General features: G+C 36.5%; 4 protein-coding genes across 5 annotated transcripts; 1 reads left to right on the forward strand and 3 right to left on the reverse strand.

Annotated features, from left to right (window-relative positions):
• Positions 1-1284: 1284 nt before the first annotated feature.
• Positions 1285-42265, forward strand: arhgef6 (Rac/Cdc42 guanine nucleotide exchange factor 6). Of its 2 annotated transcripts, XM_005799561.3 has the most exons (22): positions 1285-1566; positions 4129-4212; positions 7844-7928; positions 11020-11138; positions 13084-13288; positions 13544-13596; positions 14346-14440; positions 15987-16082; positions 16689-16811; positions 24076-24214; positions 24874-24933; positions 25944-26090; positions 27989-28075; positions 28758-28839; positions 29349-29464; positions 29638-29817; positions 34714-34734; positions 36948-37044; positions 37845-37931; positions 38030-38129; positions 38358-38412; positions 40335-42265. In XM_005799561.3, exons 1-22 carry the CDS (start codon positions 1402-1404, stop codon positions 40455-40457), a joined length of 2319 nt encoding a protein of 772 aa, XP_005799618.1. In that variant the 5' UTR covers positions 1285-1401; the 3' UTR covers positions 40458-42265. The 2 variants fall into 2 exon arrangements, with proteins under 2 accessions (XP_005799618.1, XP_023184268.1); XM_023328500.1 differs by lacking the exon at positions 34714-34734.
• LOC102233396 (sodium/potassium-transporting ATPase subunit beta-1-like) lies at positions 20793-21833 on the reverse strand. Its single transcript, XM_005799509.3, has one exon. The coding sequence runs from the start codon at positions 21715-21717 to the stop codon at positions 20821-20823; it is 897 nt and encodes a 298-aa protein (XP_005799566.1). The 5' UTR covers positions 21718-21833; the 3' UTR covers positions 20793-20820.
• Positions 42266-42520: 255 nt separating the features above from the next.
• LOC102224562 (tumor necrosis factor ligand superfamily member 6-like) lies at positions 42521-45472 on the reverse strand. Its single transcript, XM_005799562.2, has 4 exons — positions 45032-45472; positions 44695-44722; positions 44503-44595; positions 42521-44412 (listed from the first exon to the last, which is right to left on the reverse strand). Exons 1-4 carry the CDS (start codon positions 45251-45253, stop codon positions 44042-44044), a joined length of 714 nt encoding a protein of 237 aa, XP_005799619.1. The 5' UTR covers positions 45254-45472; the 3' UTR covers positions 42521-44041.
• A 2805-nt stretch (positions 45473-48277) lies between these two features.
• On the reverse strand, positions 48278-59816 carry LOC102224822 (pinopsin-like). The gene is made up of 4 exons (XM_005799563.2): positions 59424-59816; positions 55538-55866; positions 50706-50939; positions 48278-48665 (listed from the first exon to the last, which is right to left on the reverse strand). The coding sequence occupies exons 1-4, from the start codon at positions 59794-59796 to the stop codon at positions 48444-48446; spliced, it is 1158 nt and encodes a 385-aa protein (XP_005799620.1). The 5' UTR covers positions 59797-59816; the 3' UTR covers positions 48278-48443.
• Between the last annotated feature and the right edge of the window lie 2806 nt (positions 59817-62622).

A 62622-nucleotide genomic window follows, 5' to 3' on the forward strand; every position in this document is an offset into this window, starting at 1 on the left:
GTTGAACTGCAGTCAGTTGAATCAGGCACATTAAAGCAGGGAAACCTCTAAAACAGGGGTGTCAAACTCCAGTCCTCAAGGGCCGCTGTCCTGCAGTTTTTAGATGTGCCACAGGTACGAAATGCTGGAAGGAAATGGCTTAATTACCTCCTCCTTGTGTAGATCAGTTCTCCACAGCCTTGCTAATGACCTAATTATTCTATTCAGGTGTGGTGCAGCAGAGGCACATCTAAAAGTTGCAGGACAGCGGCCCTTGAGGACTGGAGTTTGACACATGTGCTCTAAAACATGTAGGACACTGTGCCTTGAGGACCAGGGTTGGGGAAACACTGCGTTAGATCAACACAAAGCAACATAATTGTGAAGTGGAAGGAAACGTAACCATGGCCTGCATTTATGTTCGACCTCCACAGTCATTTGGAGAGTTATCTTTCCTTTGCACTTACTGCTGCAGGTTTTTGGGCCTAGTCTGTACCAGATTGTCATGACTAGACTTAATTTTCTGCCCATCCCTGAATTCCAAATTCTTAGCACAAATTCCAAATAAATTTAGGTCTGGACTTTGACTGGACCATTTTATTTTTGCTAAATTACTTTCTCAGTCTGCTGTGTTCTGCAGGAGGCTGCTAATATAAAATTTATTAGGTGAAGCTGTGAAAAACTTAATGCGGTTTAATGTTTTCAAGTAATGTTTTTTTTTCTTCCACTCTATGTTTTGTTTTGCTCTGTTCTAGTACTGTACAGCACTTTGGTTAAGCAGAGTTTTAAATGTGTTTTTCAGATAAATTGGATTTGGGAGCAAACATCAAAAACATAACAGAAATTACATGCAGGTGAGATAAATATACAAGTTAGCTGATTTCAGAAAGCAATTGGACTTTATTTAGGCCTATTGGTGTAAAAATGAGTCTTCCAATCCAAACTCAAATTATTAAACTTTGAAGAACAGTGAGATAATGTGAATTTCACATTTGCAAGTTTCCTAAATAAGTTGCAAAACACCCCGTCAGTCTTGTTGCAGACCTGCTGTTTTTTTCCCCTCATGCAAAAATATGCTGATGCATCTAAGATATCAGTTGCTTTCTTTATTTTCTGAGCCTTGCTTCATTTGTTCTTGATACCATCTGCTCTCTCACACCATGTGCTGCTTTGCAGGGGGAAATCCAGCACCCTGTGTATTGTTGAGGTGCCTGTTTGCCAGTAGGGGTGATCATCAGTTTTGCGTGTAGTAACTGCCTCCTCCAACCCCCCCCCCCCCCCCCCCCCCCTTTCTCGCCGCCTCGTTTTTTTTTTTTTTAACTTTAGCAGAAGTGCGGATGTGAGCTGCATATTGATACGGAACAGGCCGCCACTTTTCTGTTTTAACAATGCGGGCTTAGGCGATGATCATTTTGTGGAGCTATGAATCCCGAGGAGCAGACTGTAACGTGGTTGATATCGTTAGGAGTGCTCAGCTCGCCCAAAAAGAACATAGCGGACCCGGAGGAGTTTCTGAAAACATCACTCAAGGATGGGGTCGTCCTGTGCAAGCTCACGGAGAGACTCATACCTGGCTTCACGCCCAAGGTGAGCTGCTGATTTATTAAGTAAACAAAATGTCAAACGATCGACTGATCTCGGTGAAAAAGAAGGGAGGGGTTTGATGAAAGTGATACCGACAGGAACTTCTGTCTGCAGCCCTGGCCTTGCATTCTCTACCCGAGCTGTAAGTTTTGACAGCTGAACGCTTTTCTATTACTTTTACAGGGAGTGCTGCGTCGGGTTAATGGAGGTTTTCTGCGAGTTTACAGTCTACAGATTTCAATAAGTGATTTCCTGTGGGGGGGGGGGAAATGTTCCGCATTCTTGATATGACTGAGTAGGTCAGTGTGAACACCTACTAAAACAAGACTAATTTTGCCATAGGAGTGCACCAAATAGTTCACACTTTCAATAGTTATACCTGGAGAATTCACCAGAGCAATAACATCTTGACTTTTTAATGCGATTAAAGTGATTTTGTATGTTAAATGTGGAGGTAACAAAGTTGATCATGATAACAGTTGCAAATTCAGGTCGTCACTTCCTCTTGAGCGGCTGCTCTTCCCGGTGTTGCGTCGAGATGCGTTTCCCCACTACTTCTGCCCTGCTGTCAGGCCATTGCGCGTCTTTACTGGGTTTTATGGTGGAGAATATGGCGCGTTCAAGTACACATTGTACACTAGATTATCTGTGTTGAAGAACCTGTGAAATTAAATCTTCAAATCATATTTAAATGCCTCCCCTCTCAACACTTAGCATTTTAAAGAGGTTGTACCTTTAAACACTGGTTTCATTAAATTATCTCGGTAAAGCTGGACTCCTTTGATCAATTAAATGCAATAAAAAGTAAAATTATAAAATTTTAATATGATCTTGACTAAAAGCAAGTAAGTCATTTGTTTTGTTAAAATATTTTAATACAGAATATTTAATTAATCTAAACTGTAGGTGAATTTCAGAGTAGATTGGAAAACTGCTTATGCTCATTTTGTGCAGTAAGGCTCTGATTCCCTCATTGTATTTAAATATAAGACTATGCCAACATTAGAGGTATTTTTTTCAGACACATGCATGATGCTGTACAAGCCAGCTGTAGCCCATGAAGTTTGTTTTGATACCATAATAAAGCATAAAAAGAATATCTCTATTTTTTCATATTACATAGTACTTGGGGAAAAAATTAAATATAAAATTCACAATTAAAGACTACAAATAATTATTTGAAGAGTAGCTTCTTTTTCATAAAGCTCATTCATTGGAGTATCTGGCTTCAATTGTATTCCTCAGTTGCATCAAAAGACATAAATGTTGAGAGTAAATCAAAGTGAACTAGGCTTATCAAAATTAGTTATGCTAGCTAAAAGACAGCCTAATGAAAAGTATATATTTAATTCAAATTAGGATTTTCTTAGTATTTGGAAATTTTTCCTTTTAAATTCTCTGATTTGGGTCAGGCAGTTTGAGTCCACAAAGTATTTATTTTTATTCCCCCATGTTGTTACACTGGTAAGCATTGTCTCTGAGGTGTTGCTTTAAAATATGTCTACATGTGCCAGTTCTGTCAAATATAGTGAATTATCAGAAATGGACAAAGACATGACAAAGTCCTCATCTTGGATTCTTCAAATTGTTTACATCTGTAGTAATCTTGGTGTATTTTTTCTTTCATTATTCCGGCATTTAGCATCTACATATATTTTTTTTATGAGACAGAAATATAGTGTACTTGACCAGAATACAAGACTTAACTTGCTAAATGTATGAAATTCATTAGGTTACTTTTGTTATTTTTATTCATTTTTTAAAAAATATATTCAGATGTCCAATAAATAAGCTAATTATTGAAATCATAAAATTCTAAAAATGCCTTTGGATTTTTACTGAAACTTTCAGAAACTGTGAAACGGTCAAAGACGTTATTTATTAAGTGTTTAATAAGACCACTGTGATATTTGAGCTTTAAATAAACGTTATAGTCATTATCAGCACCTCCACCGTTTATTGCGGTGTTAATATTGTAGCGTACAACTACACCTGAATGCACCACGTCGGCCGTAAAACGCTATTTAAAAGCGTAGCTGCTGGGGCAGCGCAACTCGACGGCTTGATGAAACACTCCTGCGACCTCCTCTTTGAAAAGTACGAAACAAAATGCAACCGGAAGTTGCAGCTTCTCTTTTCTTGCGAGCTATTTTGGCTTATCTTCATATCTTCTCCTAGATCCACGGCGTTTGCGTAGCAAGTATGTTTTAGCTTTGATTAATAGGTGAAAAGCTATGCCTTTCTTTCATACGTATTTTGTACTCGTTGTTAAGAGAGACCTTTATTTTGAAAGTCTTCAAAGTGAGCGGATGTTTTGCTTAAATGTGGCTTCTTTGGCGTTTCTGTGGCTTATGACGGCACAGAGGAGATTCATTAGCCTTTCAGTAATGTTTGAAATTGTGAGGCGCAACATTTGGATTGGGTTTACAATTTTGTGGGGTTTTGTTTCTTCAAAGTGACACTAAAACTAAAGCTATGACGGGCTTGAGGAGCCAATGTGTGTCATATACCCGCTTGGATTACTAAACCGAGGTGTGGGTTTATATATTTAATTTTTTTGCTCAGTATTCCCAGGATCCAAGAACTGAAGCTGACTGCATCTCCAACATCAAGGAGTTTTTAAGAGGATGCTCGTCGTTGAAAGTGGAGGTAAGTTGCCTCAGTGAATTTTCATGATCATTTTCTATCGGCAGCGCTTTATTCCCCTGCAGTCCAAAGGGAAAGCTTTGATCACACTTTCTTGTGTTGTGATCTGCTTATTAGGTTAGACGTCATGTTTACTATGGACTAGGGAAGATGGGATTTTTTTTTTTACTGTCACCACCCGATTCATTTACTTCAAATAGCAATAATTCACTTCCTTGTAAGTTTACTTTCTCTTTTACATTGCTATGTAAATCAAATAATAACAATAATAAAAAAAACTTGTTTAATGTTGTCACAGACATCCATTCCAGGATTGTGTTTTAGAAAAAGGGAAGTAAATGTGGTCCGTGGTGTAACCTTGACATTATTATTATATGGCGCTTAAATATGTACAAACATATGACATGATCTAAATGTCTTTATTACGCAGAAAATGTTATTCTTACTGCCACCAAAATATTTATTGCTATTGATTCTTGCAGTCATAACAATATTGTTCAATATCTAAAATTATTTTGGTTTAAACAATAAGTTCCGTGGTATTTTTCAAGCACTTTTTAGAATTATAGAAAGAATAAGACAAATAGCACTGGATTGGTATGAGATATGTTCATCTATGATTACAATCCAACAGTTGTATCTACTCCTGCTGAAACTGTGTCACTTACTGATTTATAATTATTATTGAAATATGGATTATGGATAATTAGTGTTTATTATTATTATTATTATTTTTATTTATAGACTTCAGCAAATCCTTCTCAATTTAATAGTAATTTAAAATAAACATTCTTGTTACAAAGTTGGCGTATAATAAACTGATAGGTGATTATGTAGGCATGCCATCTGTTCTGTAGTTCATTTTAAAGTACAACTGTAGACTTTTACAGTGTTAAGTTAATAGGTTGTTTAGTGGCGCTCCTCCAATCGCCACAAAATTACCATGTTTTTCACAACCAGAAGTATTTTAAAACTGATTTCATTATTTTGTAAGCAAATAAAAGCGTAGTTGTAGTCTTGCGTTCATGTTGACCAGAAGTGCTCAGCAACGGGTGGGGGAGGGGAGTCGTGCACTACTCCATGCTCCATACAGCGGGGAGAAAGGGTCTCTGAGCCTTTTTCTTGTGGGATTTAAATCATAGGAATGGTATGATGGACTTTCTTTTAAATTTTGGAAAGTAACTTTAAAAAAAAATCTAATAAACCTTGATAAAAGTAACTCACCCATGCTGAAACAGGAATATAATGTGTTGACATTTGCTTATTTATTTCTTGGTTTGTATGTTCAGTTGTAATATGAACCGTATCATCTTCATAAGAGTGATTCATGTTGCTACTTTAGTTTCTGTGATCATGACCTTACCATGTGTTATTACAACTAGAAATGTTTTTTAACAGCAAAAAAAGCATATAAACAAGTGAGGCAGCATTAAACACTAAGACGTGCATGATGGTAACTTTTTAAAACTTTATTAGACAACTAAGCACAAACCAACTGGGACTTTTTCCTTCATGCAAGAGTGTTTTTCCTCAATTCCAGCCAGTTCTACACCGTACCAGAACAGCGGACATTAATGTCTCTCCCAGTCTGTTATAAATAATCTGTTGTGGTTTTGAAACACATCACTCGCTCTGTTTAAGCAGCAATTTGAGTCAGCAAGCTTGACTCACTTTAGTGGTTCAGTAGTCCTGCCCAGCTGGCTTGTTATGTCTGGGAGGTCCTCTTTGCTTTTTATCCACCAACTCTGGTTTAGCCCATAATTAGACGTTCTGCCAGCAGCCACTAGGTCACTGGCAGAAGGTTTCTGAGAGGTGCTGTCAAACGTATCAGCCTGGGGATGTCTATGTGGCTATTACAAACCCTGCCCTTCCCTAAGCGATTATGGTATTTTCTTTTTGCCTTTTGCTCTGATAAATAAATAATCCCTGTCTGTCCAGCGCCTATATGAAGAAAGCTGGGTAACTGCTTTCACTTCTGCTTGCAGATGACAAGGAGGAAGAGCCAATTACTGTTCATGGCCTGTGATTTTTTATTTTTATCACTGTTGTGAAATGTAGAAGATGTGTTCGCCCTTTGTTCATACTTTGCAACTGTCATTTAGTGCAACAACTATTACAACTCTGGTCAAAATCTCATAACTAGCATACTTAAATCCATGTTAAAAACCTACATGACTGACTGCAATAACTACATCATTACCAGAAACCAGTGACCAGAAACAAAGCACACAGCCTATATTGTTGCTTATTTTCATTTTATTCAAAACAATCATACAGACGTTTTTCTCTTTGTTGATTTCATACCTGAACACGTCACACACACAAAAAATGCAACTAAACACAACTCCTGAATCTGCTGTTACAGTGCTCAGCCTCTATATTTAAGATGTTTTATTTAAAATGTGAAACTTTATCCACTGGAGGAAAGACGATAGCTGTCTGAGTTGGGCTAACCTGGCAATGTGAGTTCAGGGAAGTGGAAAGAGAATTGCAAATGAGTGTTTCTCTGTTTTATTGCAAAAAGAGGTCAGGTTCAAAATATCTGTGGTTATCTTTGCCTTATAATCACTTTATGTATGCTGCTTCGGTATAGGTTTCCTTCTATTGTTTGTGTTGCATGGAAGAATAAGAGTCTTGTTGGTGTGAATCACAAAAGCAACAAAACTCACTCTTCCCTGTAAAGGAGCTAATTTTGACCTACTTCTTAGCTATGTTTCTGCCACAGAACCTTTTCCAGGAACCTAGGGTAGGCTTTCAGGGCCATAATTACCTACCCTCGGTTTCCAGGGTAGATCCTGGTAGATCTAGCCTGATCTACCAGATTCTCATATGAAAATGTACTCTGAAAAGCAGGGAGGGGTATTACCCAAAACTGACTTTTTAGCACTTTATACCACGATGTATGTTATTCCCTCATCAAACACATACCTGGAGTGTTTGTGGGTTGCATGAAACATTCACGCTTGTTTGACAATCCTTGAATCTCCCATGGCAACCATTAGGTGTTGCTTTAACGCCTGCTCATACGATGCGCCATTTTTTGTTTCCAGTTGTAGTTGGCATTTCAATAATTGGCTTATTGCTACTAATTTTCCTACTTCCATCTAGAAGACGTGACACAGAGATGTGACGCCATATCCGGATCTAAACTCCGATTACAGAGATAAATCAAATACACTATAAATCTTAATGCAATATTTTAAGATTTTAAATTTGAATTAGGCCACAAAGTTATAAGGAAATATAAACTGGGAGATAATTGAAACAAAATGATGGTATTATTCAGCCAGTAGATGATGCTTAGCTCCTCCCACCTGAAAACTTCACCTGTGGTCCAGGGTAGATAAAAAGGTACTAACTCTGTCCCTATTGTGGCTGTTTTCTGGGCTAGAGCTCTATTATGGTAATCTTACAAATTAAAATTCAACTCAATAGAGTTGAATTTTAACTTGTAGGAACACAGTGCTGTGATCCCAGTCGGTAGACTGAGCCCACAGTTTACACTATAGGCTCAGTGTAAACTGATTGAAACATGCTTTATGCCTAGGTTTAAATGATCCCAGTTTGTATGAACAGATTGTTTCAGTTTTATTTTTTGTCTGACTGTATTTTTCTCTGTTTCTTTTCCATCCAGGGGTTTGAACCAGAGTGGTTATACACTGGAGAGAATTTTGGCAAGGTCCTGAATACGCTGCTGGCATTCAACTTTGCCACGCAAGGTAACAGTTCTCATCTTTTTCTTTTCTGCGGTTCAGTTTGCTTGTTCAAGTAAAAGTTCAACACTCTTAGATTTTTGTCTCCAATGGCAGCAAAAAGAGAAACAAAACATTAGGCATTGTGACATTTATTTGGTTTTTATCTAATAGCAAATGATTTATTTCACCTTTTATTGCATCCAATTGTTTTAAGGAATGAGAAGCTGTTCACACCATTGAATAACCATGTCAGCTGTTAGAATGGGATTGTTCTGACTGTAATAAATAATAAAGTTCCTATGGTATTTTTATATTTATGATAAGAAGTCTCCATTTCTTTTCAGGAGTCATAGGCTTCCTAAATTTGTCTGTTTTGCCATTAGAGGTCTAGATCACTTTTATTTAATGCACAAAAACAAGACTTATTGATACTAATTCTGTAGTATCAATAAAGGATTATTGATACTAAACTGTCATTGTGATTATGACAGTTATGATAGTGTTTATTCAGTATATTCATTGTATTTTTGTTTGAGTAAATGTATGAAAGTCAAAATGTAAACTTTGGCGAAATTTAGTTGTTTCCAAGCACTTATGCCACTAAGTATTATTTTTGTTAACATTGTCAGTATATCAAGCTCATGTTTGTTGGTTAATTAGGTGAGCTGTGAGCTAATTTAGGTAGTTTGTATTTTTGGGTTTCCCTTATGGGAATGATTCCAAAGACTTAACTTTTATTTATGGTAAAAAAAAACCAAAAAACAATAGAATTTTTCTTTCATTAAGCTGACTGAGAGTGTGCAGCAACAGGTGTGGGAGGGGCAGCAGTGTTTGACTCTGTTCTCTATGCAATCAGAGAAAACGGGTCATTCTGATACAAACTCTTCAGCGATTTTTGAAGCCGTAAATTTTACATTTTTCAGCATACCTTAATGCATTAATTAGCCCATTCTTGATATACCGTACGTATAACAAATTAAGGAATTGTAAATTATTATTATAATGATCTGGGAATTGCAGAATACGTTTATTTTTTGGTTGATGGTCGAAAAAGAACATTAGTAAATGAGTTGAGACTACACTGAGGGTTTTGGCTACATGTCTCTTTGGGTTATAGATGGGCAGCTTGCATGGCAGTGTGTGCTTGTGTCACGCTGTGTGCCATTTTTATTCATGCTTTAATGCACCTCAGACAGTATCCTGTGACCTCATGTGTGTAATATTGTATTAAAGGGGGTACGAAGGTGAAAATACTGTTGGAATTTGAAACGCTAGACAAATCCTGGACTAACTGCTTCATTGAGGACTCTTTGTTTGGGGTCTGTCAGATAAAAGTAATACATTAAAGTGATTCAAACACAACGGAGAGAATTATTTGCTCTGCCACTAAGTGTTTAGGTTGTAGACGTTTAAATACCATCAATTCATTGCTTAAAAAACTCCAATCATTTTCATTACATAAATGCATCAACGATCCATACATCATTTTGATTTTTGTAAAAAGTAAATAATGATCAAGCTTGTGTGTGCAATATTTTTTAAAGTTGATTCATGTGTTTGCCCTTCATGAATTTAATGAAAAAATTACTGTGCCACAATGTGAGGAGTTGAAACTTCATTTTACTCTGGTTGCTAGGGAATAAAAAAGGTTTGCCTTTCTTTGAAGGCGATAGGTCGAGAGGTTCACCAATCAGACTTTTTCCATGTGATATCAATATTTCTTTTTCTTTGAAGTCTGACCAGTTCTGACTAATTCTGGTCATTGTCTTTTCTAAAAATGAAAAGAAGCGTCTATCCCTTAACCTTTTATGTGATTTTATTGAACTGAAACAAGTGCATTTGTAGACCAAAAATGTTGGGAGCTCTAAATTTTGATGCAATTAATTAATTGGGGAAAAGAATCAGATATTAAGTGTTTGTGCTGCAGATTAATTCTGAATCAAATCTATGGCTGACTGATTAGTGCATCTTGTGATTGATTAAATATTAATTATTGCAATCTAATGTGAGATCATTGGTATTTAGCATCCTTACATGTTTCTTGCTTTGTTTCTTGAATCCTCTGTGTGTAAAAAAGTGGCGACCACTGAACAGACGGGGTTGTTAGGCTTCACTGTGCAGATGGCTTCACATATGGGATTTATGAGTCCCACCTGTCACTGCCTTCAGCGTCTGTTTTTAATGATAACAATCATTTTTAAGTATAATATATGCAGGCATATGGAAAGCAGAGACTCTCCTGCTTTTTCCCCATCTAAACCATATCAGAGTGGCATGAATTCAAAATGATATGCTGATTAAACAGGATTACACAAAATATTGCTGTTTTACTGCCAGTAAGAGAAAGTTCCCCTATGATTTATATCCTCGAACCTTTAATGTTTATTTGATCCGATTTTAGGTTTGAAAGGTTAATTGTGTATCACATTCCTTTCTCATCTTTTGTAATTTGAAAAAGCAACAAACAACAAACTTGGCTAGCTTTCAGTTGGCATAAAATGAGTTTCCTTCTGTGAGTGCTTCTGCTTGCTAGCCTGTGTCTGTTTTATTCCAAATAAAGCCAGTAGAAAGGTTACTGCTCAGTGCACTGGCAGAGCTGCTCTCATACTGCAGGGCAGCTGATATCTACTGACTTTAAATCAAAGTTCCTCTGCAGCAGTGGCTGACTTATGACACAGTGCTAGAGCTGACATAAATCTGATTTTGATTTTTATTTTCTCCATGGCTCTGCCTGTGCAATAAAAATGCTATCAGACATGAGCAGCTTTGGAGAAAATATGATCATAGAGCAACATGGATGCTGCACAAGCGATCTCTGATGTTGTTTATTTGAAGGCTGCTCTTTGTTTAGCTGCTTGTTTATTCCAGGCTTGTAATGTCAGTTTTGCTTAAATCCGATTATCCTGTGAGTAATCATAAATTCGTAGGCTTTATTTGTTCGCTGCCTTGGAGCGGTGCAGAGCAGCAGAGCGTTATTAATATGAATTATCTTCAGGTTGTCATCCTCCACTGTGGTTGTGCACCTGCATGACGTGTTTGTATACCTTTTCCAGGTGAGAGCACTGAAATGTAACCTTAATTTGAGACTTCCTGTTTTGTCCATGTGTGTGCGTAGATTGTGCTGTGGAGCGATGTCCTCAGTCCGGTTCGTCCTCTCCTAATCAGACGACGTCTTCACACGCGCTGTCCTCCACCAGATCCAAAGGGTCTCTGCGCAGACAATCTAAATCAGTGGTATGATTTCTCTTTATTTTCAGCTATATTTTATATTTTGAATGCTTAAACACATGCTGTACAGTGACACTGCTGGTAACACTGTTGCCTTGCAACAAGATGAAAGTCTTTCATCAAGGAGTTTGCATGTTCTCTCTGTACATACGTATATGGGTTTTTTCCGGGTACACCTAGCTCCTCTCAAAGTCCAAAAACATGACTGCTGAGTCAATTAGTTTCTCTAAATCGTGCATGTGTATGAGTGTGGGAATAGATGATGGATAGGTGGAATGCTTAAATGTGTTTTAGAGGTTTTTTTAAGCCAATTTGTTGAAAATGCTAAAATATATTCTGAGACGGCTTTGCAATTCCTTTGTATGAAGAAATAATCTCCTAAATAAAGTTCTGGGGGAAAGGCAGTCATAAGTAGAAAATCTAGATGAAGTGTATATTTTATGTATCAACCTGCATCTGCTTTTTCAGGATGGTAAGAGACTAAATAAATGTTACCTACTAACCTTGATCGTGACTAATTTTATTTTGAGAAATTTTAAATAAGTTGAGCTGCCGTAATATCACTTAAGTTAATGAAAAGAGCTTTAGTGTTGCATTCAAGACAACTTAGCCTGCTTTATGTTCAATAAACGTACTAACTTTTTGACGTTTCTGTTCCAATCTGATTCATATTCTCCGTTGGAATCTTTTAAGATGCCCAGTTGCTCTACTGAACATATTTTTTTTTTTTCAGATGTTATAATGAAATAAAGACATTGTTTGTTGACTGTTTTTAAGTCGTCACTAATTAGCGAATTGGTCTCAACTTACTTTGATGAACTTTTTAAGCTCCTAACACCTTTACACATGTATGATTAACTGCATTGAAACAGTCTATACTTAGGTTTGTTCTACGTTTACTAAATCAAATGTGATCTTTGAATTTAGTTTATTGCAAGCCCAACTCAAACTTGGCACAACCATTATTTATCCTGACTGTCTGTGCAGAGTAAACAGCTTTAAATGTGACCAGCATTAAAGTTTATGACTGTTTGAAATCCTTAATCCACTCTATATGCAAAGCATCTGACAGGGAGGTGTTAACAAGTAGCAGACTGTCACCTAACAGTGTTTCAGTGTAACAAAATCCGAATATTAACACCATTGATAGTCTTAATAAGACATCAGTGAAGAAAAGGAGAGATTAAAATCTACTGGAGCTTGGTGTGGATGTGAAGACACCAGAGGAAAACATTTTACTGTCTGACAATCAGCTGTTTAATATATAAATTCACTAAAAACATAAGAGGTTGTTTTATTTGGGAAGCACACACCTTTATCTGTAAAGCTCAAGTTCTGCTATAGTGCATGTTATGATAGAGTAATCAAAAAGTAATTGGAACAAAAATTTAAACTACAGAGAAAGCTCATCAGGAATGAAGCCTATTTACCTATTTATTTAATTGCACTTAGTTTTTAAACTTTTATTAAGAAAATATGATGATTAGTTATTTATTTTTTTCATTTTTGAACAATGTGGAATTCGTTGATACATAATTTGTTTACTGAATGTTACTAGCCCATCACTTTTGGCATTCAGATTAGAAAGTAACCAATCAGTCCACAAGAGGTCAGAATCTGCAAAGTTCCTTTTGGTATCAACCAGAGAAAAACTTGAGAACTGCATTTCTAGTTTAGATTGCCTCACTAATCGAGGTGGGAAGTTGTCTGCAATCAGTCTCGACCGGATTCACATCCATCCAAATAGATTAGAGAGGACAGATGTTGGTGAAAGCTCTAGAAGATACATGATTTTTTTTTGTAATCTAGTAAATGTCTATTTGTGAAAATATAGGCATTATTACCGGTAATATCTCACCAGTGTGTTACTGTATGCAGATATAAATCTTTACTGAAACTGTGGAAACACTAGATTTGCTGGTGACTGGAATTGACTCAGCTGTTCGAACAGGAAATGTCTGAAAATGGCGGCGGCGGGCAGGTGATGGTGAAGGCCCGCTTCAACTTCAAGCAGAACAACGAGGACGAGCTGTCTTTCAGCAAAGGTGACATGATCATCGTCACGCGGCAGGAGGACGGCGGATGGTGGGAGGGGACCCTTAACAGCAAGACGGGCTGGTTCCCTAGCAACTACGTTCGAGAAATCAAACCATGCGGTGAGTTTGGTTTCCCTTCTCTGATGATAATCCTGCCTTTCAACTTTGACCGTATTGGTCTGAAAATGTTGAACTGTTATGCATTTAATGGACTCTTTTAGTCCAAAAAAGTAACTTTGGTAGAATTGGAGAGTTTTCACTTTTGCTTATAAGGCTCATATATAACTTGACTGAGAATAATTTAATGACATAATTGAAATTAGAAATGTTAATGTTGTAAATATATTCCGTTATTGTCTCTGAATTCCTCCTCAGAAAAGCCATTATCTCCTAAAGGAACTCCTCTGACCAAGAACTACTTCAGTGTGGTGAGTTTCCATCAAATGTTATTAAAATAAATGCACATTCAGGTGTAAAATAGATTAGCTATTCCTGCTTATATTGGCTAAAATCACACGTATTGTATTAGTATTTTGAAGGACGTTTGCCCTGTTTAAATTTCAGACATTTAATTTAGTGTCCTGCTTACTGTTGAAGGAAGAATAAACATCATGGTGAAATCAAAACCTACAAATAGAAGATTGTAGCAACTTATCCGACTGGTTAAGAACTTAAAGAGGTCTCAGAAGAATTTTAAATCGGTTGTTATGCTGTAAAAAACTAATCTATGAGTGGAAAACAATCAAAATAACGGCCAACTTGCCCAAATTGGGCCATCCAAGCAAGTTCACCTTGACAGCGGACAGCAAGATGAGTCTGTAATTCAATTATTTGGACTTTTGAACAAAGGAAATGCAACTTTTTAGAAAAAGAACATTGTGGTAAAAGTGTCTTGGTTTGGGCCTGGACCTACTGCAGGTGCCCCCAATACATTTCTTAAATTAATTTTTTGTTTAATGAGTAAAAACAGGATTAACCTTTGATTATTTTTTTTTGGGAGGGTGAGGGAGTGACTAATTAATTAAATTAACGTACTAACAAAATAAATGGCACATAAATGGATAAATAATTCTTAGTTTGCCACAAGTTGGCCATTTTCTAAAGTTATTTTCAGAACATGGAAGGTTTTTATAAGATCGGATTATTTTAAATATTCTCTCTGTTTTGTTTTTCATAGGTGGTTCAGGACATCTTGGAGCATGAGCGGGAGTTTGTTAAAGAGTTACAAACTGTGCTCACTTGTTACCTCCGACCCCTGCAAGCTAATGACAAGTAAGAACAAAACAATGACATGGGTCATACTGGCTCTTAGATTAGAAGTCTGAATTTTGACCTATCCTTTTGGGTAACTGAAAAAATAAAAACGTATATTGGCAGCAATATATTTATCACAATTAAAGTCATGGTTAAGATTTGTACAGGGTCTTTCACTTTCAGTTTTTTAAGTATAAAGATTAGTGAAGTCCAACTTTGGATAAATAACAGGCCATTTCTGTTTCTTTCTGTTATTTAACTAAGTTGTTGGTTCTGAGGAAATGTAGAGTATAAATAGCAGCCAGCTGCTGCACAATTACATCTATTTAGCAAGAGTTGGCTCCTCTGTGAAAGCAGAAGTTGTGCCAGTTTTTTGGTCTGAGTTTTAAGGTGTGTTTTAATATATTGCCATGAAACAAAGACCTCAGCTATGACTTTGGAGCAATAAAATAATTTGCTGCCCATCAATCTAAGAAGGGATGTGAAGCAATCTTTATCAACTAAAATTCATTATCCTATAGTGAGAAAAATTATTTACAAATGGAAACATTCTAGTTGGCTCTCAATCTTCCAGAAGTGATGTTTCAACTTGAAGTTACACAGTGCAAAGGTAAGCGGTACTGGAAGAAACCCAAAGACCCTAGTTTGTGACCAGAACATTAAAGACATAAGTAAGAGTTAGTGAACAGCCTCTTTTCTTTAAAATAATAATAGCAACAATGCTCAGTTCTCCTAATTTAGCAAACCAGTAGTTTAGCAAAAAAGCTACATTTGATATCAGTGGAGACTTTGTCATGAAAAAAACATTTCAGTGAGGAAAATTTTATTTATTTGCAGTTGATTTCATTGGTTCAGTATTCACCAAAATATCATAAGGTAATGCTTTCCTAATATCTTGCAGCAGCAAACTAAATGTATCCAAATTAAGCATATTTTACTAACTGTCAGGCGCAGAGGTGAAAGGAGAAACTGGGCCATGAACCAGGACAATGACCTGAAGCACAAGACAATCTCATGTCAGAAAAAACAACAAGACTGAAGATAGAACTTCAATATCAGTCTGATTAAAATACTGCAGTGTAAACCTAAATACATTTGTATAAAAATAATCTACTGCTCACAAGTATGTAAAGAAGTGAGCAAAGCTTGTCCATAATAATGTGAGAGGCTACAGAAAAACTGAAGTTGTTGCTCTTAAAGGTGTTTTTATAAGCTGCTGAATCATTGCATGCCATTTTTTCACACACCACTTCTCCATTTTGGTTCAGTTAAAAAAAACCCAAAAAAACATGGTACGATATGTCGCACTTTATTCCTCCGAGGTTGAATCGATCTAATCTTAATCCCAGAGAGAAACATGTCATTTTTTTCAGCATGTTCTAAAATATAAAACTTTAGAAGTGATTTAAAAGTTACTACAATGCATTTGATGCAAAAGTTACCATAGTTTAGAACAGTCTGGATTAATTTTCACTTTGTTTCTAATATTCAACTTTCTTTTATAAGTCATATTTTAGAGAAGGCTGACTGTTGTCCCTGTTTATTCTCACGCCTGCATGTTCAGGTTAAGTAGTGGAGACAGCGCCACCTTGTGTGGGAACCTGGAGGAGATCCTCACCTTCCAGCAGGGACTGTGTTTAGCTTTGGAGGACTGCACCAAGTAAGTCTAGTCACTGATTTATCTCTTCAAACTGCGTTTGTGAAGTTTAATAGACCAGAAGACGACAAATACATGTGATCATTTCCTTTTATGTACATTTAACACTGTAAAGTTCTGCAAAGCTTCCCACGTGTACATTTTTTCAATCACTTCCTTCCCCCTAGATGCCTCTGGTTGTGCGTCTTTGTGCAAGTGCCACCTTGCAAAGTGTGTGAATGTGCAATATCACAGTAACTGTAATGTTAGACAAGTTTATATGATATGCTCTTGTAGCATTTATTCACAGCTGAGAAAATTACCCTTCACTGTTACTTAAAAACTGGTGCCAGAATAAGCCCTTAAAGTTTTGCGTAAATGTGATAAACATGATAAATATGTATTTTTAACACAGAATATTTAATTTTTAATTTTTGTGTTAAATATTAATATTTAAATATGAAATTAACATTTAAAAAAACAGTTTAATGTTGAACTTTGAAACGGATGTCATGAATAATGACAAGAGGAAAATTGTTTTAAATGTTTTATGGCTTTCCACGTTTGCTATTTGAACCGGTCCTGTGTTTCTTCCTCTTCATGTTTTTAACTCTTTCTCTGATTTTCCAGAGTTGCAGAGGGGCAACAGAGAGTGGCAGGATGCTATTTAAATCTCATGAGTCAGATCAAGAGTCTCTACCTGACTTACTGTTCAAGTCATCCATCAGCCGTCTGCATCCTAACTGATCACAGGTCAGCCCCTGCACACAAAAACAGCACAGTACTGTTAAAAAGGGATTGGTATTTAACTTGGTGTCACTGGTTTTCATTTGTTCTTTAGATTTTCTTGCTTAAGAAAAGAAGTAAGTTATGTTAGTCCTTTAGCATTTAATAATCAAATTTATACAATTAAAGCAGAACTTCTGTATCAAGGTTACTGTAGTATCATATGAAGGGTTAAATAAGACCAGATTTTCAATATCATGCCGTAAAATAATTAAGTCAGATGTTTTTGTTTTTCTTTTTATAGCTTTTTAATTGTTCATGCATACTGCTTGTATGTGTTTGAAAGGTTGAAATGTGTTTGCAACTATTATTTCTTCAAGTTTTAGCTCTGACTGAGAGTGAGTTTTGTTTTGATGTACTTAGGGAAGTATACATGCAATAAACCTAATTTTATCCAAGACATTCTGCCATCCCCACAAAACTGCAATAAAATTCTGCTCCAGTAAATGACTTGCTGTATATTTCAGCAATAATAACAAAGACCTTGTTACATTATTTTTTACCAGCTCATTATAATTTGGAAATTAAAACTTGGTTTAAAAACCTTCCTCGTTTTTAATTGTTGGCTAAACCTTGGTGTCAATAAATATTTTTGCAGCTTACAATTACCTTACAGTAATAGTATTTCATACAAACAAGAAGGCGTTTCATTAGACCGGAAGTTGTAATTTTTAAACTGAACTCGTTCTGGTTAGCTTCACGCGTACGCGGATGAATCAGGTATAAAACTGTAAGTTTGTGTTTCCGGTGAAGGATACTTAATGCTCTCAGCTTTTAAAACTGTTTAAGAAAAAAAAAAACATCCAGCCTGTCAACAGTCAACGGTAACCGTCAAACCAGGGAGGATATTTCTGTGGAGCTAACATGTCTGGAAAAAAGGAGAGTGGTGGTGGATGGAGGAAAGTTTTATGGGATCCAGAGAAGAGAGAGTTTCTAGGGCGAACAGGGGACAGTTGGCTTAAAATATCCGTGTTCTACGTGATTTTCTACACATTCCTGAGTGGGATTTTCATCGGGACCATTCTGGTTTTGCTGATGACTTTAAATATGTACAAACCCAAATATCAGGACAGAATTGTTTCCTCAGGTCTGTCATTCTCACCCTACGCCCACAACCTTGAGATCATTTACAAGACGGACGACCCGTCTTCATATGAGGTGTACGTCAAAAACCTGAAGGTTTATTGAGCAATATAATGATGAGAAAACAGACTGACAACATGAAATATGAGGATTGTGGAACCACCCCAAAGTTATACACTGAACGCGGCGAACTCGAAAGTAATGCAGGACAGAGGAAAAGTTCCCGCTTCAGCAGAAGGGAGCTTCAAGGCTGCTCTGGGGAAAACAACACCACCTTTGGCTTTAAGGAGGGAAAGCCGTGCCTCAAGTGCAGAGTGTACGGGGAAGACTACAAGAAGGACGGCCTTGATGGAGTATTTTACGTTCACTTCACTGTGAAACAGTGACGCCAGACATGATGATGGCAAAATAATAAAAAAAAGACATAGAAAGATATTTAAGAGTTCAGATAACGTCTCTCAACGTGTGCTTATATTTGATTTTTCGTGATTTTTGACCAGAATTAAAATAGGTTGTAAAATACAGGGTGGTAGCAATAGCAAATACTCTTTCTACAGTTAACGATGGCGTGGGGTGAGGGATGATTGGGATGTTTATCGATTACTGTAAAAACTTGTAGTGTCACTACTGATATGTAGCGAGTTGTGTCTCTTTCCATGGTGTTTCATCCTTATGTGGTTTATATATTGAAGTGTCCAGGCTTTGTAGGGTCCTCTGTTTTATTTTTACTTCAGGTGTGAATCCGCGCTCCCATGCAGGTGTTTATTTATGTGAGTGCATGGAGGTTTTGTCAGTGTGTTTAGACTAACCAAAATACTAGATTGGTACTCTGAACCTTTAAGGTGTTAAGATGTTTGTGTTATATGTTTTGTTTTTATACATTTTCCTTATTCAAGTGTGTCGTAGAAGAATGTTTGTTCACGTTTAGTTCAGCTTCACAATTAATAGGTTTTAGATGGCGTTTTTCTTCAATAACATATGTTCTTTCTACTGGTATAAGTTTCATATCAATAAGACAATAGACAGGGGATGCAGATATTTGTAGGCTAATAATAGTCTTTGCCAAAAAATGCATCCCCCTGCTATCTTGAAGAAATAAAGAGTGAAATAACTTTTTGTACATAACCACACTTCTCTTAACTTCTGGTATGAGTTTATATCAATAGGATAATATCTGAGGGAAATAGATAGGCATGCAAATATTGGCAGGCTAATAATTTGCTTTGCCAAAAAATGCATCCCAAAAATGTGTAGTGGTAGGTTTTTTTTCTTTTGATTTCATATGATTGAAATGAGAATTTTACATACATAAAGAGACACCATCATGTTTTTTTCTCACTGTCTCATATTAAGTCAGAACACATTTTTCTTGTTTCTGGATGATATGATGCAATATGTCTAGGTCTATCTCTGAAAGTGTACAGTAAAATTATGAGATATTGATTGTGGTTATAGCGTAGGTGATGCTGTAATAAAATCCAAAGTGAGTTTGTTGTCACCTCTGAGAAAATTGAGAGAAATAAAATCCTGAAAATCACACAGCACTTCATAACAACTGAGGTACTTTGGGTGCATCTCCAAAAAATCTCCAATAAAATTATGAATTACTTATTTTGCTTTTAGAACGTGACCCTTAAATGTATTCTAAAGAAGGTTAATCACCTCGATGGAGTTATAATTAATTCCTGAAAATGAGTTACATTCATATTTCGGGTAAGCATTATGAGTCACTTTGACTTGGCATTTCTCAAAAGTTGTACAGTAAAATTATGAAATATATATTCTGGTTTTAATATAGGCCATCTACCAAAATAATCCAAATGGTTTGTCGTCACCTCTTCAAAAAATTTGAGAAATACATTCCTGGAAATGAGACTGTGTAGGATGCATCGGTTGTATTTCTCCAAAACTGTAGAGTAAAATTATGAAACATTTATTCTGGTCATAGTAGAGGTGACTCTTCTAGCATAATCTAAAGAAGGTTTGTTGTTACCTCTGAGGATTTTGGAGAATTTGTTTTTTTTCCCCCCTCATCTTCAAGTGCGACTACTTCTCTTAATTCACCATGTATACATGGGATACTACATTGCCTCTGATTTTCTCTAACTTTAATAGCAGAGACTTTAGCTTTATATTCATACATTTCATACATTGAAAAAAAGTACAATTGCATAAATATAAAATGTTTCCATTATAACAATTGATAAAGTTGCATCAAGGAACGTAATATGGCCAGTAAAACAGATTTTCAGTCTTCTTAGCCTGATCTTAAGCTTTACAATATTAATTAAGAATGAGCAGATGTTAATAGTATCAACAAATTTTATTTATAATGCACTTTACATTTATAAAAAATCTAAGTGCTACAAGCAATAAGACAAGTAAACATTGTATTGAACAGAAACGTCATCTAAAACCTATTTAATTATGAAGATGAACAAAACGTGAACAAAGTATTCTTCTACAGTGAACTTGTATAAGAAAATGCATAAAAACAACATATAGCACAGTCAACTTTAGTCTGAACACAATGACAAACACTATCAACTCACATAAACAAACGGGAACACACTGGACTCCTAAAGCAGACATGAAACAGAATATTATGACAAACTCTGGATCTTTCAAAATATATAGAAATGAAACAAAGACCACTCGCTATACATCAGTAGTAAAACTGCAGTTTTAAAATAATCGATAAACATCCCAATTACCCCCCCTCCCCGCCACAATCGCCCATTGACAGTCGAAAGAATATTTCCTATTGTGTATTTTACATTGTATTTTAACTATGGACAGAAAAGAAAGATAAACTCAAATACGGTGTCTGAACTCTTGAATATCTTTCTACGTTTTTTTTTTTTGTTTTTTTTTGCCATCATCGTGTCTGGGGTCACTGTTTCACAGTGACGCGAACGTAAAATAGTCCATCAATGCCTTCCGCCGTGTAGCCTTCCCCGTACACTTTGCACTTGATGCGGAGCTCCCTGTTCTTGGTGAGGTTGGTGAACTTGATGCCCACCAGAGGCTGCAGGTAATTGGGATGCAGCATTTTGCCGTAGTAGGGGAAGTACTGGAGAGGGAAACCGGCGTTGCCCGCGAAGCCAAAGTACTTGATCTCTCCGATCAGGCCGTCGTCTTCCGCCCATCTATTCGTGCAGTGAACGGGGAGGAAGTTATAAAAGGATTTGCCTTGCAGATCGTCTGGAAGCAAATCGCTGCTGGAAGGAGGTTTTGGTCTGAAATTGATAATCCTGTTGAGCTTGACAATGAGGCACGGCTTTCCCTCCTTAAAGCCAAAGGTGGTGTCGTTTTCCCCAGAGCAGCCTTGAAGCTCCCTTCTGCTGAAGCGGCAACTTTTCCTCTGTCCTGTATTACTTTCGAGTTCGCCGCGTTCAGTGTATAACTTCGGGGTGGTTCCACAATCCTCATATTTCATGTCGTCGGTCTGTTTCTCATCATTATATTGCTCAATAAACTCCTTCAGGTTTTTGACGTACACCTCATATGAAGACGGGTCGTCCGTCTTGTAAATGATCTCAAGGTTGTGGGCGTAGGGTGAGAATGACAGACCTGAGGGAAGAATTCTGTCCTGGTATTTGGGTTTGTACATATTTAAAGTCATCAGCAAAACCAGAATGGTCGCGACGAAAATCCCACACAGGAATGCGTAGAAAATCACGTAGAACACGGATATCTTAAGCCAACTGTCCCCTGTTCGCCCTAGAAACTCTCTCTTCTCTGGATCCCATAAGGTTTCCCTCCATCCGCCGCTCTTTCCTCCAGACATGTTGGCTCCACAAAAATATCCTCTCCGGTTTACGTTCTGTAACGGTTTGACGGTTGGACAACGGCTCGACCGTTGACAGGCTGTTGTTGTTTTATCTTTCTTTTACCAACAGTTTTAAAAGCTGAGACTTTTTTTTAAGTGTCCTTAACAGAAAACGCGAACGGCCAGTTTGCACCCGACTCCTCCGCGCACGCGTGAAGCTAACCAGAACTAGCTTCGTTTAAAAAGTACCACTTCCGGTCTGACGAAACGTTTTCCCGTTTGGTTCCTTCCCGTTGAAATGAAACGCCATAATTTTCAGTTGAAACAATCAGAAAAATATTTGACTAGTTTATATAAAAGCTTTACAATAGTTTATCTGAAACTTAATCATTAATTTTACAAAATATTTTCAACATTTTCACAGTTCTTACTATCAGTCAATCAAGTTCATTCAGCTGCAAGGCACAAAATTACAAAGTTATTAAGGAAACGCCACACAATAATTGAACAAACATTTGATGAGTGCCATCACCATCAAGTAGGTTGGTCAATATTTAATTTATTGTGGCTCAGAAGCAATTCTTAACAGGGGGGTTTTAGTCTTGGCTAACTAGTTTGTATGAGAGCTTTTTAGTAGGTTATATTAGAAGTACATGTTTTCTCTAGTTTAAATGAGAACTTTTCACTGGTCTTTGTGTATTTTATATGTGTATCAATCAATGTCATAAAATTATGTCATAAAACACAAAAATAAAAAGTCATTAAAAATCGCCATACAGTCAGTAAGAGACATAAAATTTTGATTAGTGCCATCATCAAAATTATTAATACACATCAAATATGTTGGTCAATATTCCATTTATTGTGGCTCAAAAGAAACAGGTGGATTTACAGTCTTGATTTAAAGGAAATCTGTGTTTCAGCTGTTTTGCAGTTTTCTGGAAGTTTGTTCCAGATTTGTGGTGCATAGAAGCTGAATGCTTCTCCATGTTTGGTTCTGGGGATGTAGAGCAGGCCAGAACCAGAACACCTGACTGGTCTGTAAGGTTGATACAATAACTACAGATCGTTATATATGTTCATTTAAATTTTATGTATTTTTCACAAATATTTTGATTAGGTTTTTCAAATTTTGGGAATTTCACTTTCTTTTGTTTTGCTGTAGTCCTGCTTTTATCCAGAAGGTGACAGTCTTTCCATCTTTAAATTCAAATGTCTCTTAACTTCCTCTGAGACATTGCAGAACAGCTTTCTGTTTAAACGTCTCCTTCTCTTCCCCTCATGGTAAAACACTGTGTTTTGATTTATTGTGTGTATTTCAGTAAATACCTCATAAAGGCAAAGTGATAAAAGAAATAAGCTATGGTCCAGCCTTGATGAAATAGTTAACATGGATGTGTCATATGAAGTTCTGCTTTGTGCGCACACACACGCACACACACACACACACACCCAAACACTTGCTTACACATGTTGAGTTACACACAGGAAGTTGACTGTTGACAGGATATATAGAGTTGTGGTTATATTGAAAACCAGGCAGGCAGGTTTTTTCACAGTAAGCACATTTGCTTTTCCTCTGCAAATGCCTTCATGTTTCTGTTTTACTCATTGGTTCAAATTGGTAGAGCTGCTGCAGGATTATGTGTGACTCTCTTCTTTGGATCATGGAAACTCATTGATGTTGGTTCCATTTGAAACAGGTTGCAGGGAATTACACATAAGCCCCATGAAACAAATCCATGTTCTAATTTGCATTATGATTGTTAGTTGTGAGATTCTATTTTTTTCACTTGTATAATATAATGTCATAGCAATGAAGCATAGGTGTTATATGGAAGTCTCACTTACAGGGGGAGCTAATTTTAATTTGAGAGGGAAAGGATGTTGCAATATTTTGCTGAAGTATTTCATCATTTCAGCAGTTTGGATTGTATTTCTTGTTGAATGCAGTATTTTAGTGAGCCAAATGTTTTTTGTGACTGTTTCAGGAAGCAGCTTCTTTTACTAAAGAGCGGAGTTATGATTGAATATTCAAACTGTTGCTGGGTATTGTTTTTCTGGATTAAGTTGGGTGTTTTCTGCAAAATACTCATCAATACTTACATGCACTTAGTCGATACACATCTAAGTATTGACTAATAAGTAATAATTGTCTGTACTTAAAAATTAGGGGGTAATGCAAAAGAATGGTTTATGTATGCATTTTCTATTAAAATTACTTTACCAGTGTGAAAATAAATAAAATCTATGATTTCTAAAGGGTACATCAATTAAATGTAAACCAAACAGTGTATTTTAATTTATTTGTTGTTATTTATCACTACTTTGTAGTTGTTCACAAACAACAAAATGGTGTTTTTGTGTGTTTAATAGTGAGGAACTGGGTAAGTTCATTGAGAGCCAGGGAGCAAGCACTTCAGGCATCCTCACCCTGACCACCAGCCTCAGTAAGCCCTTCATAAGGCTCGACAAATACCCAACACTGCTGCAGGAGCTGGAGAGACATGTGGAGGTACAGAAGAATGTATATCCAAATTATCAGTCCATGTCCAGCATACAGCATACTTGTGACTGAAAAAGAACCAAAAATACAACTCAAATCTTGAGTCACGCTGTGGATTGGTTTGATGTTCTCTTAAAAGCTAACAGGATTAACCTGCCATCTCAAAACCATCTAAATTGCAATTAATGTGTACTTAATTACAAATAGTTTTACATATTGGGATTTATGTGAACATAAATTAAAGATAGGACAGTTTAAGCAATCATCATGCATATACAAAGATTCTGTTTTATATTTCAACATCTTTGTTAATTTGCTGTTCAGACCAGATAATCTACCTTTATGCTTTTTTTTCCTATGATGACAAAAAAAATCTAACTCTTAATAATCTATCATTATTTGAAGTAAAACCATTTTTTATTAAGGTTAAATATAGAAACATAGAAGAGAAGCAGGCCTCTGTCACAGATCCTCCATTGTGCAACACAACAGTGAGTTTAGACTTTTCCACATTGTTAAGTTTTATTTGTAAGTTGTTAAAACCTCAATCTAGGCCAACGTACATAGTTCCAGTTAATAGGTTGGACTTTTCCTGGATTTTCTCCCAAAGAAATTCTTGCTGAATGACGCCTTATGTTTATACAGATGTTTGTTTATTTACATCATAGGAAGCTCATCCAGACTATGCGGACATCATAAAGGCAACAGCTGCATTTAAGAGTCTAGTGGTAAGTCATTACTTAACCTTTTATTAACCGGGAGGTCTCACTTTCATATATCCACCTCAAACCTCAGACAGTATCTCATTCTGTCATGGTGGGTTTCATTAATCCCAATATTTACCCTCTTCCAATGTTGTGCTCTTAGTTCATAACATTGATATTTAAGAAAATTCTTTGCTTGAAACTGAACCGAAATGGTGACATGTGGTTGAATAAATTCTGGTCCTGACATCAATGTGTTTTATATAATCTCAATAATAATAATAGACTAAAACGCATAACTTTCACTCAGCCTCCTCCTTCTTTTTTTTGTGAGACAAGTGACAGCAACGCATTGCAATGTAGTCTAGAGGGTAAGATTTTGAAGAAAGTGTCTGTTCCCTCTCTTTTCTACCTTGTGTCGAGTGATTGCGTTGTTCCTACTGTAGGTGTGAAATGAAACGCCTTCATGAAAGAGCTGGATTAGAAACGAACGACCACGTTGAACCTCAGTCAACAACAGTTTGAGGCACCGTTTCCCCGGTGCGGCTCTGAGTTCCTTGTAAGAGCCGAAGTGACTCACTTGTCTTTTCAACAGAGCTTCACAGGAAACGGGACCAAAAAAAAAAAAAAGCATCAGACAACCCCGGCTTGTTTCATTTGCAAGTTTAATTTTTCTTTTGTGTCTTGAATGTGCGGTTGGGTGGGCAGGCACTCAAGAACATCTATGTAGAGCAGCGTTGACAGAAATGATGGAAAGTCGAAGATGTTGCATTGTCATTTTTTCTGTCTGATGAGGGAGAGTCCCTGTATAGCACCTGAAAAAGTTAGCTTCTTCATGCAGCACACACATTTGGCAAATTAATAAAAAAAATTAAAAAAACATCCAAGTTGCATTGTTGTAAGTGAAATTCAAGGTCAAATCATTGCTGCTAATTTCTCAAGAAACTGTTAGTGATTCAATGGAAAATTCTTAGAAAATATGTGTCCTTTTAAGAATATTATCACTTTTTTAATGCAGCTGTTTGTGTGTTTAGTCCCAGTGTCAAGACCTAAGGAAGCGCAAGAACCTGGAGCTGCAGATCCTGTCAGAACCAGTGCGGGGCTGGGAGGGAGACAGCATGAAGAGCCTGGGACAAGTGGCCTATATGTCTCTGGTCCATGTGAGAAATGGGGCCAGTGAGGTAAGAGCAGAGTTTGGACTGGTGCAGTACAGAATGGCCACTTTGATATTTTTGCAAGAACTTTGCAATTTCTTCCATGCTGTTCTACTGTTGATATAAGATTTCTGTTCTATATTAAAAGATTAAACTTCAAAAATGTATAACATACATCTTGTAAAATTAACCTGGAAAAAACAACCAAAGCATATCTGTTCAGTTAAAAAAAATATATATATAAAAATTAAATAAGTTCCTTGGTATGCACACCAACTCTTTGTTAGCAAACCACAAAATCCTATTCTATATTCCTTTCTTTGGTAGCACTCTATCAGCTATCTGTCACCTAACATTTGTGTACCCTAAAGTTAAGTCTCAAGCGCTATCACCATGTGAGGACAAACAGTTTTAAACAACTTAAAAACTTATATTTTCCTCTCATAAAGTCAATCTTTATTGACTTTGGTATGTGCTTGGTATGCACCGCTAAGGAGACATTGAAAAAAGAAAAAAAAAAAGCTCTTCTTATCCACACCGGAAATCGTGGTCACCAGATCTTGTGTGCAGCAGATAGTATCTGGTGTGTTAGGGATAAGAAAGTTTATCTTCTGGCATTGTTTTGTTTAGATCCACTTTATATTATATCCCTATTCAGATCCAGGAGATATTCACCAAAAGTGAATATCGCTGCCTCAGTAGGTTAATCTTTTTCCAGTGTCTGTGGATGCGATGCACGAAATTCTGTACCCCTTTGCTGCAACAGTAATTTATCCCACAAGTATCGCATAGAAACCTAAACAGGCCACACGCAGAGAGTTAGGCAAGTGGTGCTTTCTTGTGGGGTTTCTGTGTAGGGGTCGACATCCAGGCCGTGGTTGGAAGACAGCCCAATGCAGATATTTAGTTTCAGACTCTTTTAGTCATGCCCAACCACTTTCCAACCACATTTGCTGTAGTTGTTTTGTTTTTTCGTACTTTAGTCATCATGGATGATTTCCCAAATGTGCAACATTTAACCATTCTGCCAATCATGTGCACACTAACAGAGAATAAGGTTTGCTAATTTGAGCAAAAGTTGTGGTTTTGCATTGGCAGGTGCAGCCTAAATGTGCATGGTTCTGCCAAGCAGCACACTAAGCTAGTCAGACGTTTCCTACATAGTTCCGGAAATGTCTGGAATTGTATTTGACCAATTTCCTGGTCAAAATTATGAATAAACAAAAATTTAATTGAATTGTTTCTTGTCTTTGTTTATAATGAAATGACATTCTTAATCTTGGATTTGACCTTGATTCTGACATTTTGGTTTTTGACTTGCTGGTTGAATGCGTCAGACTCATCCAAGATAAAAAAAATAAATAGAATTTTGCTGCTTTTTGGACTTTGGACAACTTCAAATTCAGATTGAATTGGATCTGTGATCGATAAACTGAATCTGGTTATAATACTGAACAATGCAGATAAAGGTTTAATAAAAATGAAAATAAAAACACTTTAAAAGTATTGTTTTCTTTTAGAAATGTTTATAGATTAAATAAAGTTACCAATGCTCAAGGGTTTAGCATTTAATAAGGAACTTTTGAAATCTAAAAAAAGCACATGAAGAAACATCTGCAAAATGGTGTCAGTCACCTTCTGAAAATTGGAAGCCAGTTTCTTACTGTGTTGACTGGTCTTTTCTGGAACATACAAATAAAACTACTCATAAAGCAGTTCAATGAAATTGGATTTTCTTATATTTTAATATCCCAAATCCTATAATTGGAGTAATGCAGAAGCTTCAAGTTGAAAAAAGACTTGTAGAAATCCTGTAGTTAAGTTTCAGACACTCTTGTCTCAGCAACAAGAAAAAAACCAAACTGTTTTCTGTCCTGTGTGATGTCAATATGTCCAGCATGATGTCTTGTTTGTCTTCCTTTCAGGAAAAAGAGGAACGCTATCTTATGCTTTTCCCAAATGTCTTAGTTATGCTGTCTGCTAGTCCCCGGATGAGTGGCTTTATTTATCAGGTGAGACATAATGTACTTTGTATGTACTTTTATAAGAGCATACTGAAAATAGTCTAGCAATATTTGTAATAGAAATCAGGAAGCATTTTTTAAATGGAGAGTTTTGGATTTAGTTACACATAAATTAACCGCCCATTGCTCTGAGAAGGGATCTCTTTAGGCAAGCTGGGGGTTTATAATACATATTTATGCAAGTAGGTGCATTTTAATGCCATATCTTAAAATAATATGAGGTTTGATGGGCAATTTATTCAAAGTGTAAATGTATTTTTTTCTCTGAGTTAGAAAACCTGCTAATCTCCTGTTAAATGATGCCATATCTGTATGAAAATGCACTTGTAGGCTGAACAGCAGAGTTAAGCATGTGTTAAAAGTTTTGCCTTGTCTGCAAATGCCTAGTGGCTTTCAGTGGAGGCAGTGTGATGGTATGGGGGGGATATCTTCCCAACTGACAAAAAACATGGCTTGTCATTACTGACGGCCATCTCAATACAGAAACCAATCAAATGAGATTCTATAACCAGTAGAAATCCCAAATTTCCACAGTCTGGGAATGAATTAGAGACAAATAACCTAACAACATAAAATGTATTTCCAAGGAGTATTGTAACAATCTCAACTTTTCTTACTTTTGAAAGTTCATATTTGTTTCCTTTTTCTCTGTGGCTTTTGTCCAATTCAGGGAAAGCTCTCGCTAACAGGCACCACGGTAACAAGACAAGTAGAAGATGGAGAAAACACTCCTCATGCATTTGACATCACAGGTTTGCATCTGACATACTGGGGAAAAATCTCTTCCTACCATTGGGCTTCTAGCAGCTGTTTGGATAAATATGGAATTGTTCTTGTGACCAGATTTAAGTCCTACTCTTATGCTAAGCTAAATGGTGTCTGTGCTGTAGCAGGAGCACAAAACAAAGCTTGCAACTCATCTTAAATGTGCTTATTTTATCTGTAACCTTGCAGAGATAATGGACTCCTCAACAGTTTGCAGCACTTTTTTTTGTGCAAGATTTGACTTTAATGTAATTTTGATTTTGTTTTCTACAACTTCATTCCTGAAACACTGATAGTTTAATTAGTTAGGAGGAAAAAATCCAAGCGAAAGAGATCTGCACTGTTGATTTACTCCTACACTTCCTAAATCCTCTTTTTCTTTTTTCGGTTGTGGTTGATTTTATCAGTCGGTCTAATAAGTTGTTTGTGTCACGTCACACTTTCTCTGAAAGAACTATGATTTCCGTGCTGCTTTCTTTTGGGGTTTTTTTTGTAGGAGGCATGATTGATCGCTTTTCAGTGTTCTGCAGCAGCGCTCAAGAGTTGCAAGAGTGGCTGGAGCACCTGCAGCCTTACACCAAATCAGGAAGTCCTGCAGGCACCATTTCAAAGGTCAGGACACCCACTCGCACCGGCAGAAACATACACTGTATAAAGTCAAAACAATACTCAGAGTGAACCTCACACCTTGTTTAAAGTGTGAAACCTCCAGTGTTAGTCCAAAGATGACGAGCACCAGACCACTTTGATAAATCTCATATGTCTGCTTTGACGTTCTTCTGCAGACTGCAAATGGGAAGCCGCTGAGCGCAGTCGGCACTCCCACACACCTTCCCCACCTGAGTGGCCCGAGCGCCGTCAGCCGGGGTCCCCTGGAGCCGCCAAAGACCAGCAAGCCGTGGACCCTCAGCTGCCTGCGTCCTGCTCCGCCTCTTAAGCCCTCTGCTGCGCTGGGCTACAAAGAGGTAGGAACCTGCAGAACTGCACAAACAAACCCACACCAGTTTCTCATAATCAGTCATGCAATACTGTGGTAGTCAGAACCTGCAAGAAGTCCCCCTCCTCTACGTGTCCACCTTTCCAGCTTTTAAGTCGTCTTTTAAGATTTATTCATAATGTGGGGGTCCTGGGCTTTTTTATGCTTTTACATTTCCAGCAAATGCACAATTAATCCCCACCTTTAATGAGTTTTTAACTGATATCTTGATGATTTCAGTCAAGAAAAGGGTTGAACTTTTGAGATAGTCCGTCATCCAAACCTATGTGTTCGAACTATTTGTCATTGCGTAAATGGAAAAGCTTCGAAGCAAACAATGAAATGTGGTGGAAGGTGATGTTTATTCCAGTAACGTCTGTCTGGTCATCAAAAGCGTGACTGGCATTCGAGAGCATTGAGTTCACTGGTGGTTATGAATTACTTGGTTTTTGATGTGAGATGATGCTTGATTTGTGGTCCACGTGGGTGGTGGAAGCTTTCATAAGTCAGCACTTTCTGCTAAAACTTTCAGTTGTTACACATTCCTACCACAGAATCTGACACTGAACAGACAACCTTCTGTTCCCTTATGTGTCTTTTTTTCCCAAGAGTCTCCCCAACTTTTAAAATGCAAATTCTTTATACTTCTGCACCTCCTCAACTTTTTTTTTTATTTTGGAGTCAAAGCAAGCAGAAGTCTCAGTGTTGTTTTTTTTTTCTCTCCCACAATGATTGTATCTGCAGTCTTCTGAATTCATATGACGTTTCACTTCACCTTTATGCTCTCTGAATGCAGCTACCACCAAAATAAGTTAGCACTTTGTGTAACATATCTAAAAGAAAAAGACAAACATTTGCAAATTGTTTAAACTGACGTGTTTATAAAATAATGCCTGTTAATTAGTCAAATTTACTGCTGATGTTCTAATTAAAATATTTGGATAAGAGCAGCTAATGACTTGAGAAGTTTGGTGGAACATTGATTTTTGAAGAAAATGGAAAAGAAAGAGAAGTTAGGTTTGATTTAAGTTCAGACTGTGAGAAAAAATCTTTACACACACATTTGGTATATATAAGCTTCTGGTTTCAAATGTGGCTTAAAAAGTAATTAGACTTTTTTCATTAATTTACTATAATGAATATACACAACTAATATACACATTAATATACACAACTTTTGAAAGAATTTATAGATTCATCTCAGTGGGATATTATAAAGTTTTCACTAATTTGATTAAAAGAGCCAAATTCATATGCAGGTTATTTCTTTAAATATTGATGATTGCAATTTATAACTAATAAAAACCCCAAATTAAGGTTCTCAGAATATTACCTGGCCCTCCAGACTCCAAATTACAGTATATCACTAAGTCCCTCCACTTTTTCACAAATCTGCAAAATTTACACAGAATTCACACAAAATCAACAGTTCTCCACATTTTTGTTATTTCACTGACAATTTTTCAAAAAATTGGCTAAAAACATTGGGCTTAAGTGACTGATGTCAAGTTAAATCTGTGATTGCTACATCGATTAATAAAAAGTCACAATATAACATCATACATTACCTCAAATATCTTGAAAAGTCCTTACAAATATTTCTAAATTGGCACCACAAAATCTGTGATTTTGAATAAAGAAAACACCAAAGCAATCACAAACTCCTGGAGGGACTGATCAGTGTGTGAAAAGATGTTCAATATTATTTCATTTTAATAAACACTTATTGGCTGCTGAAACAGCTTTTTATTGCTATCTTAGCAATTTAATGGGTTTTATCAATGCATTCTGGCACAACCAGCACTCTAAGAACATTCAGATTTTTGATATGACCCAAAATGAAAATGAGTTGGACGCCCCTGACCTAATGCTGTCAAGCTTTATGGAGATTCAGATTTTATTTGCCTGGAGGAAGATAACTGTGCAGACAAACTGAAGGCTGAGCCATAGTGTGATCACTTTAGTTCCTGCTACGTTAATTCAGTCAATCATGCAAAAGGAGCCCTGACCAAGTACTGTGTACATATACTTTACAGTACATGGGCACATTTTAGAATATGCCAACATTTCTTCAATGTAAGTTATGATTTTTTCTTTTTCTTTTTTTTTTTACATTTTCTAAAAATCTGACTTTTGGGTTGTCTTAGCTGTAAGCAGTAATCATCAAAATTAGCAGAAATAAACAGCTGATATATATTACTCCATGCATATTGATTCTATATGATGTAATGGAGTTCACCTTTTGAAGTAAGTTACTCAAACTTTTGTATGAACTCCTGACTTACTGAAATATGTGGACAATATGCCAAAATAGCTGGCTCCATGTAAACATGTATTACTCTTATTTTTGTGAAACTGGGGTACTGTGACTTTTGTGTGTCCAGATGAATACCAGCACAAAAATTTCTAGGGCACCTTGTGGTTCGGCCATCGTTTGAGGTTACGTAGAGCTAAATAGCAAATGCACAGAAGACTTTGAGGGGATTGTTTCTGCACAGTCATCACTTTGTTACTGCTGGTGTTTTCCGACATCAACCATCTACTGTGGAGGTCTCTTCTGTGCAGTCGTAACTCTTCGCCTGTTTCGTTATTGCATTGACAGTAATTTTTAAATTACTGAGAAGCCGCAGCAATTTGGACAGAGCAAACGCTCATCTGACAGCAAACACATCGAGTGTAGGAAGCGTGGGACTCACAGATGTGCGTGCACCAATTATGAAGCAGAAGAGGGGGGTTGGAAGTGTACTGATCAAAAACAAAAGCTTAATCTTAGCTATGATTATCAAATTTGTTCCATGTTTGCCAAATTATATGCAGCGCAAACATCCCTCTAATGTTAGCCACATAATCTGTCTTTTGGAGCCTTTAATGAACAGCAAAGACTTAACTATGTGTAATGAATACAAACTCCAATCATACTATCACTACCTCAGATTAGCTGTGGAGTTATGGTAGGTTCTATGATGAAAGATGAAGCACAAATTCCTGGTCATTAAAGCTGCATCATGTAACTTTTATTACAAGAAAATTACATATGTCAAACTGTCTCTATGAGAGAAATTGTCTCTACGAGAGAATGGTGTAACACAGATGATGTGTGGGGACAGAAAGAGCTCCTCTTCCTTCTCCCAGTGCTGCCAATGTTAACTAGAAACAACCAATCAGAGCCAGGAGAAGGATCTCCTTGGTCTATGCTACGCTGCAGCTAGCAGAGCCTGTCATGAATGCTAAGGCTAGTTATAACTGCAGAGAGACAGTTTTTTTGTAACTGAGTTGTTTCTCCGCCATTCGCACAGTTAGTAGCGAGTACATGAGGATGATTGACAGCGCTAAGATCCTCCTCCTGGCTGATTGGTTGTTATTGGCCGGGAGGTGGAGGAGATTGATCTTTTTACAGATTATCTGTCTCATAACAAACTGTCATGACATGGTGACAGTTTTAGAAATATTTAAAAAACATACTCTTTATAAAAGTTACATACTGCGAATTTAAACAACATTTTCATTCATTTTTACTCACTAACAAATCAAATCGTGTGAACCTACTTATGCTCTTGACAAGTATTGGCACTTTAACTGAGGATGAGTGTGAAAACCTTTAAATAAATGGTTGCTATGGATACTTAGTGACCCTAAGTATCCATAATTCACCGTACAGGGAATTTGCATTTTCCCTGTACGGTGCTTAAGTGGCATTAAATTATTTTTTTTCTGTGGATGGTGGCAAGATAAACTTGGGTTCCCGTTCAACGTCTTTTATCACAGTTTCAGTTGTTTTAAATATTGCTGTGACTGTAGATAAGTGTGAGTTTGGATAAAGAGTAACATTTCCAGTAGCTGTTTAGTTATCTACTGGAAAATATGCCTTGATTGTCATATTCATTATAAGAGAAAATGACCTCATGTCATTTCAATTCTCCTAGGAAAACAGGAAAGTATTGATCTGTAATCAATAGTTCCTGAAGAAATAAGAAAACTTCAAAAGCAATGCTTTTTCATAACTTTAGTTGGCTATGACTTTTGTTACAGCTACGACTGGTTTTATAAATAACTTAAGGCCAGTTGTCCTTTCCTGACTCATAAAGATCCACCCATATCTGCTTTACTTTTACTCATTTTGAGGAGTTTTGAATGAGACCCAGAAAAACTGAAAGTCATTGATAAAGTTAATCACCTCATGTGGGATCTATTAACTAACGATAAAAAAATTGTATATTTTATTTTACAGAAACTGTTGGGGAGTGTGACTTAACTGTGACCTCAGTACATTTTTTACATAAATTTTTCCTAATGTTTGTTTTTTCAAGATTAAAGCACATTTTATATTTGAGTACATTTATTGACTGAACGAATGCAATTAAAGGTTAGATATGTCAGATTTGTTTATGGTGAGATTATGTTGCTGTGCTTGGCCTCATTATTACTGTTATCTTATGTTGCTTTTTTCAGCCTCTTCTGTTTTTATTAAATAATTATTAAATAATAAGCAACAATTAGCATAATTCATCTAATTGAATTATGTGTTTCCCTTGTTGTGTATTCTTTATAAATAAAAGTTGACAATTTTGACTGGGAGCACAAAAACAGTTCACTCAACGCAGGTAAACATGAACACGTCTCAACGTTTAAAATCGGTCATCAAATTCAAAACAACTTCAAGATGCCCTGTTTTTTAATAATATTCAGGTAAACATAGATAAATAATTCTTTTTTTGCATTTTTTCTTTTTTCTTTACTCAAATGTTAAGTTTTTCATCCTGTTCTGCAAAAACAGTAGGTTTGATCCATTAAGGGTGTTTTGAAACATCGCACCCTTCACTCATTGTAATGTTTCATGCACATTGTTTCCCCTTTTTTTCTCTTTTTTCCGTTCTGCCTTCTTTAGAGGATGTCTTATATCATGAAGGTAAGGTTAGACGTGTCTCTGTTTCTGTGTGTGTGTGCTTGTGGGTAAAAATGTGGGCAGGGGGAGGTGGGATGGGGGTTGCCTGTATGTGAGTGTGTTGAGCTGACATGCCATTGCTCTGTTTTGCTTCACCTCTTCTCTTTCATTGTCTCATCATGTTGGTTTCCTGTTTTCTGTGGCCCCTGCGAGTTTTCTCTTCCCTCCATTCCCTGCAAGAAGTCAGCCAGCCACTAAGATACCTTTTTTCCCCCCTTCTTCTTTTGAAATCAATTTCTGACGCACAGGAGCAGTACAATTCCACCTGAGAAGCTTCTTTTCTGGAAAGCTCAGTCGGGTCTGTCCCTCAGCAATGAATTTTTTTGATGCAGGCAAATAAGTGCAATACCTACAGTATGTTGACATCATAGAATAAAGGATGAATTTTTAGGTGGCTTTTGAAAGAAAGGAAAGAAAAAGCAGGAGCTGAGTTTTCCGTGTGTTGTCTACATGCCAAATCAAATCATTTACCAAACAGCCTGAGGCACAATTTGTTAGACATATTAGTCATATTTTCTGCTTAAAGGTGACACATGGGGTCATTTTTGCCCTTTTTGGCATCTTTAAGCTGCTTTTTACAAGAAGAAGAGTTGGGAAAGCACAGTTTTAATTATATGTAGTTAAAACACATTATTCAGCTTAAATAGTTTTGACCCCCTAACTTTAATCACAATGAGTCTTCATCACAAGACTGAAATCCCTGTGCATCTCAATATATTAAATGCCCTTAAATAAGTTAACTTTTTCAGTTATTCAATTCAAAATTCACATGCTATAGATTCAGTAGAAACACGTGATATATTCCAGTTATTTTCTGTTTATTTTGATGATTATTCCTCTCAGCAAATTGAAACCCAAGATTCAGTATCTTAGAAAATTTGAATACCTACAAAACAAAATTATTTTTAGGAAAAGTCATCATGCAAATTAATCCAATGACATTCTTCACAAGGAAGATAAACCAAAAAATAAGTGCTGCACCCAAACATTTTTATAGAAAGTTAAGTGTAAGAAAAAAATGAAGAAAAATTGAGGATAAATGCAGCTTTTAGTTGGTATGAATCGATCTCATTTGAAAGTCTGAGAGAGATTGAGGTGCGTTCTTAAAGACACATCCCTCACTGATGTATTCAGGAAGTTTTACTTTAATTGTTGGATTCCTTGTTTTAAGAAGCTCCTGAACTAGAAAAAACATCAGAAGTAAAAGCCACACTATTAAAAATCCTTTCTTTTATTGGCTAAAGCTCTTTTCATCAACTTATTCTATTGTGTTGTTGTTGTTTTACAGCACTTTGGTTTTAACCAACAACACTGTTTTTAAAAGTGCTATATCAATAAATTTGACGTTGACAAAGCCGTAAGCCAAAAGCATCACATTCAGTGAAAATAAAGGTTTGTTGCAGATCAATCTGCGCTCAATGAATGTAAAAGAGTTTCACGTTTTGAATTGAATTACTAAAATCACATTCTAAGAATTGCTGTCCAGTTTGAAGTGTTTTTAAATAATGGGGCATGCCATTACAGCATGGAGCAAATTACTAAATGTAAAGAACTGTGACAGAAGGATCTCCATGAGTTCAAGGTCTGCACTACTCATGACAGGAATAACACATCACACGACTAAACAGGTTTTTTTTGGTGAATTACTTCACACCTCTGGTTTTCAAATGTTTCACAGAGGAAACTATTTTTATGAGTGATTTCAAATTAAATGAAAACTAAGCAGAAAAGCAAAACCCTCATTCATGAAACCACATTTTTGTGGTTAGATTTTTTTTTAATAAAAACACTGAATCTTAAGTTTTTACTTCAAATGCTTGGCTAAGACTGTAGAGATAAAGCTTTGGTAGTTAAGTTACTTTCATTTTCCTGCAACTATATTTTTGAACGCACATGATATAACCTATAGAAATGATTAGCTCTTATTTGAAACCCTTTCAAGCAGGCTGCATTTTACCTCAGAGACGTTTTCCTGCCAGTTTGGTCTCGGTTAACTCATGCTTGCTGCCTTGTTTGTTGATGGTTCTTTTGTTTCTTCACTGTGTGTACATTCGGGATGCAAATCCCCAAAAAGCTTGCATTGTGTTTTGAACTGAAGCCTCATGTTTCAGCTGTGTGTAGAGCCGAGACGTTTGTGTTCACAAAGATTCATTGAGTTTGTTGTTGTGCTCCTGCAGGACTCCAGTAAGAGCCCAAGGCCGATAAAAAAGTTCCTGCCAGGCAACAGGAAGAAAGACCGCAAGCCCTCTGATGACGAGTTTCAGATAAGAAAAAGTAAGAGTTTCACCCTGAACAAGAACTACTTCTAAATTTCAAATAATTCATGTTTATATTTCACTGCCTAAACTTTCTTGCACTGAGTTCATCATGAACAAGTTATTGAATCAAAAAGACATTGAATAAAAAAAAATCTTTAAAATCTTAAAAATCATAATGTTGTGTAGCTTTTTCAACCTTGACTTTGCTCAGATTTTCTTGTTTTAGTTATGGAAAAAGTAAAATTTGTCTTTTTTATTTTATAAAATTTCCACACCCGTTTAAATCCAAATTTTTCCTTGCAAGATAAGTGCATGCATTTCAAACCTTAGACCTCCTGAGCATGTAATATTAGACAGTCGTATGTGTCGTACCAACTAACTAACTCACTTTTTAGTTACCCAGCACTCTGGTTGCCTAGCAACACCCAGTTGAGTAACTTGAGCAGTAGCAGTTTAAGGTTCTGCCACGATAACGGCCTAAAAATGCAAACAACGTCAGAAAAACGGTGTATAAAACAGAAAAAGGTCACATCACCAGTTTGGCAGTGTTTCAGATTTTTAAAACAAAACAAAAAAAAACAGATCAATAATTATTGATATCGACTCATATAAAAAGCTTATATCGTTATGCGTTTTTCAGCCCTACTTCACCTGTTGGATTAACAATATTTTTGATTAATGATACAGTGAAACCTTCCCTTACACAGTAAACTCATGTCATGCACCCTGCTGATCAATATTCTCTTTCTTGTTTTAAATTTTCTAAAAGGTATCACCTGTTTCTTTGATTGCTAAATAACAGTCATGTTTCGACAGGCACAGCTGCTCTGGAGGAAGACGCTCAGATACTTCGGGTGATTGAGGCTTATTGCACAGGAGCCAGCCTGCACCAAACCACCACAGGTGTGTGTTGCCAGATCACACACAGATACATTAAAATGATTTTGGGGTCTTAAAGGCATCAACATAGCTCATGTGTTCATTTGTGTGTTCATGCACAGCGGTACGGAAAGAGTGTGTCCCTCAGGTTCTCCTGCCTGAAGAAGAGAAAATAATCGTGGAGGAAATTAAGAGCAACGGACAGACAGTAACTGAGGAAAAGTAAGCATGTTGTTGCTTCTGAAGAAAAAAGCTTTAGGAATATTTCAGCATAAATATTTGCTTGTAATTGGATTCACCAATCAAATATGTATCCATTAAAGACAAAATCACCTTCATGTATAAAATAACTAGAATGAAATGTTTAGCTTGCTAAAACAAAATAACCGGTGTAAAGTAGCTCTTACTTCTTCTGGCATGAAATAAATGCTTTTATATTTTAACTTGTAGGAGCCTGGTTGACGCAGTTTATGCTTTAAAGGACGAGGTTCATGAGTTAAAAAAGGTAAGTTGGAATACTTGCAATAAAATGCTAAATTATTTCTTACAGAAACATGCTGAATGGTATTAACTACCTGAAAGTTGCCAAAAACGCCAAATATACAAACTGTTAATAGAAATGATCACTTTAAACACTTCCTCAGTTTGATATAATTGTTGTTTTGTTTTTAGATCTGCACGTTAACCAGATTATCAAAAACTGAGTTCATGGAAGTTGGCAAATGTTAGCCAAGAAAGTACAACATGCTTAGTTTTGACCCCTCTGCTTGGTGGGAGGTTGGTGGTTGCATATTAATGCAAAAACATGTCAATAATAGAAGGTTTTTGAATTTTCAGAGCAACGTAACTTATCAGATTAGAAAAACATTTAAACAAACTTTCTGCAACTTAATAAGGCAACTGACAAGTTCCCTTATTAGCAGAATAGAAATAGTACAGAAATAGCTTTACTATTTCTGTAATACATGTATAGAAATGTATTGCAGAACAGTAAAATGGTCAAGTTGGTTTCCTCTCATTATTGTTAGTATCTATTTTACTACATCATGTCATAAATTTATTTTAAATCTGTCACATTATCAAATTGTGTGGGTTTTTTTGTTTTTGTAAATTTCTTTACTTATGATAATCATTTTTGGGAATCTCATTCCAATCCATGCCTAGTTTGAGTGTGAAATGAAATCTATTTTAAAATGGCTGAAATGTCCTTTTGTGTTGTCTCCTTTAAAGACGTACAGGTAAGACGTTTACCTGCCGTACATTCTCAACAGAACTCGCATAAAAACATTTGAACTGTGGAGCTCAATGAAAACTGAAAAGTAAATGAAAACGAGGCTTCTTGGTTTTAATTCTTGGTTGCTTCCGTCACATTGTTGCTTTTCTTTTTTCACACACAATAATCCGCTTCATCTGAACTATTTCATCAATGGAAATGCCTCCACTATTACTACTAAATTAACCTCATCATTTCTATTTGTTGATGCTTAACCAGAAGGAAGAAGACAGACAGTGAACTAATTTCCCACTGTTTTGACTTCATACCAGTTTCTACCACCAGCTTCTCGGTACTGTAGCCAACATGTTGGCAGTCGAAACAGCTGGTGGTAAAGTGAGTTCTGACTTTTGTGGAAACCCCCCTGTGTGAAGACAACAGGATGCTGGTCGATCTCACATGTATTTGGTCTTCCCTGTATAGAAAATATCTTAAAGATTTAAATGTAAATCAGACCTGTCAGTCGCTGAGGTGTCTGATTTAGGGAAGCCTGGGTTCCCACAATGCAACATGGCAGCAATAGGGAATTCAGATCTCCACTACCAATAAGTAAAATTTGTGAATCAAATTATTATGTTTTAATTTGGTCAAATTTTTTTTTTAGTCAAATCAGCTCAAGAGATCCAACTTTTAAAGTGCATTTCACGTTTTTCGGTAACACTTTATTTGAAGGACTGTGCATAAGACTGACCATTTTAATGGACTTTTAATGCAGCTTTTAGTTCAACCTTGCATCAAAACTGTCATTACTTACTGAATGACACTTTCCTGCAACTTCTGGGTGCAACTTTTCTCCAACACAGAAATAAGGAGCCATGTTGTAATGACTTTCTAAAGGCAGAGTTTCAAAAACAGCAGGAGTTTTTAAAAAAGAGGCCGAGCTTTAAGGCATTAAATCACAAAGTTCAATTTCTTTTAAGTCATATTTGATATATGTATATAATTTTAGAACAATTGAAGGTAACACAGTTACATGATTGTGCTGTAAAATGACCTTTTGTGCCTGGAAAATGCACCTTTAAAGGGGCGTGAATACCTTTGCCAGAGCATTATAAATGATGCAAATCTGAGACAAACCAGTTACTGACTAATATTACCTCCAGTCATTTGAGCCTTTACTCTTTAATGTTATTATTCCCCCCTGTGTTTTACAGGAAAATAAGTGGATGAAGCAGTTTCTGGAGGAGGAGCAGAAGTCTCGCAAAGAGCTGGAAAGATTGGTGAGAAAGCTGAGCAAGCAGAAGAACGACTGCGGCTGGGAGGACAGCAGCCATTAGGACAGTGGACCGTCCTCACAGCACACCTCTTCAGCCTGTTAGCTCCCGTTTACAGGAGCGGACTCGCACTGGGGCAGGTTTCTGTGTGTTTATGCGTTTATTTTTCCATGCGTGTCTTCCGTCTTCACATTTCACTTGCACATAAACGTGGAGCTTCGTCGCCTCCAACCCTGGAGCTGGATTTGACAGCTCGACGGAATCGGATCCGTCTCATCGGAAGACCCAAACAAGCATGCTTACTGCCGAACAGCTCGGCTAATCCTCTGTGTTTCAAGCAATCTCCCCCATTTGGACTGTAAGATCCGCCCTGCTAATGGAAGAATTCTGGAAAGAAACAAACTCTCCGTAGCTTCTTCTGCTGTTGTTGGAATAGAAAAGGAGTAAAAAGCCATCGAGTTTTCTGCTTCTCTTGTCTGAACTTCTTTTAAAACCAGCCTGATGATGATCTCTTCAAATCATGACTTTGTCACTGTTGTATTTTATTACCATAGGGCTCCTTGTTGGAAAAAAAAACTTCCTGTTGTGCTTTCATGATACACAGCATTTTTCAACATGACAAAGATTCATCCAATTCATGTTCAGGGGATTTTATAGGCATTTTAGCAAGTCACACAGGTGACTTTAACAAGCTCAATCTCCAAATGCAGCTGTATACTGTTTATTTAAAAACTGCATGGATGTACAGTGTTTCTACATTATAAATTCTGCATCAGAAATGCAATAATCAATATATATCCAGACATATATACTCCAAAGCAATGCATCTGCATAATGAAATAGGAAAGACTTAACTCTGTACTATTTGCTATTATAAGAGTAGACAAAGAGGTAACCCTTACTAAAATATATATGGGAATCATTTTAACATGTTGAGTAGATAACCATTCTTTGTTTTGAATTTATAAGGATAGTCCGTATTTATTGCTAACCCAGACATTTAAAATGTGGTGTAAGCCTTATGGAGAACGTTTTGCAAGGAAAACCCTGTTTTATATTGCTAAAGAGGAAAAAGAGAATCTTGTTTTTCTTTGAGAATTTACAGATTTCTGTCTGGGAACAGAGGAAATAAACAGATGTTGGTGTTAAACATATTTAAGTGCCTCCCGAAGGGGTCCGAAAACCAAACAAGAGTTCGAGACCGACTGGGACTAAACATGAAATATATTCAAAGTGTCAAGCTTAGTTTAATGATGTTATTATGTATGTTGGGTCTGAAAACAAACAGCGCTTTGCTTCCTATTTATGGTCGTGGCCTCTTTCTGAAGACCAACCGCGGTACATTTCCTCATGGGGACGAGCGCACGCACTGTCAACGCTGTTATGTGGTGCACTGCACAGAAACAGTGAATGTAACTGAAATGCAATAAGTGACTGCTTTACTGACAGACCTCTGGGTAAAAACCAGCAGCCATCAGTCAGATTCAAACAACCTGCAATATTAAGGACTGAATGAATTCATGAACAAAAAACCCTCCAGATGCTTTTTATTCGCCTTTACTCAGTGACGTTCCTGATTAAAAACAATGAGGTCCATTTTTTTTCATCCACAAATGATCCAGATTGTTGAATTTGTGACACAGTTGCTGTGTGAGAAGTGTGTTTTTTTTGTTTTTGTTTTGTTTTTGCACGCACCTCTATTCAGAAACTTCTCAGCACTGTGTAGCATTTGATGCAGCTGGTTCATCTGCAAAGGTGTAACTTTCAGGCTCAAAGGCACATCTCGTCTCACCAGCCAGACTAGGTGATCTAATAATGTTGCAGAGATGCAACCTCCCCTCAAAACGACTGTTTCCATTAAGCACCACACACTGTAATTCGAAATTCCCAATAGCTTCTGTGAGCACTTACTGGTGGGAAGAAGTTCATCTGATTTCCACGCCACTGTGTTTTTGTTTTTTTGTTTGTTTTTTAAAGCTTGTTCTATGCAATTATTGTTGCAAGTATTTTATCCTTTTTTTCTAGACATTCTGTACTGTATGTTTGGTTTGATTGCTCTTTTATTAAAAGTTTAATATAACAAGTGGAGTTCTGGATTGAAAATCAGTTTGTAACCATGACAGCAATGGAAATAATTTTTCTACATTCATGCTGGAAATCCACAGATGGCAGGCAGGCTTTTCCACCCCGCGTTCATCACATGTGCAGCGCAGGAATTTGTAGGTTGTTCAGCTTCGCTCTCAGGAAACCCTTTGCACGGTGGAAGGAGTGACATGCTGTAAGAGTAGGCTGCGTCTGCACACCTCCATAGAGATTCACACTTTCCGTACTGTTATACTCCATGTACAAAGCACGTTTTATTTGCCAACCTATACTCTCTGGAGTTTTGAATTACTCATCAAGTACTGCAGGTGTACTTATGAGCTAAAAAGGAAACATTACAGTCATGAAGAAGCAGAGTGAAGCTAATTTAGGAACACAAAAAGGCCCAGGCAAGCCTGGTATGAGTGTCACGACTCAAGATGGATGGTATAGATTTTTTCATCTCCATTTTCGCCTCCCTGGGCGAACAGTTTCTTTGGAACCTGAAAAATGTAACGAGCTTTGGTGTGTTTTCACATGCAGAATAAAATAGCTTTTAAAAAATCTCTGCGCAGTGTAGAAAAAATCAGTCTAGAAATAAATTCATTCTCCAGTTTTTTTTTAAATACAGTGAAAATCTCTTTACTACACCTTGCCAAATCGACATTGGAAAAAAGCAATTAACATATTTGAAGCACTGCTTGCATAACTTAAAAAACTAAAAATAGATGTCAGATGTTCAGGTTTTCCTCAAAATCTGGGTCACCCTACCCAGAGAGCCCTGTATTTAAAAAAAAACAAGAAACGCTCTGAATTAAGAGGTTAAACCTTTCAGGATAATGATGCAACATGGCAGCCCTGTAGAGGAAGGTGAGGGGAGCTGAAAGGGTCGTTGGATTTGTCCTTGCTGTTTGTCCTGGCTCTGCTTCAGACTCCTCACGTCCTCTGCATGAACTTTGTAAAACTACTTGTGCTACCTTTGAATTCTGAAATAAGATACATTGATTTGATTTAGAAGGTTAAATTACAAAAAGGATAACTGATGAGAGAAAAAATTGGTCTCATCAGATTTCTAAAGATAATTTACAAGTCAAGTGTCTATCTTTGCCACCGCGAGAAGGTGCATCAGTAGTTGTTGCTGTGTGCCCTAGAAAATTAAAACCACAGTGGTTCAGAGCAGTTTCTGTTCTTTATCACATTTAAAAAGTGCTGTTTTTCTAAACTTTTAAGTTTTTTTGTCAATGCCCATAAAGAGCTGCTGGACAATAAAAATGTAAGCGCTAATTCTTGAAATGTGTAATTCCCTCGCCCCCCCCAAAAAACAGAATCGATCATTCAGATTAAATATAAAAGTTATTTTACATATAGTCCAATTTATATAAATAAATACAAAGCAATCACTGACAATAACAAAGAAATAGACAATGTTATTTAATAAATTATAGTTTGGAAATGTCTCTCAATTCCACAAAAGTTTGTTGATCAACTCCTACAGAGTCTCCTTAGTATCTATATTCCATCCACAGTCACAGATTCCTGTTTTGGAGTCCCGGTCCATGTGGCTCCTACAGCTTATACATCCCAAAACTCGTCGATTGCTTTCCGTAGTCCACAAGCGAGAGGTTTTCCACCCAGATGGCGAGCTGGTTTCCCTTACTCAGCGTGATCACGTCCTGCAGCGTAACTGTGCACAGCTGAGGGTTCGAACCGTCCTTGTCGCTCAGGCTGCAGTGGGCCTTAGTCACCTCCTTCTGCTCTGCCATCTCGTTGTTCCTCAGCTTGATGCAGCTGGTCAGCGGGGCGATGCTGTGCTTGGAGAAGGTCACCCTGGAGTAGACGAGGTAGTCACCGGGCTCCAGGACAGTCAGCCAGCTTTTGTGAAAGTAGTTGATGTTCTTGCGAACTGAGAGGTCCATTCTCCACTCAAGATAACCAGCTAGAAAAAAAACAGTAAAAGTTGTTTTTTATTTTTTGATTACAGCTGCATTTCTATAAAAAGAGAAAACAGAGATTTATTTTTTCTTACATTTTTTCTCAATTGTAGCATTTGGCTTTCCAATCAACATGCGTGCAAAGGCTCTGTAGGTTGTTTCTTGTTTTTCTATGGGGGGAAAACCAACTAAAAGTGGAAAAAAACACAAATACATGTCAGGTTTCTTTATCTGATTGACTTTTCTCTCTAAACTCAGAACAGCAATAATCAGTAAAATCAGTTTACCTCTTCCTTGTGGTGAGGAGTAAGTTGCCTGCAAGAACAAGAGAAAGTTAAACATCAGTGGAACAATAGACAAATAATTATTCTCTGCGCTGTATTAAATCTATTTTAGCAATGCGCTAAATGTGAGGCCATAAAAAGCATGTGAGGTGTGACATGTACGTTGCATTTACAGAGGAGGATTTCCTGTGCATCTCAAACTGAATTTTAGTGAGACTTTAGATAGTGCAAAACCTATGAATCTGCATCAGTGTCTGCCTCACCAGTTAGAGAAAACTCAAGTTTTCAGCTTTAGATTTAAAACAAAAGAACTTTTGTCACAAACCACGGCGCTACTTACATGTGCAATTTGTCTTTCATTGTAGTACAGGTATAGAAATCCTCCGACAGACAGAAACAAGTGCAGGGTCACCACACAAACCAAAAATCGCAGAAGTGGCTTGCTGTAGCCTGGCGATGTAAGCTGAGTCGGGATGAGGATCGGCTCGGGCCTGCCGAGCCGCGGGGGCACCGGCGGAGGCACCTGCGGCAGCGCCATGCTGGTCTGGTAGGTGTTGATCATGATGCAGTGGAGCGGCCTGTCGCCCGTGGCATCCCATGCGCTTCTGAGCCGATGCTCCCCACAGCAGACGAGTTTTTCTGTATGTACTTCCTGGAAGCTTTGAGCCCTTCAGATCTGTGAGAGCTGTGACCTTTGTGGAGGACGCAAGTGTGTCGTGTGAAATACATCATGCCATCTCTTCCTTCCTTTATGGCAGGTATGTTTCACTTGGTTCCATTTGTTGCAGTGTTTGACTGCACTACTAAATAAAACCCAACCCTTGAAAAGAAGCTTGTAAATAGATTGTGACGTGGTTTCTGATGCAGAAAGCGTACTCAAACTGGATTCTTAAATTGTATTTACGAGCTTAGGGTCGTTTTATGTACTTGATTAGTTATTTTATTTTGAAGGCTTCAAAAAAACTATGCACTCCAGCATCCATTGCATTACACTAACACAACATATTTAATCAACAAAGACATACAGTATGTGTCAAATCCAACACCCAGTTCGCATTTATGACACTATTTCTGTTTGCAACTTAGTTTTTAATGTAAGACTGCTTGTTGTTTATTCTCTATAGAACAAATGTGTGAACAGGCAGAAGATTTTTCACATTTTCATAGTATTATTTGAGTTTTTCTAAAAATATTTTTTTTGTTATTTAGGTAAAAAGTAAAGAAAAAATTATTTTGTTCTTGAAGTTATGAAGTTTATAGTCATATCAGTTTTTTTTAATGCTTCAGAGTTAAACAATACCCCACACATTGTGACTCCTGGAATAGGGTCCAGCTGCCAACCCTGAACATGAGGATAGCTAATGGATTCACAGTGTGTCAAAATCTAAATCATTTTATTATCAACCCAAATTTTGGGTTTTAAAAAAGAGCTCTTCCAAATTTTTCTGAAATGCTTAAATAAAGTAAAAATAACGACTCGAGCACACAGACCTGTGGTACTCCCTTCCAACTTGTGGTTTGATTTGTCTGTCAATAACAAACAGGCCCACAGCATGACAGATCCTCAACCATTCTTGTTAACATTTGTTATTCAAGACGGATGAGGAGACAACTCACAGAGATTTATGTAGAAGGGTTCTTATTTTAGATTCCCATACGCAGCAGGATTATCCATCTGAAGGAGTTTCACTACTTCACCACAGCAACTTGGTTGTGGTAGCAAAAGTTGAGCTAAAGTGAAACATTTTAATGTAACACGGTTTCACTGCTGAATGCACTGAGAGCTGCATTCTCAGTTTGTGCAGCTGCGGTGTTGCTACAGGATGATTCAGTCTGGCTGGAGTTGTTGAGCTGGTTCTCCGTCTTTTCTTTTCGCCATAAAATTCTCTCCATATTACTAAAACAAATTAAAAATAATATTTCCCCCCGTTCTGATTTTGAAATGTACAAACAGTTTGAATAAGTTTGGTTGTAACATCTAAAGCAACAATTTTTTTTTCCAAACGTATATTTATTTTCTTTCCAGTCAAAAATAAAATGATGGTACTGATTGAATTGCAATGTACTCTTGCCATTTCCTACATTTATATGGCAATATATACACTTATTTGTATTTTTCTTTTAGGTGGATAATATTTGATGTAGATTAAATTAGATTTTATCATTTAACTATCATCAATTATTTTTAATACCTTGTTTTTTTGCAATAACAGCTGCATAAAATGTCTTTATCAGACAAAGAGTAGAAACCAAGCTGTGTGATAAACCTGCATCTCTGATCAGTGATAAAGTGAAAAAAAGAAACAAATGCATGTGCAAATGTTTGCAGTGTGCACTCTAAGTTTTCTGCACGTGTTTGTTTAATTATAGCAACACATGAACCTTAGGCAGATAGCTGGTGCTGAAGTCAGTGCTGATGAGTTCACAGCTTCCCCTGGTGGTTCGAAACTTTCTTAACTCCAAGCTCTACACCTTCAGAGAACAAACTAAATATTAAGCTTTGAAAATGTGTCAAACTCGAGGCCTGGGGACCAAATGTGGTTCACCGCAGCTTTTTATAAGGCCTCATAGGGATGCATAAATATAGACTTTAAGTTGTGTGGATATCATTTCTATCAATCAAAGCAAATCTGTTTTCATTGGTATTCTGCTAAATTACATCAACGTGAAACAATGTTCAGCATTATAGTACTTTTCAAATGCACGGATATCAATTTATTAATATTTTAACAATTTGTTAATGAGTTTTATCAATACATTTTGGCACAACCGGCCATTTGAGAACATGGGTTTGACACCCCTGACTTCATTAATCAACATTTATTTATTTACTTTTACTTTGTTGCTGTGAACCAGGATCATTTTGGTCCCGTTGTTGCCTCTAACTTTGATTCTCTTAATACTTTTCAAAATCAGCTGAAGACACATTTATTCAGACTGGCTTTTAATTAGTTTTATTTTGTTTTATGCTCCATGATTTCTGTTTTATCTCTCCTTCTGTGTTCTTATGTCTTATATTTTCTAAAGCATTTTGTGGTTTCGGACCTGTAAAGTGTGCTATATAAATAAAATGTGTTTATTTACTTACTTGAACAAACATCAAGACAGGCTATAAAAGGGATTAAACTACCCTCTTTTCGTTTGGGGTAATATTTATGTGAAGCAAAATGTATTTATGTAAGGTGAAATAAATATTTTTTAAAATAAGAAGCCAAAGTTTAATAGAAGGGAAGGTTGAAAAATTAATTTATATCTTCAGTTTCTTATAAGCGCTTCTTATGTAGCAATATCGTGGAGAAGCCTTTTGTTCTAGAGCAGTGGTTCCCAAAGTGTGGGGCGCGCCCCCTAGGGGAGGCGCAGTGCCATTGCAGGGGGGGCGCAGGAAGCGGTGTGGATAAATGAAAAAAAAAAAAAAACAGTTACACAAAAGTGTTTCACTGTAAAGATGGTTTGTACTGTGTTTTGTTGCACACTACAACAAAAGTGTGACATAAGCTTTAGTGGAGTTTGAAAACAAAATATGTAACAACTGAGCACAACTGTGTGTGCCCAGTTGATTTTTTTTTCTTTGTTGGGGGGGATTTTATTGGAATCCATAGGGGGGGCCCAGAAAATCTTTGGGAACCACTGTTCTAGAGAATCTTCAATGTAATAATGACCAGAAAATACATATAATATTTATAAATGTCTAAAAACAACCAAAATGAAAACCCAAAAGGAAGCGACCACTGACGGATGTGATTGTGAAGCTTTCATGGTGTGTAATGGACAAACAGGATGTTTCTGTCGCTGCGGCAGCTGCAGGGAGCGGCGGTTCTGCTGCAGAGGAACTGAGGCTGCGAAGGGCTGGAGGAGGCTGGTTTCCGACCATGAAAGGCATCCGACTGATGATTTCTTGGAGCTGGATGTTCCTCTCCATGAACAGAGTGTGGTTCCCCGCTGCACTTTATGAAGGCTACGAAGCACCTGTAAAACTGTTTGAAATACAGAATGAGCCTCAAACGTTAGAACATTTACCTCACAGATACTTTTCTTTTGTATACTAACTAGATTTCGTTATAAAGTAATATGCTAATTTATACTTTTTAAACCAGCACAGTTTGCCTTTATGCAGCCAGACTTTACACTGAAATCATGCAAAGTGGTCTTAATGAACAGCTTTTCAGCCTTTCTGCAGTTTTCTTTTTCACTCATTTTCTACTCTAAAACTTGGATCTGAAAGATGCATAATTCTTCAGTTGACCAGATTTTTCAGAAAAAAGTTTTGTAAAATACAATTATCACTCAAACTATGTTTCTATTGATATTTTTTAAATGATTCAGTCAAATTCTGCTTTTGTGATTAATTAATTAACTTAATTTGATTTAAAAAAAGGCTTTTGCTAAGTTGTCTGTTATGTATCAACACAATACTTAAGTTTAGGAGCCTTATAATGCCTGCATGATCAGTAGAGTTAATAAACAACAAAATATTACAGTAGAAATGATCAAGAACTTGACATCCTCAGTGAAGGTAGTTTTATTTATTTTGAATGACTATAATTAATAATTTTCCAAGCAGATGGAAACATTAAAAGGTAAGCTGATATAGTCTGGTATTATTGATAAAATGAAGATGTTTTCTATACCTGGCCTTGCAAAAGAATATTTTACTTTTCCACATTTAATCATATTAGAATCTGAGGAAAATTATACATGGTTTATGATTCTTTTATACAAAAAATATGTATATTTAAGCCATGTAGTCAGCATGCATTTAAATGTTTACCCTACATTAAAAATGCTACATGTAAAAATAACTTTCCACCTCAACACACTTAATCAATATCTATGTGCTCTGACCAGAGCAGACTGAAAGATGGACAGATTTTAACTCAGGATAAACTTGGAAGAAAACATTTCACAGACTACAAAAGACTGGGGTGAAGGTTTAGTGGGATAACAACCCTGAACATACAGCCAAAGCTACAACATAATGGTTCAGTCAAAGTCCAGATCTAAGTCCATTTCAGATTCTGCAGCGAGACATGAACATTGATGGTCAGGATTGCTCTCCATCCAATCCAACCGATCCTGAGTGTGTTTACAAACAAGAGTGGGTAAAGATGTCAGATTCAGATTTGCGGGTAGAAACATAAACCAAAAAACCTGCAGCTGTGATTTCAGCTAAAGGTAAATGGTTTGTTAGATTCTCATGCAGCATGTTTTAAAATAATTTCCCTTCTGGGTAACAACTATATACAACTTTGCTTTGGACTATCATAAAATCCCAATAAAATGCAACAACTCGTGTTTGTAGCTCTACAAATCTGAAAATTTTCAAAAGGTGTAGGAGCTTAGACAATAAGTTATAGTAGTTTTTTCTCTCTTTAAGCTGTTGTCATAAACTTGGTGATGCTTTTTGTTTTCTGTCTTGCCAGTGAGGTGAGTTATCTTATCATCATTTTAAAGTGGCAGCATTATGTAAAATTAACTTATTTTAGCTTTAAGTCACGTTATAATGTTATTCCCTCACTAAAAACATCCTGGAGTGTTGCTTTGATTCATTCATGCATGTTTGAGAAATCCTGTAATCTCCACGGCAACCATTTAGCTGGGTGGACCTAGCCCCGCCCTCAAGGCGCAGCTCCTCCTCCTCAGAGATTCTGAGCTCCTCCTCACAAGTCCCCCACTCAACTCCTTCAGACTAGCCAGCAGCAATTAGCGAACATCTGGTGGAACTGCACATCTCTGGAGCGCATTAGATGAGCTATTTCTCAGCACAACACTGGTAAAAAACATTATTAAAGTGTTCATAGAGGAGCCATGTTGTGATGACTTCCTGAAGGTGGGTTTCAGAGAGTTTTTAAAGAGACAGAGACCCAATTTCAAGTCATTGAAATAAGCTCATATAGCATTTTTATAACATAGTTACTTGATTGTGCAATAAAATGGGACAAAAATACAGAATACTGCCCCTTTAAAGTTTTCCTCTCCAGAAAAATCACTGTACTTCATTCTTCCTGAGGTCTCACCTGGTTGTTAAAGAACACGTAGATAATGGGGTTGACCACCGTGCTGAACTTGGCCAAGATGGACGGCACCACGCTGGCCAGGGGAGTGACCAGCCCTGACCGGCCGAAGGTGGCCATCAGCGCCGTGACTCCATAGGGCATCCAGCACACCATGTAGCAGGACACCATGGACAGCACCATGAGCAGAATGTGTTGCTCTCTGCGCTGCGCGGCCAGCAGGTTGACCTTACCCACCTGCAGCCCCGGATAACAGAGTCACAGACAGAGAAGGCAAAAATTATCGAATTTCATCATTTTAAAAGCATAATCTAATATTCCTCTAACAGGTACAAGCTGAAGTCATATGAGTTTGGTTTTTACGGAGTACCGAAAGGGACATAAAAGGGAGAAAATAGAAAATACATTCTCTCATGAGCATGAGATGGTATCTAGTTCGCACAATTTTGCATATGGTGCGCACCAAGATTATTGTAATTAATTTCATTAACTGAAATAAATAAAAATGGTAGTTAATGGGGAAAAATATAACTAACTGGAACTATGTTGCATGTTTAAATAAATAACTAAATTCTACTAAAATTAGAGAAGTAATACCCTTTATTTTTGTGTTTAAGTCTTATTTATTAGATTAATAAAATCTAATAAATAAACTCATGAATATATATATATTTTTCTGCACAAGCAGTTTCCGTCAGCTGTCGGGAAATTACGGCCTCCCAGAGGTCCACAAAATGGCCACAGCAATCGTTGGGAGAAAACTAAGGTCAGTTCTTGTTTGTTCATCAATAATTTAATATATTTTTAAAATATATTATATATATATATATAATATATATTATGTTGAGTATTCAATGTAAACATAATTTCAATAAAATACTTTGACCTTTTTGAATTCTCCACCTAAAAATGTACCATTTTAAGGAAAAACTAAAACGACTATAGCAAATAAAAACTGAACTGAAATGAAGCAATATTTAACTAAAAATAACCAGTAAAACTAGCAAACCCACTCTAAAAACATACTAAAACTAACTGAATTAGACATTAAAAAATCACAACCAAATAAAACTAAACTGTAATAAAAAAAATCCAAAACTATTATAACCTTTTGCGCATGATAAAGTTACATTTGTATATTTCCTTTTGTAGATTTTGACATTTCTTCTTGATTTTTCATTAACAATTTGTCGTTTGATTAATAATGTGCAAGTTTAAAGCCACCCATCTGAAGATTCTATTCATTTACTGCCATCTAGTGGTAGAGTGAAGAAAAACATCTTATTGGCATCTTTTGTTCAGAGCTTCTTGCAGCTTTCACTCTGGATTCCTGCAGAACAAAGGAAAGCTCAAAGGCTCAAAACAAATTAAGATGAATTTGTCTTCTAGTCAATATTTAAACCTAAACTCATTATAATGCTTCATCATCCAGCCATTGACTGGCCGCATCATACAGCTGTATCCGCCTTTTACATTCTTTTCAGAAATAATACATGGAATATATGTTTTTTTATACTGTAGAATGAATATGTTTTAGAAATAACTTTAGAGAAAGCTACTAAATAAAACATCTCCACCAAACCTCCTCGTTTCTGGGTTTTTCAGAAAGTGAGACATCCTTTCAAATATTTTGTTGAAATCAACTTTCAGGTCAATCAGCAGGAGGTTGGAGGAGAGCGGAGAGGAGGGAGGAATTAGTCAAAATGAGATCCCAACTGATTGCCTCTGCAATTTCTTGTAGAAATCAAATGTCTAGATGAATGAAAGGAGAGAAAACAGCACAGCCAATGATCCCTCATTCATAAAAATTAAATAGGTTTTTAGTTACTGTCAAGCTGAAAGCCAACAAGGATGTAAATGTTTAACTCTTGACGGCTGCACACATACATCAAGCTCTCCTCTTTTCAACATCTCGCTCTGACATCTTCTAATAATCAAATTGCAAATCCTGACAGAAGAAACAAAAAACCTGTGGATTGAAATATTGCCTGATTTTTAAAATGACACACTTATTATCATCCTTTTTCCAGGTCCAAGTGTTGAGATAAATTTGGTTTTCATCAGTCATACTTCCAGTTGTTATAGATATTTTGATTAGCAAGTTTAGGCCAGTAGCTGTTTTCTTGTAGTTGCGTCCTCACTTATAAAAATTAACACAGACGACTAACTTTAGACATTATGCTCTCTCATCTTTCTCATTTTTATGAATGGCTTGGAGAAATTACCCTCTTTATCACCAGTTTTTAGACACTCCATTGGACTAGAAGAAGTGAAGAAATATTTTGAAACTATTTTTTTTTTTGCTTACATTTATTTTTTAAGGAAGGTTTTTGGTACTTAGTGCAAAACCAGTTATTTTTTAAGAAAGAACAACTTTCTCCACTGAACAAATGCAGTCGAATTAAAGGTAGGGTTGTTCTGAATTTTCTTTAAGTGTGAGATTATGCTGATGCAATTAAAAAGCAGATTTTACTTTGAACAGATTTGCTGATTTTTGTAGCTCAGAGTAAAACTAATGGACATTTTATTGCTTTAGTTCATGGGAGTCAAACTCATTTTAATTTTGTCAAGATTATGAATGTTCTTAAAGGGCCAGTTTGTGCCAGAATGTATTGATGAAACCCATTAACAAACTGTTAGGATATTGACAAACAGCTGTGTCTGCATTAAAATTAGTATTTCTTAAAATTAAATAATACTGAACATATTTTGAAACTGATCAGTCCCTCCAGAATTTTGTGATTTTTTTTCAATCAAAATCACTGATTTGTGGAGCTAATTTAGAAATATTTGCTAGATATATTTTTTATATATTTTTACATTTGTATAACATTTGTAATATAATGACTTTTGTTTGCTAACGGGCTATTACTTGACATCAAATAAAGCCTAGGAAGCAGTGTAGACGAAGTAAGAAATACTGCCTCCTGCAGGTGGGAGTTAGCATCACATGAACACAACGTTTTTGACCAATTTGTTGGAACATTTTCAGTAAACTCACAATTAAGCATTATCAAAAAAAGGTGCAGGGATCTGATGATTTTCCATGGTAGTAAAATCTCAGAAAAACTAGAGAGACTAATGGTATTATACAGATTTGACACATGAATTTTCAAGGGTTTTTAATTCAGTGCTGATATTACAGATACAATTAAACTTTATATCTCAGATGTGATAATTCAAAAACACCAGTGTGAGTGCAATCCAAAGGTTGTGGTGGGGATTCTTGCTAGTTGTCTTTATTGGACTGAAACATCCTCATTCATCTGTTTCTAAAAAATGCTGCTGACTTAGTTCGCTTCTGATCATCAGGTGAAATTTTCAGGACCCCTTCTCTGCTCTGACTCCTCTGAGAGCACGGACTTTCAAAAAAAAAAAAAACATGCTTGTATAACGCTGGGTATCCAATGGTAACATGTAGCTCACAGGCTCTAAAAATACCTTCTGGGTGATTCATTCATAGCAGTAGTGGAAGCAAAGAGCTACTGGGAGCCTTTAATTACCAATTTAGATATGATTGACAGGTTTATAGGAAACTCAATAAAGGCTGGCTCGAGTTATGGGAATCTAAGTGGATCACTGCAAAGAGCAAAGCCGCAGCCCCTAAATAAAACCTACTCCTGCTGGATGAATTGATTCACAGATTGTAAACACACTCCAGCGGGTTCTGGGATGTTTTGGCTTGACAACGACGGTTCTGACAGCTCAAACTCAGACACACATTTCTGAATCCCAAAAGTACCCTGGCAGGAAAAAGCACCTGCAGAGCCCATGTCAGTGGAGCCTTTAGAGCTTTTAAGCTGAGTAGACGGACAACAACAAAAGCATTTTAACAAAATTATTCTCAAGAAAACTGCAGCACTGGTTTGTGCCATGTATGCTTTAGATGCATTTGCAAATTAGCATTTTTCAATTCAGGAAATTGTTAAAGGCTTTTAGGCCTTAATATAATATGCAATTATGCTGCTTACTGATATGCAGAAGGCATAATTGAAAAAGTTATGTTCAGACTATAATTAGGAAATGACATGTGAATGTAGAGAGTTGAAGTCTGCAACAAAACCCTGAGTGAAAGCTGCTCAAAGGTTTTCTATACACGACATCCCAGTTTTTCTGCAGAGCACCAGATGAAAAACTGAGCAGACTGGTGGTTTAAAGTGTTATTAATCTCTGCAGTAACACATGGCTGTATTCAATTCAATTAAATTTAATATGAAAAATATGTTTATGTGAGTGAGTGTGAAGTAACATATGAGACACCATGTTTTTAACTTGCAAACTGTTTTCACAAAATTCAACATATTCAGAAATTTCCATGTTTTTTTCTAGGAAATTTCTGAGATTAATCTCAATATTCCTGAGTCTTTTTAAAGTAAATTTTTGAGTTTTCAAACTCACAAATTTCCGTGTTTTTTCTAGGAGATTTCTCAAAGTAATCTAAACAATTCCGATTTTTTTTGTTGCATATTTTTGACTTTTTAAACTTAGACTTTTTAGTTTTACCTAGAAAATTTCTGAGATTAATTTCAGCTTGTTTTTTTCTAGCGGATTTTTGACTTTTCAAACTCAAAGATTTCCTTGTTTCATCTAGAAGATTTCTGAGAATAATCTCAAAACTTCTGAGGTTGTTTTTTTTTCAGCAGATTTCTTAGTTTTCAAGCTTAGACATTTTCCAGAATTTTTTTCCTAGAAAATTTCTGAGGTTAAATTTAAAATTTCTTGGGTGGAAATGTACTCCTCTTTTTTTCTTTCTCTCTACAACTGCCCTAATACTCCGTCATCTTACCCAAACTACTAGCCGTCACCATAAAAACCTTCACTACTTTTGCACTTACCCTCCTTATAGCAAACAGGATTCGTCCATAAGAGTAAACCATGAGCATCAGTGGCAGCAGCAAACAGAAGATGAAGAGACACAGCACGTAGGATACGCTGGTGGGTGAGCGCAGGTGCCACTGGACAGAGCAAGTGGTTCCGGGACCTTCGGGACCATAGCTGCTCCAACCCAGGAAGGGCGGCAGCGTCCAGAGGAGCGAGTAGAACCAGGTGCCTCCGATGAAGAGCCAGGCCTTCCTGAAGTCTGAGACGTCCACCTTAGAGGAACGCAGCACAGTGTTGTAGCGCTCATAGGAAAGGACTGACAGGGACACCAGGGACACAATGCCTTATGGAGAGAGGAAGAGGGGAAATATAATCATCAAAGGCAGCATATTTATTATTTTAGTGCACAAATCACATATAATATTATAACTCATCATTTTGGTATACATATATCTTAAACTTTTCTAAAAAATATATGTATTTTTTACATATTTGTTGAAACTGTCACCACATCATGACAGTATGTTATCAGATAATCTCCCCCTCTTGCTGTATGCTACGCTGCTGTTAGTATAGCCTGTCGTGAATGCTAAGGCTAGTTAGCATGGCCACCCATGACGGCAGATAAACGATTTTTCTGTAATAGTAAAATGTTTTTCCACCATTAGTACATTTATGAGATTGATTGACACCGCTAAGCCCCTCCTCCTGGCTCTGATTGGCTGTTTTTGTTCAGGACAACGCAAGAGCCGTGCATTTCTTCAGACGTTAATAGTATCTCAGAGAGGAGGTGGAGGAGATTGACCTTTCCACAGATTATCTGTTTCATATTGTCACACCATGGACACAGTTTTACAAATATGTAAAAAAAACAAAACAAAAACTAATTTCTTTTAAATAAAATTTACATACTGCACCTTTAATGGGAAGCTTTAAATCTTCCAACAAATTCACTACGATGTTAGATGGTGAATCTCAAAGTTCATTCAGACAAATAGAAAAAAAGAAAAAAGAAAATGTTTGAGGTGCCAGGACAACAAATCATCTCTCAAAAATGAAAATGGCTGCCTGACTTAACTTGGCAAAGATCTGCATGATCCGCAAGACCTCAGTGATTTCTTCTTCTCATGTAAATGAGAGGAAAATTAATCCAAACAGATAAACAAATCTATGGCAGACCGTTTGACTGAGTTGCAATGTGATAATACATGACTAAAATGGTGCAACTTTAAAAGAGCCATAAAAATTAAGTGGTTCAACGCGGCTCTCACATTGCTCAGGTTTTTCACTTATCACTTTTACAGCTTGGCCTCATCTTTATTTAATGAGCCATTCTGGTTTTTTGCAATTAAGATTTATTTTAAATATATAATTTTTAATTATAACTATATCCTGACAGGTTGAAATCTGAAACTTTCTTTTTTTTCCATGAGAGTATTGTTATACGCTTGGATAAACGGACGAAGGTCAGTTCATGAAATAGTTTTTTAATGTCTCAATCAATATAAAATTCCCTGGCTTGATCATAATTTGAAAGTGTTCAGTGGGTTTATTGCCAGAAACTCAATTATCTGCTTCATTTTTCACTATTTAAAGACTTTAATAGAAACTAATGTCAGCTTGATGGAATGTAAGTTTCAATAATGTCTTTATATAATTATAGAATCATTTAAAGGTGAGATCACAGTGATATTTTACAACTGATGAGTTTTTTCCAGTCATGCTGTATAAATCTCTCTCCACATCTGTTATTGAGTGTCTTCCTTACGATTTCTGGAGATATACAGAAGGTAACCCTTGGCTGAATTTTTTTCTATTTATTATTATTATTATTATTATTTTAGTTTTTACAATACACAAACACACATTTTGCATTTTGTTGTTGCTTTCATCTCAATTTCCCTCAGAAATCAGTAAATATGTCTAAATGACATTCTTTAATCTGTTATTTGTGATATTAAAGTTTACTTAAATATTACAGTTATTTTGTTGTTATTTTAATACAACTTGTAATTTCTAAATATTGAAAAAAAATATATATTTCAGAATCAGATCTGACTCCAGAGGAATTTAACTGGGAGGAGCCACAGTGAACAAGTTTTTTTATTTAATATAAATACAGAAACATTTGTGTAACCCTTCAAATAAGAGAAAAAAGGCTTGAAAAAATCCAGTTGTGTAATTAATGTAAATAATGTGTTTTACTGAAATAAATAAACTTTTTATTAAAAATGTTCTAATTTATATTAAATATGACTTTATTTGTTTATTCTTCATTGAAGTTATCTGTATTGAATAGAGTATCCAGATTTTTTTACTCAAGTAAGAGTAGCAATAGTTGATAATATTATTCAAGAAAGTTTTACAGTGCAATAAAATCACGCATGAAAGTAACATGAATGGAGGTCATGTTGCATTCAAAGGCGGCTCGGAAGAACAAGTTATGACATGTTAACAAAGAAAATGTGAGGGAACTGAGAGTAAAGATCCAGGAGGTTTGGGAGGCCCTACTCTATCAAATCCAGATGAATAATAGAAATAATAGATAATAGAATCCAGATGAATAATAGAAAGTTGGCCACTCCAAGGTCAAAACAAAACAAACAGCTTCCAGTCCAGGGCAGGCGCCCAGACATGACTAACAATGTGTTGTCCATTGTGACAAACTTCATCAGGATTAAGACAATTGTCTTACAAACAGCTGCAGAATGTAAGTGTTACAAAAATATGTTTCATAATTTCATAATTATGAAAACTGTCGAGACAGATAATCTGTGAAAACAATTACGCTCCTCCAACTCCTCCCAGTGCAAAAATGCACATCCTGCTCAAAAACAGCCAATCAGAGCCAGGAAGAGGGTCTTAGCGCTGTCGATCAACCTCGTGTACACGCTGTTCAACGTGGTAATGGTTGAGACGCAACTAATCATTACAGGAAAACAGTCGTTGGTGAACATGCTAACTAGCCTTAGCATTCATGGCAGGCGAAGTATAATTTATAAAAAGGAGTATGAGGAAGTGTGTTTATCGTTTAGTGGTGGAAACGAAATAATTTTGATAGGTAATATTTAATGCCCTCAAAATTTAGTTTTTAAAGTGTAAAATTGATGGTAATTCTTTAGTTGGGAACTTTTTAATAATAGTTAAACATTTAGCAAACAAGTCCAGCAATGCCAAACAACAATAACAACATAACTCACCAAAAAGATAATAATTTAATATTATGGAATTATGGAATTAAATGATAACACTTATTACCCTCAATATTTTGCTTTTATAGTGTAAAATTGGTGATAATTCTGTAGTTAGGAACTTTTTACTAACTAAAAGTTAAACTTTTAGAAAAGTTTAACTTTTCTAAAAGTTTAACTTTTAGAAAACAAACATAGCAATATCAAACAACAGTAACAACATATTACTCACCAAAAAGGAAATTATTTAATACCAACATGGAATTAAATGATAGGTAACATTTAATACCCTCAAAATTTAGTTTTTGAAGTGTAAAACTGGTGATAATTCTTTAGTTGGGGACTGTTTAGTAACCAAACATATCAATGCCAAACAACAACATAATTCACCAAAAGGTATCACTTAATACCCCCCAAAATTTATTTTTAACGTGCAAAATTGATGATAATTCTTTGGTTAGGAAGTTTTTTTAAATAGTTAAGCGTTAAGTAAACAAACCTAACAATATATAACAATATATCACTCACAAAAAAGGAAATTATTTAAAACCAACAAGGAATTAAATGACAGTAACATTCCTTAAAATGTCGTTTTTAAAGTATAAAATTGATGGTAACTTTTTTAGTCAGGAGCTTCTTAATAATAGTTAAACATTTAGCAAACAAACCTAGCAATGTCAAACAACAACAATAACAACATACAACTCACCAAAAAGGGAATTGGCGAACCCGTACCACTTACAGCCGAACTCTCCAATGAGCCACCTACCGCGCAGACTCGCGGCGAAGCTGAACGGCGTCCCGAAGACGCACACCAGAACGTCGCTCAGGCTGATGTTGAGCAGGATGAGGTTGATCGGTGTCCACAGGCAGCGGAACCTTGCGAAGACCAGCAGCGTCAGAGAGTTGTTGAGGATCCCGGCCACCAGAATGAAGCCGAGGCACACCGCCACCGCCGTGTGGCCGCTCCGGCTCAGCCCATCGCGGCTCTGGGGCGTCGTGGAGTCGCGCAGGGTCGCGTCGCTGCTTAGGCTTGAGCTGTTTGTGGTGCTTAAATTAGAGCCGTGCAAGTAGAGGACCATAGCAGGTGGAGAGGAGGTCAACAGGCAGAAGGAAAGTCTTGCACAGCGGCTCCAGACGCTGCAGGCTGGTGTAAGAGAGTTGAATATGACCAGAGCACTTCTTTATACCTGCACTCCTGAAATGCAAAAACACCCCCACCCCTTTTATTCTGCTGGGCACAAACACCGGTATTTTCCTTCTTCCTTTGAACCCTTTCATTTACTAGTTCAGGCCATTTTGATCACAACAGCTTGCATGAATACATCCCCCCAAATTGATGCCTTTCCAACTGGAAATGTGTTGCCTTTCAACAGGACGTGCTTATGTGAGTTAAAATTGCCTCCTCACAGCAAGTTCCATTGGTTTATTTTTTGCGTTTTCATGGCAGATGTGGGTCAGGTTCAGTGAATGTCCAAAATAAGCTTTCAATTTCAAAGTTAAAGCGGAGCCATTTACTCCTGCTGCGCCACATTGGAAATACAAAGTTTGTTGCCTGATTTGTGCTAAGTTGTGCATTTCTTTTTTAGCTTTCTGTGCCAGACTGTGTTTAGCTGAATGAAGCAGATTCAATTCACAGCAAATGATTCAGTTCTTTACAATTAGACTAACTCACATGTGTTTTTTTTTCCTTCTTCAAGTCTTTTCTCAGTGGTGGAAAACTACAAATGAGACTTGCTGAAGTGCATTTTTTATGTTTGGACAAACAAATGAAGTGTTTGAGTTGCCAATGAATGGGCTTGCATTGAAAAGAAGAGGAAATAGAGAAAACTCTAATGACATTTAAGAAACAGTCTTGCATTTTATTTGTTCTCTTTTAAAAATTAGGGTCAAAACACAAGCAGACCTTTTGGTTTCGGTTTTCAACCTCGAGCCTTGTTAGTGGACACTGTTTCCTCTACTGCGCCATTTTTAACTTCATTAGTGGACCATTCAACCTTCAGGTCTTCCTCTTGAGGTGTTCAGGTGACTCCTGCAACCTTTGGGTCACTTTCTGGAGCTGTCAGTCAGTCCTGCTACCTCCAGGCTGCCCACTAGGATTATACTCATTTTCTGATTGGCTGCTGGTCAAATTCATCAAGTTGTTTTGCTCCTAAAGCTTTCAAACACTGCTGCAAAAAAACATCAGAACTGTGAATAAAAATAAAACTTGACGTGATTTATATAGGATATTGCATTATTTCCTACAACCACAAGAGAGAATTATGATTAAAATTTGTATTAACTGGTAATAAAGTCATAATATATTATCTCATAATAATAAATTATGCCACAGAACTCTGTCATCTAAAATCAGAAGGTATGAGGCAGCATTCATGCTTAGTGAATGTAATAATGAATGAATAATGAATAAAAAACATTTTAAAAGTTGATGTTTCTTTACGTATTTAGTATTAATAATGCTAAAGTTAATGCTTTAAAGCATGCTCTACACATCAAACCTGACATTAGGGTAACTCTCATTAGATCTAATTTTGGTCAGTCTGGACTGACGGAGAAAATCTACCAGCTAAATTTGTATTAATCATTTTGGACTGAATGTTTTCCTCTTTGAGCCCAACAGCAGCCTGAGTATTCCTAAAGCATATGAATAGGAAGGAGGATCATGTATCTGGTGCTGTGTCCATGTCCACCTCCTGCAGGGACAAAGATTGGCTGCTGTTTCTTCTTTACACCTCCTCTAATGAGATTCCCTTCCAGGTCCCACCAGAGAGTCACTTCTGCACCAGATCAACGAAATTCTCCATGAGGGTTTGCATTTCTCATTAGGTCCAACCATATAATCCATGCATGGTATTATGAAACAGTAAATAATCATAATATAGAGTAAACTTGCCAAATTGTGCTTCTTCTTCCGGTATATTTAAGAAGGTTTAGTTGAAAATGTAAGACTAATACATCATTCCAGATTATATATTGTAAGTGCATGAAAAACATTCCAGTAAAATAAATTGAAGCTTCTAGTTTTAACATGATGAAAACGTGAAAAGGTTTCATAGAATGTGTGTTGTTTTTTTTTTTTTTTTTTGTGAGGCGCCGCAGTTATTAGATGTTTCTGATCAACTACAGGTGATTTAGAAAGTTACAAAACACATTTTTCCAATTTTCTGGCGTGAAATATTGAGATATAATCAACTCGCCGTTGAATCTGGGAGGATTCATAAAGCAATTTTAAAGTTCATCATCTGAGAAAACAAAACGTTCCAAAGATTAAAGATGGTGGCCAGTCTGTCATAGACTGAAGGCCATAACGAGGTTTACAAATTAAAGTAAGTTCAAAACAAAATTATTAAAAATACTTTTGAAAAGTTAATTACAGTTTATCTTGATTGCATTTTTATGCCTTATTAAAGTTGTGCATAAACAAATTTATAAATGTCTAGACTGAATACTTTACCAACGTTTACAAATGAAAGTAAATTCAAAATAAGATAATTAAAAATAAATTTGAAAAGTTAATCATTTCATCTTGATTGCATTTTTCCACCTTATTAAAGTTGTGCATAAGCAAATGTATAGATGTCTTTGCCAAAGTGTCTACAGAGAACAATTTAGTAAAAGGACTGGCTGTTACCACAAGACACGACAAAGAGGGAAGGAGAGATTAATCTTGGACTGTGTAAATTGAAATTTCTCTGCTAAATACCAAGGAAATACCAGTAAAGATTATTATTGTACAGCCAGTGAGTGAGGATTTTTTAGCTGGATTGTTTCTAAAGTTTCCTAAAGGGCATCAGTGGGAGACTTACCAGAAAACCCAGTCGATTACCTATGCTTGTTAATTATAGAGCTTAAATGGAAATGATAAATCAAAACTTTTCTTTCATTGACAAATAACATATTACCAT

The sequence above is a fragment of the Xiphophorus maculatus genome, chromosome 23 (assembly GCF_002775205.1).
Source record: "Xiphophorus maculatus strain JP 163 A chromosome 23, X_maculatus-5.0-male, whole genome shotgun sequence".
Taxonomy (NCBI): domain Eukaryota; kingdom Metazoa; phylum Chordata; class Actinopteri; order Cyprinodontiformes; family Poeciliidae; genus Xiphophorus; species Xiphophorus maculatus.

Excerpts from the sequence above, each read along its gene's own strand:
- arhgef6 (XM_005799561.3), top strand. The coding sequence starts at position 1,402 with ATGAATCCCGAGGAGCAGACTGTAACGTGGTTGATATCGTTAGGAGTG. Across the intron at positions 7,929-11,019 it reads ATTCAACTTTGCCACGCAAG|ATTGTGCTGTGGAGCGATGT; the intron begins GTAACAGTTCTC and ends GTGTGTGCGTAG. Across the intron at positions 28,840-29,348 it reads TCATGCATTTGACATCACAG|GAGGCATGATTGATCGCTTT; the intron begins GTTTGCATCTGA and ends TTTTTTTTGTAG.
- LOC102233396 (XM_005799509.3), bottom strand. The coding sequence starts at position 21,717 with ATGTCTGGAGGAAAGAGCGGCGGATGGAGGGAAACCTTATGGGATCCA.
- LOC102224562 (XM_005799562.2), bottom strand. The coding sequence starts at position 45,253 with ATGATCAACACCTACCAGACCAGCATGGCGCTGCCGCAGGTGCCTCCG. Across the intron at positions 44,723-45,031 it reads ATGAAAGACAAATTGCACAT|GCAACTTACTCCTCACCACA; the intron begins GTAAGTAGCGCC and ends TTGTTCTTGCAG. Across the intron at positions 44,596-44,694 it reads CTCCTCACCACAAGGAAGAG|TTGGTTTTCCCCCCATAGAA; the intron begins GTAAACTGATTT and ends TTCCACTTTTAG.
- LOC102224822 (XM_005799563.2), bottom strand. The coding sequence starts at position 59,796 with ATGGTCCTCTACTTGCACGGCTCTAATTTAAGCACCACAAACAGCTCA. Across the intron at positions 55,867-59,423 it reads GTTCGCCAATTCCCTTTTTG|GCATTGTGTCCCTGGTGTCC; the intron begins GTGAGTTGTATG and ends TCTCTCCATAAG. Across the intron at positions 50,940-55,537 it reads TCCTGTTTGCTATAAGGAGG|GTGGGTAAGGTCAACCTGCT; the intron begins GTAAGTGCAAAA and ends CCGGGGCTGCAG.